The sequence below is a fragment of the Panthera tigris genome, chromosome B1 (genome assembly GCF_018350195.1).
Source record: "Panthera tigris isolate Pti1 chromosome B1, P.tigris_Pti1_mat1.1, whole genome shotgun sequence".
Taxonomy (NCBI): Eukaryota; Metazoa; Chordata; class Mammalia; order Carnivora; family Felidae; genus Panthera; species Panthera tigris.
This window is the reverse complement of record NC_056663.1, coordinates 4,479,275-4,551,363: the sequence shown is the minus strand read 5'-3', so window position 1 is coordinate 4,551,363 and position 72,089 is coordinate 4,479,275.

Genomic DNA, 72,089 nt, shown 5'->3' with positions numbered 1-72,089 from the left:
TGCTCATGCACACACACACACACTCTCTCTCTCTCTCTCTCTCTCTCTCTCTCTCAAAGTAAATAAATTTTAAAAAATTTTAAGAAATAAAAGTCTAAATGCAATTTTATCCCACTTTCCTAGAGATTTAATTCCAATCTATGTATACACAAGATTTAGTTCTTTCTAGTTCATTAGTTGCTGAAAGAAGTCTGAAAATGGCCCAAGAAAAGCAAAACACTGACTTTTTCGTTCTATCCTTACTTACTTAGGCCTTAGTTTCAGTTAATTTTCTGAAAACCACATGGCGAGGAAAAAAAAAGGTCTATAGTAAAAAATAATACTTAGAGCTCAACCCAGTGGAGTTGATTGTGTGTGTCATCTGTGAAATACACAGCCTCCTAAACTAGAAAAAGCACAAGAGACAACCTTATTTATCAAACTGTCTACATTATAGCGATTAAGAACAGAAATACATCTACGTAAAGCTTTTAGCTATATTGCAATACTTTTATTTGATTCAGTAGGGCAGCAACCCCTAGTGGTAATCGGCATTTCACTGAATATGGCTACACTGCATCGTGCGTGAAATATCTGGAGATTTTTTTTTTCTCAAAACCACAGAATTAAATCATGGTGAGTAAGGCTGTAATTTGCAAACTGATTTGGAACTTTAAGCAAATACTTTCTTCAAATTCTGAATAGACCGTAGATTCAGGAGACCTCTACTACACATTCGCTACGAGAATATAGTAAATTGACTTAATGCCTGTGATTGAAATGTATTAGTCAAATGAAAATGAGTAAATGTAGGTAATGGATGTTGAAGTATTGTGAAAATCTAAAAACCTTGTAGTAATAACAGCAAAATTGCTTTCAAGGTTGTAAGTTTTATTTTCCAAGTATAAATTTAAGAAAAAGTACCAGGGATGACTGAGTGGCTCAGTCGGTTAAGCGTCTGACTTTTGATTTCAGCTCAGGTCATAATCTTAAGCTTGTGGGATTGAGCCCCACGTTGGGCTCCACACTGGGTGGGGACCCTGCTTAAGATTTTTTCTCTCTCTCTCTCTCTGTCTCTCTCCACTTCTCTCCTCTGCTGTCTCTCTCTCTCTCTCTCTCTCTCTCTCTCTCTCTCTCTCTCTCTAAGAAATTAAAAATGAGAGAAAAGAAAAAGTCCCACTCAATATATTGGTTCCCCCACATTTTAAAATATTGTATATTTTATTGTATAAGTGTCAAAGTTTTATTTCTGTAATTGGCACAGATAAAACACATGTGTCAAACAGACAGGAAAAGTATCCCATATTTATGATAAACTATTTGAAAGTTGGGGTAAGGGGCGCCTGGGGGGCTCAGTCGGTTAAGCGTCCGACTTCAGGTCGGGTCACGATCTTGCGGTCTGTGAGTTGGAGCCCCACGTCGGGCTCTGGGCTGATGGCTCAGAGCCTGGAGCCTGCTTCCGGTTCTGTGTCTCCCCCTCCCTCTGCCCCTCCCCCCTTCATGCTCTGTCTCTCTCTGTCTCAAAAATAAAAATAAATAAACGTTAAAAAAAAAAAGAATGCTAAAGAGATAAAGCAACAAAACAAAACAAAAAAAAAAAAAAAGAAAAGAAAGAAAGTTGGGGTAAGTGGGAAGAAGGGGCATCACCAGACCTTGAAAGGGAAGCTCTTTCGTGACTTTTCTATCCCATTTTATGATTATTCCACATAGTTCCTTCCACAGGCTCTCTTCCAATTCAACATAAATGAATCTATTTTGTCAATGGCTGAGGTATTTGACAATCCAAAATTGTCTTAAAGAAAGGAGAAAATACATTTGGAAAGACATGTGGAAATGGGGCCATTGTATGGGGGTAGGTGACAGCAGCCATGCTAATAGTAGAGTTAATATTATTGATTATTATGTGCCGAGGACTTTATATTCATGGTTCCTTCAAGGACTTGCTGAAGTTGATTTTGAAGAAATTCAGGAAATAATTAGGTTGGGGAGAAGAACCCCCAAATAGATAGATGAGTAAGTGAAATAAATCTGTACGTGCGTGTCAGAACTCATGTTCTTTCATTATATTTCTCATTTTACATTCAAAGAAAACTTAATCAAGTGAAAAGTTATTTACTATAGAGATTTATAACTGGAAATATAATCATTTAAATGATCATTTAATATGTCTTTGTTTATACGGGGTAATTTTTCTCTCAAATACTTCTAATTTTAAATATTCTTCTTTAATTTCCTAGACTTTGCCAACCCGACCAAAGCCATCACAATTTTTTAACATAATAATGAGCATAAAATAAAAAATCATATATATTCATATAAAACACACATATATGTCACATGTATCATACCATACCGTATATACGTTTCAAATATACATTTTCTAAACTTTTGCTTTTAATATTCAACTGGCATTTATTTTAATGCCATTTTTTACATCACACTTATTCTTGACATCATTGAATCATAAAGACAAAATAAAAAAGTAACTCATTAATCAACGAGACATTATGTCAGGTATTTAATGATGTTTCACCTTTTAACACAAATAAGCGTGAAAAAAATAATGTGTTTATTCTTTTATATAGCTTATATTGTTTTCCTCCTAAATATATAACCTCTTACCCAAGAGTTAATGGTAAAAATAAGAATGATAAGTAATAGAAATATATTTAAAATGTCAAACATAGTTGAAATATGATTTATTCCAGATTAGTCACTTGAGATATGCTTATCTTCTCTTAAAAAAAAGAAAATCAATGCTCATCAGTCAGAAGATCTTCCCTCCTAGTGCCTCTCTGGGTACACAGGCAGGTGGATGGCTGACATGGTCTTATGGTAAAAGGGAGGGAGAAGGGTGAATCTCCTTAGCTGCTGGCAAACACTCAGCCAACATGAGACCTGAGTGTGACCTGTCAGGTAGCTCTCTGTTGAGGCACATTCAGCCGACTCCCATGCCCAGAATAGGCCCATTTCTTTGCTACTTGTTGGCTTTTAATCGACCCCAGTCTCTTCTCAGGACCACTCATGAGTTTAAGCAGAAGTGCCACATGATCTGATTTACATTCTGCAAGAATGATTTACAACATGGTTTTAGCTGTTGCGTCAAGAATGGACTCTACAGGAACCAAGGCAGAAACAAGGATGCCCCTTAAGAAGCTCCCACCATAATCTAAGGAATATTTCTGATGACTTGGCTGGAGCAGGTTAGATGCGTTCCTTTGGAGGGTAGTTCTTGACAATTTGGATTTGTGTGAGAGAAAGAGAGGGGCTAAGGAAGGTCCCAGGGTGGATGAATTAGGCACCCAGAAGGATAAAATTGCCCTAATTAAGAATGATTTTGAAAAAGAAAAAAATCAAGAGCTCCTTTTGCTACATGTTAAGCTTTAGAGGCCTGTGACACATCCTCATGAACCTGTAAGGGAGATGCTTGGATGTGGAAGGGGAACTCTGGGTTGGAGATGTGAATTTGGGGATCGTCAGTTGATACATGGTATGTAAAGCTGTGAAGCAGCTGAGATGGTTAGGCGAATGGGAGTGAATAGAAAAGAGAGGAGAACAAAGGTATTTGTTTTAAGTTTTTTCTATATTCGGTGTTCAACGTCGCTTTCCAATTTCCTTTGTGAATTTGTCATGTTCTTTGTAAACACCATCCAGGAGTGATACCAAGTTGGCTCTGATGAACTCTTAGCCTTTTTCACGACTAACCCGGTTTAGCTTATGAACTCAAATCCACGAAAACACTTAGACGTATATCACATTTCCTCTTTTTTTTCCCTGTAAAAGAGCAAAATCACTAAGGCGCAGTTAGCGTTATATTCATTGTATTAGCTTTTGGAACTGAGCTATAAGTGGTGTGAAGATTGGATCATTTTGCTGGACTTTTTCAAATAAAAGTTCCCGGGATGACATAAGAATTACACTGGAAATATTTAAATTATATGAAAGCAAACTACAAGAAGATGTATATAAAAGCACCCACCCTAGTACTTTGACTTAGAATTGCTATTTCTTTCTTTCTGTTCTTTTTTTTATTCCTTTTCTTGTCTTTCACTCTATACATATTTCTTAACGTGCACATGTTATGTATGTTTGTATGATATGCACTAATTTGCCTAATCCTTCACCACCAGACTTTGGTGGCAATGCACGAATGATCTAGATTTCCTTCCTGAGGATACTTTGAATTCAGAAATTGATCAAGTACTGGCCGGCTACCTAGTTTATGGTAGGATCATTCTGCTTGATTCTGAAGATCACAGCCTCCACTGTCCAAGGATCTGCATTTCTTATGAGTTCACGGAGGAGTGTGGACTTTAGCAAGATGCCAAGGTAGGTCAAGGGTGGCCTGATCCAGTAGCCACGGGGGTTCCTTTCCATCTGTTCTTTCTTCTTGAAACTGTTTCTCAGCTATTCTGGGGACAAAGATGCTCCTACGGAGATTTGAAGCTTTTTTTTGAAGCAACACCTTCACCATTTGGTTAGGCTTGAAATGAACATCAAGGATGGCCTTGAAGAGAAAACAGGGTATAGATACTCATTTAGGTTGTGTCTATATGTTTTCCTGACTGGCGGGGATGTAGCAGAGTGATAGGAGAGCCAGTCGTTGTACGGGACTTGTGGAGCTGGGTGTTTGCCACCCAGAGGAGCTGGTTTTCCAAGTGCCTCCCTCCAGCTCCACCTCTGGTTTCCACTGTACTTCTGTATAGGGAAAAGAGGGCAGAAGAAAGCATGGACGCTAGAATACATGTCCTGATTTAAAGGTTTCCAAAATCTGGGTCTCAGAAACGCAGGATTTTGGAGCTGCGTCGGGAACCGCACTGGAGGTACAGTATGGCGGGAGTGTGGAGGACAAGGCCACTTACTACTCTGGGTCCTGAAACTATGTTCTCTTGGGAGCAGTTCTACTTTTTGATATTTTTAAAAAAGATTTTATTTTTAAGTAATCTCTACACCCAATGTGGGGCTCAAACCCACCATCCCGAGGTCAAGAGTCGCAGCTCTACCGGCTGAGCCAGCCAGCTGCCCCTCTACTTTTTGATATTTTGATGTGAGAATGTTACATATCATTTCATTTTTTCAAAGACTACTGAATAATGAAAAGACTGAAATCCCTTGCAAGACCTCGCTGGATGGTTCTTCTCCCAGTTCTCTCCAAACCAACTTAAACTAACCTCTCCTGCATGGTGTTCCCCCTGTACTTTGAGTAATTGGCTAATAAATCTGAAACTAATTTGGTCTAAAGTGTTAATGGCTGATAATGATTTAATGTGTTTCCCCACCCAGGGAACACATTTGCATTTTAATAGAGGTCTTACTGGCAATTTTCTTAACTCAAATGAATGACTTTAATGGTGGGCATTTGAGGTGCAGGAGGGACCAATTTTGGCGGAAGAACTTTCTCAGTATCCCTAAAATCACACCATGTAGTCAAGGCAGCCTGATATGACTGCCGCTAATGCCTGCAGAATCATCCTTGCAGGAAATTTTACTCTGTTTCTGCGAGCCTCGCATGTAGATCAAGCACAGTTTGGGGGAATTGTGTTCTCTCATACACCCATACTGGTATCTGTTAATATCTATCCAGATTAGGGTCTCTGAAATAAAAACTTCAGCTGTATGGTCATGTACCCAGCTTAGCCCTGGAACAAAGCTTAACAGTCCCGAAAGAAAGGGAGAAATAAAGCACATTTCACATTACAAGTTAAAATAGAGAAAAAAAGTAGACGGTCATTATTATCCAACTGTGAAATTTTTACTAACTGCCTAGTTAAAGAAAATCTGCATATCTTCTCATAAAAAATAGATAATGACCAGTTCCAAATATCTTAGTGTCTCAAAGCCTTTCTTCCTGTTCACTTCTGCCTCACTCTTTTTCACTCTGTTCGGGCAGATGGCAAATCTCTCTGCACTGACATGGAAGAAAAGAAATTGTCAGTCCGCAGTGAGAGATGCCAATCTTGTAATCCTCCCTTTGTGTTTCTAACTTAGAGATTTTTAGGCCATTTCTCTTGTGCCGTATACTCGCCAAAGGCTTTTAAATATCAGAAAAGAGTGGTTGGGATGGACCAACATAAAATGATGTTCCGACACTCAAGAGCACTTCCGCTTAGTGGCGTCCTCAGCCGATTTTGAATAATAATGTTGTACTGCAAATCGTGAGTGGAGGTCAAGGACTAATGCATTCATAGACAGTGGAGCCCAAGGAAATGAAACAGAAGAGACTCAGTGGTCTGTGACACCAACTTCCATAATGGCCAGTCCCATTCCATGACCTCCAAGGGGGTTAGTAATTTCTTCTTCATGGCTCTTAACGTGTCTTTTATAGAATTTCTCATGACAAAATGCCCTTTGTAGCATTTTTAGTAAATCACATATTTTAAATCACTGACTTGAGCTGCCAGTTTTATCTCCAGTGAGATGAATATGTAAAACACCAAGCCTGGTGCCTTTTCCCACATTAGGCACCTAACAAACCAGCTATCGGTCCTTGTAGAAGCACCATCTTGTTGACATAATAATTACCAATACGGAACAAAACTCCTCCAGTCAAGGTGCTTCCTTCGATGTTTGAATACTGTCCTCTGAGAGGGTGTTGAAAACACAATTTAATCAAGTAAATTTGAAGGTCTAATTGACTTTATTAAGCTCTGCATAAATTGGGCAAGCATCACATCTGGCCAGTGGAGAGATGCTCTGAGCAGTCTACAAAGTGAATGTGTTTTCAAAGAAAGAGGGTGAGATAAGAATTTATTAGCAAAAGAAAAGGAAGGATTACTTCAGGAAAGGTCACCTTCCCTTAGGAGGGAGGGCAGGGGGTCTTATCCTGCCCAAGACCTCATCTTCTTTCTTCTCGTGGATGGAGAGAGCCCATGTGATAGCTTACCCCACTGATGCTGACAGTCCCATTAATACTACATTCCTGGGGAAAGTCGAAACTGCAGTTAGGTTCAGGATTAGCCTGTGTTTGGTGACTTGGGCTAAGTGACGCCATTTTGGACCTGTGATTTTCTTTTAATGGAGTGAGGATCTTTTGAAGAAAATTCCAGGAGAATTCTTTTGAAATTGTTCCTAGGCTCAGAGTCTACTGGAATTAAAAGAGAGAAAAAAAAAATAAAACACTCTACCTACAGCAGTCATAGATGTATTAATGGCCCTTCCTATTGTGAAAATATTTTCTAAAGGGGTGTTTCAAATTTAGTACCAACATTTTTTTTTCGCTCTTTTCTGTCCTTTGTTGAAAAACTATCAAATTTTTCTATTATACCTTTTTCAGGATGGTTGTCCCAAAAATAGTTTCTCTGGAAGGCAATTTTGCTTTACAGAAATAAAAAGTACTATTCATACCTTTTTTTGAAAAAATGCAGCTAATACTGAGCATCTTTTTTATCTAAGAATAAGTGATACTAGAACAAAGCCACTTACCTTTAATCTCCTGAAAATTTGTGCTACAAGTTCTCAGTAATAGTCAAAACAAAAGTTTTCTTTGGCCTTCCACTTGTAGGATTAACAGAAAATGTGTTCAGCTAGCATTGTTTGATAAATACAATTATTTTGGCCATCTCATTTGGTAGCAGGAAGTGCATCTTTTACTTCGTTTGACTTTTGAACCATAATTAATAACAGGGCCATTTTTATAAAGATTGTTCAGAATTTCATCCATTTCCCAAAGATTTATCTTACAATACCATGTTATTTAAATGAGCTTGTTTTCTGAAATGGAATTCCATCCTTTTCCTCAGTTTTCTTTCCTTGTGGTCCACTGGCCCATACACCTAAGTCACATTTGCCCATCACCCTACATGCTATTCATGTTTCCATCCAAAGGCATGGCCAATGGCACCAGGACCTGAGCGAGTCCTCCAATATAAGAGCAGGGGCCACTTTCTAGTTACGCACATTCTTTTTTAGCCATTTTGTCTTTAAAGATTTCCTCCCCTCAATTTTCCCCTGCCCTTTTATTACATATAATTTGAAATTCCTCATTTTAGTCTCCATGACTCCTAACATATTTAACATATATACATATTTTCATTCTCAGGGTCTTCCCGTGCTGTATTTTTGTGGGCTTTCCTCAAATTTTCCAGATCACAATTTTTCAAGTTGGCTTAGATGCCTATTCAAGCTATCCAATGATATTTTTTTTGTAATGAACCATGTTTTTATTACTAGAATCTCTAAACCAATCTGTTGTTTTCTTAGAAGACTCTATCTATCCTTGGGATTTCTAGTTTTTCAAGGCTTTGGCAATTTCAAGTATATATGTTTTAAACTTTTACTTAGAGCTTTCTGTTATTTTTATTTTTATTTATTTATTTTTAAATGTTCATTTATTTTTGAGAGAGAGAACGTGAGCAGGGAAGGGGCAGAGAGAGAGAGAGAAAGGGAGGGAGGGAGAGAGAGAAAATCCCAAGCAGGCTCTGCACTGTCAGCACAAGGACTGATGTGGGGCTTGAACCCACAAACCATGAGATCATGACCTGAGCCGAGACCAAGAGTTGGACGCTCAACTGACTGAGCTACCCAGACACCCCGCACTTTCTATTACTTTTAATTTGTGTTTTTGTTTGTGACCTGAGTGGACATTATCTTTATGTCCCCATCTCCTGTCTCGCCGCCTGGCCATTTCTTTTCTCCCGTGGTCAGATAGTGACTGGGGGTTCACCTGCAGCAGGGTATTTGCTGTACTTTCCACCTGTAACTTAAACAGTGGGATATCTCTTGCCTGGCTAAAATATTTCTCTTTGCTGGGTATTCACATATCCATGGGTTCCTGGCAAGTTTCCTCATTTACTTCTCGCTTTTGGGTCTCTGCTTCAAGAAACACCTTTGAATCTGGACGTCACAGTCCTAACCAGCACGGGCATAGGCCTCTCTGTGAGGAGTGTTTGTTTTCTACCTGCAGCCAAGGAACTACCTTGCTGCCACTTCCCACATCTATGGAAAGAGTTCTTCTAGGTCCTGTCTAGAGACCAGGGCCGCTTTAAGTGACTTGAGACCATCTCTCCACATTATGGCATGCCTTGGCACCTACAGCCTCAGCTCCCTTCCGCAGCCCCCAACTCTGCCATTCTGAGTTGCCTCTCCATTTTTCCAGCTAAGACTTCCTCTGTCTTGATTGTGAACTCGGCTGGTAACAAATACGATATTATTTTATTTTATCCAGAATGTCCAAGTGATGAGAGTGAGAAGAAATTCCGTGTGGTCAATTCATCTCCCGCGGTGGGCGTATTAGTTTGCGTAGGCGGCCAGCACAAGGCACCACAGCCCAGAGGGTTGACACAACAGACATTTATTTTCTCAAAGTGCTGAAGACAAGAAGTCCCAAGGGAAGGTGTTGACAGGGTTGATGTCTTTGAGGCCTCTCTTCTTGGCTTGTAGGTGGCCATCTTCCCTCTGTCCATGTCTATATTCCTTCTCCTCTTTTTAAAAGGACACCAGTTACATTGGGTTAGGTCCCATCCTAATGATCTAATTTTAACTTAATTACATCTTTAAAGGCCCTAGCTCCAAATACAGTCACTATCTGATGTACTGGGGTTTAGGACATCAACATAAGAGTATTAGAGGAGCACCATTCATCCCATGAAAGTGGAGAAGTCCTTTTTTTATACTTAACAAAAATCTGTCTGGGATGATATCTATAATAACAATAAATTTAAACACTAGGAATTGAATAATTCAATGAACTCTTTCTGATGGCCTACCTCAAAGATAAATTATCATGTGGTAATCAGTGTTATTTAATTTAACTTTGTTTTAAAGAAGACTGATAAAGATATATGATACATTGTGACTTACCAAGATGGCAGCTATAACTTCCTCCTTGCTCCCATAGTTGGTCCTTTACATAAGTCAATGTCTGCTATGTGCCAGATGCTGTCCAAGTACCGAATAATGTGATGAACCAGATACAATCAGGTTTCACTGTTTGTGAAGATTGTTGTCCACTGGGAGAGAGAAAGTGCCTACCTATTTAAATGGCACTAATTTATACTCTGAAAGGAATGGAGAATCGCATCGAAATTCCTCCTTTTCCATCTTGCTACTCATTTCCCCAGTGGAAACTTGGGGATTGGGTTAGAATCTGCCTTATAGGCTAACCTCCATATAACCGCTAAGTCCTGTATTGATCTGTTTTCCTAAATTCTAGACAATCTATGCTCTTCTGTTAATCCCCACTTCTGATGTCATCATTACTGCACTATATGATTGATCCTTTTCTTCTGTTTCTTAACATGAAGAAACATGTTTGTGTTTTTGGAAGCCAGATATTTTTTGAATCATGCCTTTGTTCTGGTTTCTAGTCTTGGATAAATTGATTTTTAACCTCTCGGAGTCTCACTTTCTTTATATTTAAAATAAGGACCTAAGTTCCTTGCCTCCATGGATTGTTGTAAGAATTAAGACAATGTATGTAAAACTTGAACAATGATGTCTTGTGCACAACACATATTAGATAAGTAGGAGTTATTTTTTATTGATATTTTCCACAGGGTTGCTAGTATGATCTTTCTAAATCTCCAGTCTGATCATATTAAGTCCCTAAATAAGATCTGTTGATGACGTTCCTCCAACATCAAAATAAAGGTCCTTTGTAATGTGGTCTCTATTACTCTAACCCCAAACTTTGCCAAGCTTCAGTTGAATGAATTACTCATCGCTTTATGAAATTAGAAGCTTTTACTACTTTTCTTTCCTGTTATAATTCCACTGGGCTGCCCTTTCTAAGACTTTCCTCCCTTTGCTTAATCTGGTTAACCGTGTCTGTCTTCGAAGTCCAAACTCAAGCATTATCTTTCCCGAATACTTTCCGTGATGCCTCTGAAGAAAGTCCTCTGTGTCTCTGTTTCCCTCTGCACATCTCTGTTCTATACTTTTTGAAATCTCTCATCCCTGTTTGCTTCCATCAATGCAGTGATTAGGAGTTGTTCGTCTTCATTTCTTCCCTCCTCACATACTGTTTTGTACTGGTTAGGCACTTACTAAAATTCTGGAATCATGTAAATGTGGCATAAGGTGACTTAAATGTATTTGCTTGCGGTTCAGACCAGTTCAGTATGGGATACAGTTACTTGAAAGGTTCTCAGATGGAGAAAGGATAAATTTCTTATTTTTCCATAGGTAGATATAAAGTAAATGGATAGCCAGTAACAAAAGAGAAGATTTAGCGTGCTCTGGGAACTTCAAATAATGACTACTATCCAGATATTCAGAAACATATTGGACCCCTCTCTGAAGAAATTAGATTTCATTGAGATCGCACCACATAATCCCTTATTCAGAGGTTTATTATAGAGGTTTTTATAGCACCACCCCTAGGCTGGATCACCAATTTTCTAATGAAGCTGATTTTGCAATAGTGGAACCCAGGAATCTGTATGTCTTAAGTGCATCCAGGAGATTCTGATATAGATGGTTCACCAAACAAAGTTTCTCAGAAGACTAGGAACCCTGGAAGAGAGGGTATTATCAATACTTATTTTCAATCATATTCTGAAATAATAGTTTTAACAGGTTTATTTATAAATTGTGTAGTTTTCAAAACAAAACACGAATTTGCCGGAAAAGTCGAGCAGAAACATTTTTATGTAACAATTCTAAAGGCAGGTGATTGATACTTAGCATGACATTACATTGATTGATAGCTGGCAGATTTTCCACCTCTCTTAGGGAGATATATTTTCTTTTCTTTTCTTTTCTTTTCTTTTCTTTTCTTTTCTTTTCTTTTCTTTTCTTTTCTTTTTTAATTTTTATCTATTTTTGAGAGACAGAGAGAGACACGGAATCGGAAGCAGGCTCCAGGCTCCGAGGTGTCAGCACAGACATGGAGCTTGAACCCAAGAAATGTGAGATTGTGACCAGAGCTGAAGTCGGACGCTTAATCGACTGAGCCACCTAGGCGCCCCAAGGAGATGTTTTCTAAGCAGCTAATGAAAAGGTAGATAAAGTTGCCCGTTGGTTTTTGGTTTTGTTTTTTTTAAACCAAAGCCTGCTGAAAATCTGTCAGTCTTCCCTGCTGCTATGTCGTTCTAGAATCTAGCCTGGTCTGTCGTTAGAATGTGGTACCTGGGTGGCTCAGTTGGTTAAGCGTCCGACTCTTGGTTTTGGCTCAGGTCATGATCTCATAGCTTCATGGTTTCCGGCCCCATGTCGGGTTCTGCCCTGGCAGTGCGGAGCCTGCTTGGGATTCTCTCTCTCCCTCTCTCTCTGCCCCTGTCTTACTCATGCTGTCTCTGTCTCTCAAAATAAAGTCATACATGGTGCCCTCCACTTTGTTGTTCATTTTTACGGCTGGGGAAATGAGATATGTATGGATGTATCTGTTCAAGACACCATCAAAGATACTAGGAGTCGAAAGAACAGTTACGGTGTGCATAGGTCTTCTGTTGATTTTTAAAGTTGGTATCATATCTAGGGGAGTATCTATATTGTATTCATGGTGTCAGAATGGTTCCAGTAACAAACTAGATTAATGTGGAACGTGTTGGAAGGATATTTGGAAAGAATGTGAGATGTATTTGACAAGAGACACAGGGACCAGAGTGTAGAGTCTCCTCTATGCCAGAGTATTAGGAATAAAGAAAAAGTCAAAAAAAAAAAAAAATCTACCCTATAGGTACGCTTGCCGGTCAAAAAAGAAGTAGTGAGATAGTGTACTTCAGGGTCATCAGAGAAGAAGGATGTGTTTGTCCTCTGGTCTCAGAGAAGATGATTGGGTTTGTGACTTTGTGACAGAATAGCTGGATGTAAGTGTGTGTCTGTCTATAGGAGACCCGGGGATGTAAGGCCCTGGCGTATATGGTATATCTTCGGATGACATCCCCGCCCCGTCTGGGAGATGCTGCGTTGTCTTACGCCGCCGTCTTCAGAAGTATCTTTCTCAGAATGGAATCTGTAGAACACAGGACTATTTATTATTTTTAAGAGACTCGATGCCAGCTAAGTTTATTAAACCCTCATTAAAAAAAAGTAAACAGCTTGTTTACTACAGGACTGCTCAGAGCCTTTTCCGTGCTACAGGATGGCAAGGCTCTTCAACACGGAGATTCATCATGAGCATCTTCCAAACCTAGCCAGCCCCGTGACCTCTCCTTCCACCCCCTCCTTCTCCTCCGGGCACACACTTGTCCAGAGCATTCAAAGCACAAACAGAAAACATTGGGGGGAAAATGTGTTTTCTTTAAATGACCAGTAGGATATAAAGATGGTTACAGAAGAAGTGTATGGAAACAGAAAACGGAGGGTTGATCAGTGTGCTGTTGTCAAGGAGAAAAGTGTCCTATAATCAACACTGGTCTGAGGCTGTATAGAATGACACCAACATCAGCCTAGAAAGAAAAACAAAAGAATAAAACACTATACAAGTGCAACTTTCTGAAGATGAATCTTATCTGAGCAAATGTTTCCTGAAATCCGAGTCTGCACCGGATACCGCTGCAAAAATAAGTAAATAAATAAACGTGATTCTTACCGTTTGTAGGAAGTGCTGTAGTGAAGTCCTAGTAAACTGATTTGTGTTAGCTGTGACTAGGTGTGGAACTTTTAGGGTATGTTCAGAAATGTGTTCATTCATTCATTCATTGATAACTGGTCACCTACTGAATACAGTGAGACACTACATGCTGAATGGACTATATAAGTAAAAATCTCTTTTTTCCAGGTATGCTTTGGAAAAGTACAGGGATTCCAGATGGAAGGTATTTAAATGACAGCTTAAGGCATTGCCAACCCATGAAATGAGATAAGTGGATAGATTACAAATGCTTTCTGGCTTCTGGAAGAGGGTGATGCTGGAGACTAGGGCTTGAATATCTAGGCAAATTGTCCCGTCTCTTCTTACCCCGCTACCTTCTCAAATTGGTATTCATTAAATTTGAGGAAAGCCACATTTAGATTTTTTTTAAGTTTATTTATTTATTTGGGGGGGGGGGAGGAGAGACAGAGAGAGAGAGCAGAGAAGGGGCAAATAGAGAGGCAGAGAGAGAATCCCAAGCAGACTCTGCACTGTCAGCCCAGAGCCTGATGTGGGGCACCATCTCACAAACCGTGAGATCGTGACCTGAGCCGATATCAAGAATCAGATGCTCTATTCACTGAGCCCTCCTTGTGCCTCCACATTGAGAGTTTTTAAAAGAGAATATTGTAAATGAAGGCCATAGGAAATCTAAATCTACTGTTACTTGATCTTAAGACTTACTTTTCTGGAAATATGTAGAAATTCTTAGCCTGAAATTGCTACTTCTATCAATGGACACATATAGATCCTTCTGGAAAGGGATATGGAGCAAGGTGTATTTGGAAACATGTTTTAGGTGATTCTGATGTACACACTGTTCACTATCTTTTGCACACCCTTTGTGCACCAACACCCAGTGTGCACTGGCTTACACTACATAAGCAAGAGCCTCAAAGGCTAGCTTTTGCAAGGGAGATTTGAGTCTCTTTAAATAGATGTATACCAGGTTTTTTTTTTCTGCCAGATTTTGTGTCTAATTGATATATAATAAGCCACATCACTGCAATGCAAATTGTAAATACAATACAAGAGTCAGAGAACCAATAGTCAGATATACAATAAGTCAGAGAATCATAAAATGTGACCAGCAGGAATAAAAACATCACCCTGTTTGTTTGTTTTTTCCAGAATATCAGATAATCATTCTGAGAGCATGTATTTAAAAATTGTATTTTGAGATCACATGGTAAATTTCTCATTTTAAAATATTTTTAAAACGGCAATCTGTGATCAAAATGCATAATTAACTCCCCAGATATTTTCAAGTGACAATAATAACCTTGTTTTAATACCACTACCAGTTACTAATGGGAAAGAAGATATGATGAGTCTCTGAATTGTTATTCAGTTTGCTTTTCAGCATTTTTGTGGAGAGGATGTTCTTTCTTTCATTCCTCAGAATAGATAAGAAACTCTACATGAAAGACCTTTCTAGTTACTGGTATAAGAAATATACCAGTGTTAGTTGGTTAGTGTTTACTAAAAAGGTTTCTTGTGACCCTTATTTTTTATTCTAAATTTGTTGTTGACTAGTAATAAGGTTCCTATCGTAACAGGCAGTATATATATCCTCATTCTAAATCTATCATATGGCTCAGAATTCCTAAGTATCTTCTCAGTTTTTTAACCTGGTAAGTATTTTTTATTTTTCATGTTATTAAAAAAAAGTTTTAAGTGAATGAGGCTCTTTGGATTTCTGTAGTTTGATCTGCACAACATCATCTTCCTCAAGGTTGTTTTGGCAAGTTTGTTCATTCAAACTTTTGTTCACAAGTGGTTCTTGGAATGGTTACTTCAAATGGGAGGTCAACTGACACAGATTTATAATCCAATCAGACAGGCCCACGGCCATCCGGGGCTGAGAGATTCTGCAACACGCTGACTCTTGATGGAGTTTTATGGGGTTCTTCATCCAGAGGAGATTCTGAGATTATATGTTTTCAGTAAATCTTAACCCAAGGTTTTCTAAATCTTGTTTCAAGAAACTAACGTTAAAAAGTGGTTAGAAAAAAAGGGAATCTTCTGAATCGTCCGCATGGTGCACTTTTCTTCTCCCTCTTCCCCTCCCCCTCTTCTGTCTCCCCTTCTCCTTCTCCTTCACCTTCTTCTTCTCCCTCCTCTTTCTCTTCCTCTTCCTCCTCCTCCTCTTCCTCCTCTCCCTTCTTCTTCTTAAGGGAAAAGGGGGATTTGGAAGGAAAGATTTTTACTCCTGGCTCACCTCATGTTCATGTCTGTCCTCCTTGGTTCCTAGCACAGAACCTGCCAGTGTTGAGATCAATACCTATTTTTTGAGTGAGGAATCAGTCCTGTGTTGGTTCTTCAAATGTTCACCATCAGTGCACCAGTGCCTTCTGTGGGGCAGCTTGATGCTGTGTGCTGGGCACATGGAGACGGGGTGCTGTGGATGTACCTCCCCGCTGGACCCTGAAGGACTGCCCAGGCATATGATCCCGTGTCCCAGGGTCACATGGCCAGGTATCTTGGGGCATGGGCAAAAGAGTAGTCAGTTCTTAAGCACAGTTTAAGTAAAAGCACCCAAGAAAAGATCACATTGCATGGGTGTTCACGAGCAGACTGGAAGAGGACCTGAGGAGTAGGGGGAACCAACCTCCCCGGCCCCTCAGCCCCGATCCTGGGGAAGGAACCCCCTGAGCTCTTGGGCTCTCTGAGATTTTCAGCCACAGTTCTAATTGCACACTTCCTTGCACCCTTGAGCTCACCCAGCGTGTGTTTATGTTTTGACACGCGGTTCATACTTACCCTGGCTCCAGCTAAGTCCTGCTTTTACACGTGCTGGCATCTGACCAGGGATAATTTCATATCCAAAATAATGTTCTGCAACAGTGTTTATCAACCCGCCGAATACTTTCATTCTGTTCTCTGTGTACCTGCAACATGATTACTCTATTCTTCCTGAACCCTTTCTCTCTTTTTTGTTATTACCCGTTTACCACTTTTTCTAATCACTTTTATAGAGCTGTCCTTGCCCTTTATTCATTAACTGGTTTTTACTGAGGTATAATTTATATAACGTGAAATGTGCCCATCTCAAGGGTATAGTTTGATGAGGTTTTAAACCATGTATATATACATATAGTTGTATTTCCTTTATATTTTCACTATTTTCCTTTTTTTGGAATAGATCTATTACTTCTGTCAATGTCACTCAATTACCATATTAATTAAAACCTTTGGCAAACCATACTTGGGTTTTTCCTCATTGGAAACATCTTGGCTCTCCTTTAGACATGTTTTTAATTTAGCATGCATATTTTACTTCTTATAAATTTAATTAATATGCAGGTGGTTATCGGGCAATGAGCTGTCATAAAGCAAACCTAACACATTTGTGGATTAAAACCTTATAACAGCAAACTAAACCAAGTGCGCAGGTGAATAAATAATATTTAAATTCTCAAATAAGATTTTTTTCTGTGTGTTAATAGCATACCAATAAACCTTTCGTGCACTTAACCTCAATTTGTAATAACCCACCAAATTTGTGGGATTTCTAAAAATGTTTTGATTCCAGTACAGGTAACGTACCGTGTAATATTAGTTTCAGGCATAGAGTGTAGAGTTTCAGCACTTCCATACGTCATCTGGAGCTCGTCACAATAAGTGCACTCCTTAATCTTCATGACCTGTTTCTACCCGCACCCCCCCCCCCGCCCCCCTCTCCTCTGGTCACGTGGTGCTGGCTTCAGCAGCACATAGACTAAAATATTCCCCAAATTTGAATCTCACCTTTTTGGCTAGAAAACCAGAGATCCTCTCTCTAATTCCTCTGTTTGGTTTTATCGCTTTGTCTTCAAGATGTCCTGGTGTTGTGTCATAGCTGCGAGGCTTACTGATCTTAAAAGCTTAGTAGCAATCTCCTCTACTTATCAGGAAGATAACTCCACGGTTAACACGGTATTTCCTTTGGGGCTCTCTGTATTCTAACATAAGCAGGACGGATAGACTGAAGCCATGTATTCTAGTGAGAGAGTTATAGAATCGAAGCTTATCATGTTCTAATCCTACCCTGTGTACCCAAATGTGAATAGCAATCCTCTACAACATCCTGTTATATGTTAAAAATGTCTTTTCTTGTTCTTGCTCAGAACACTCTTGTTCTTGCTTTTCCCTCTCTGCATGGCTGAGACTATTTGACTGCCTTTCCCTCTCTTCATGGCTCATCCTCCAAAGCTAGAGCGAACACCATATGCTTCCCTGACCAACCCATCCTGAAGTACTCTTTTCGTTTCAGTGAATATAGAAATCGACATAATTAGTTCTCTGGGGGTGAAAAATAACATCCAGGGATAATGACATGGGTCTGAAATGTTCTCTATTTTTATCTGGCATGTTTTCATATTTCAACAAATACATTTTAAGATCTTAAAGGCATTTTTTTTCTTTTTTCCTTTTTTTTTTGTATTTGCTCGCCAGATCTTTGATGTGCTTCACAATTTTACCCTTTATGAAAATAATAAAGTAGAACATAAGAAAAGCCAAGCTGAAGCATAGAGATGTTCAAATACATCATTTGGTATCTGGCAATTCTGGAATTTCATTCAGCATGTACTGAGCACCTCGTACATGAGGCCAAGAGTGGGCAGAAATAGAAAAGAATTAGAAGGCATGAGTTTATTTCCTTCAGGCACTCATTTTCCTCTAGCAGGTAATGCAAAATGAAAGTAGTGAAACAAGAAGTGTGTGGTGACGTGCCGAAATGATGTTTTCAGCCGTCTGAAGAAATCCAACAGAAAGTTATTATAGAAAATATTCCTGATCTAGACCTTCGAGGTCTATTCACTTATTTTTTTCCAGTCTAAACGTAAAGTAGGAGAATTACAATAGAAGTGGAAAGAACACTACTTGTAGAAGTACATTGGTTTCATTTCTAAGTAATCTGTCATTCCTATGAGCATTCATATCCTAATTTTTAATATCATTGTGGCAAGGGTTAAACATGCCAGATCACAGATTGACTTAAATTGATCACCTCTTTCAAGAATGGTATTTCGTAAGATTATTGTACTGTGTATTTATTTCTATAACTGCAAATTTAGTACTATTAGATATTCGTGCGATTTTCTTTACCTTTCTTCAGAAATATGTTCAAGTCCATCATTGAGTAAAACGGTTATATGAAGAGAATCATATGAATTTGATCCTACCTGCTAAAAGAGAGGAAATCAATATGATTTTTGATTGAGATTCTCACAGGATGTGTACTGTGTAAGATTTTAGAAAGTCAGCCAAGAGAGAAATTAAGTATGAATAAAATATGGAGACATCATGTCTCATTTTTAATAAAGGGATTATTAGAATGTCACAGCACTCATAAACAGCTATGATGAATGGATAAATATTTCTTTATTCTTATTTTTAGTAGAGAAAATTATTATCCATATTTCTATTGAAAAACGATTGGAAAACTTAATTTCCTGATTACTTTTTCTCCTTTTCCGGGCTATTGTTTTTCTCATTATGTGTATACGCACCTCACTGATGTGCACACTTTTGAGGAGACATTCTTTAAGATAGCAAAACGTGTTAGCTAGAAATACATGTTTGTAGCATATATTTATGAGTGGTTTAGGTGTTGTGATTCCCTAAAGAATCTGAGGATGTTTACAAAATAGAGGTAACTGGATCTCTTATGTTTATATTCTTCCCAGTTAAATTAGAAAGAACGTGTATACACACAAGGATAATCAAGCAGAGAATATGTGTTGGATGGACAGCCCTGACCATGGCAAGGACAAGTGGATTTAGGTAAAACTCTACAGAAGGTGGTATTTAATCTGAGTTGTGACAGGGCTCCAGGGCCACTAAAGGACAGAGTGATCGGTGAGAGGTACGAGCTGTGGCTATTCTCAGATATTAGGGTTTTGCGGCAATTTGATATGAAGTGTGAGGGCCAGAGTAAAACCTTCTGCTTACAACAGAGATCATACTGGTATAGAAGCAAAAGAGAATGGATGAAATCCAAGATAGACCATTGTGAAGTTACCCTTTAAGAAAAGGGAAGTATTTGAATGCCATAAGCACTGAGCGGGCTTTGGGGGGCAGAGTAAATAACAGAATTAGTCTATCCAAATATGGCGTCCTACAAATCCCCGACTGAGTGATGGAAAACCAAAATCGTAGAAATCTAGTAGGATGTCCTCACTAAAGGAACATTTTCCCAGGGTCATGGACAATATTTAGTGGATCAACGACACAATTGATGACAACCAAAGCACTTCCGTGGGGAGGAAAGGAGTGTGATACCAACTAGTGTTGGTTGGCTGGTAAAATCGGAGTCTGGGGTGTGTATGCACCTGTTTAACGTCAGGATGGCAGAGTCGAGGTAAGCCAGTTGGTTAGGATGTTGCAGGTTCAAAGGACAAGTCACACTATTTCCGGTTACAAGGAGCTTATAACTGCTTTTACGTGATGAACTTTTTTTAAGGTTTCAGAGCAGAAGTGAGTGGCCCTAACTCCCACGTAGACACATTTTAGAGCAATCGGCACCTGGGCCGGCGTTCAGAATATACCAGAGCAATAATGATTCAATAGCAGCACTGGCAGTTAGGTAAAAAGACACACTCATCTCAGCCCCTCACCAGAAGGCGTCTGACGCTCCTGAATCAGGACTTGACCCTTAGGGCAGCACGGACTGTATTTTGTTTGACTTCCCCTGCGTCTCCAGCCAAGTCCCATTAGCTGCTCTCTGCTTCCCTCAGAGACGCATGTACGGTGCCTCCTCTGGACACATGCGGAATAGCAACTAGATGTTCGGTCCCCTCTCAGCTGGCCAGCTCCGAATTTCAGAGCAAGGATGCATCCTTCGCTCGGGAAATGGGAAGAGTGATGTATCAAGGTCTTGCACAAGGAGCGTCTCTCCAAGAAATGCAGTCAGGCGGCTCAAATGAGCGTCAGAAAACCGGAGAATCCATGCAGTACCTCCCACTAAGTCCCAGCCCGCTGCGAGTTACAGGCATGCCTCTGTCCGGTGCCTCGGTTTGCGAACGGCCCCCTCCCACCCTCCCACACACACCCACACACACACACACACCATACATACAACCACCATAATGCAGCGCGCACACACACATCACAATACCACAAACACCACATACACCACAAACACCTCATGCTACACACACACACACACACACCCCATACATGCAACCACCACAATGCAGCGCGCACACACACATCACAATACCACAAACACCACATACACCGCAAACACCTCGCGCTGCACACACCACACACACACAACCTCCACATACACGACAAACCCCTCGCACCACACCTGTTATAGACACCTACAATACTCCACGAAAGCAAATTCCTCAAGTCACCACCTGCAACTGTTATATACGCGCAAATTCTGTATTTGAAAGAAGGTATAAGAAATGCACAATACGTCCCTGTCTCAAAATCAAAACTTATTAAGAACTTTGGGACAAGCAGAACCTAGGAAAACTATGCCATTTCACGTTTTACAAACGCTCTTATATATGACCTTATGATTCCATCACAGACACCCTTGAAAGAGCATTTATACAAGGCTCAGCACATCTCCTCAAGCTGACATTGAATTTTTAATACCAATGAAGAATCAGATGTTGTATTAACTTAAGAAGCATTCAAACTGAGACTGTCCAGAGATTTGGAAAATAGTTTGTATGTATCTCACTTCTGAAACTTTTCTTAATATTTTGACCAAACCATTCCATAATCTTGTTCCTTCTACATGCGTATTAAATGTTCGGCAACAATTATAGATGGGATTAAATACTTGGACTTCAGCATCACCCTCTGCTGTGACAGGACCGAGATTTTCCATGTGATTGGCTGTTTAAATTGTTCTCAAATGCGGGGTGTTCTTTGACATCTCACATAAGAAGTTGCAAATATTATGCAATTTACTAATTATGGAATTAAGCCTGAGTGTGTTTGCTGCTTGGAGAATGTGTTTGTGTCTCATCACAGTTTATTATGCCAAAATGACTAAGGCTTCCGTGCTGTACTGTGAGCTATTAAGTCATTCACATATTTCAGGACTCTTATGTCTGGTCATTAAAACTGCCCAAGGAAATAATGTCACCAGCCACGACTACCTGTCCCTATTAAATCACCTTTGGCCTCATAATTTGAGCTCAATGGCTGATCCCTAGTCAATGGTCACCCGGATACCTTAATTTTTGTGGGAACCATCCCCCCCGTGAGTAAACGGTACAGGACATAGAACTGCACCTGTAGCCAAAGGAATACATCATATGTAACAACTGCCAAATTTTTCACATCACTGGACCTGCCTGTGTTCACAAACAAGAGCTGCTAAAACAAACTAATCTGGCATTTCAGCGAGCTGGCCAGCGGGGTTGGAGCAAGGACGGCATCATAAGTACCTGTCAGGGTAGAACCCCACACGCACCCCTACTCTCACCCAATGCCTGTGTAAGGGCCTTCTCGAAAGTTTCTTTCCTCCATTTGAAGGATAAGGAGGACTCTCTTTCTGAGTCTGTAATTCACACTTTCCAGAACCGAGTTTATAGCTCTGTTGACGCCCATGTTTTGTGATTCTTATGGGATGACATTTGATAATTCTGGATGGCCGTAGATTCCCTTGCCCACCACTTAGTCATTCAGCAATGAGGTGAGACTCCAGACATTGTTCTCAGCACTGGTGATAGAACACATGTGGAGTCCTGGTCCGGGTGGGAAGAGACAGCAGTAACAGGGAAACTGAACGAAGGGGGGAGATTGTGCAAAGTGCTACATAATAGATCAGAGTAGTAAAGAGGAATTCGCTTCCATCCATGTGTGATTCTCAATAGCTTCTACAAATATCCAGGACTTCCAGGGATCAATCATTCATTGAGTGGTTATCATGTACTAAGAACTATATGTGCATTATCTTTCATTAAGCCTACGACTGATCATGAGTTAGATAATATGAAAATCCCCGTTTTTAAGATGGAGATTTATTAACAAGTCAAGATGAAATGTACGTGTGCTTCCTCTAGAACCCCAGTCCCTAACCACTGATTAATGGTTTCTATATAGATCCTGTTATAACTTAAAATATAATTCACTATGACGCATACAAAGGAGTTCTTATACTCAACAAAGTGGGGGCCACCAATCTGGATGATGACTTCCTGGTCATTTTAAAATTAAAATATCCGGGCAAAAATACTGGAGGGGAACCAAGTAAGTAATAAGGATAATAATCAAGTCAGTATAGGATCTGAATAGCTATCACCTGTCATTGATGAGTAGTTGAATTTTCAAGTCAAATAATATGTTTGTGAATACTGTATGTGAATGGAAAATACACATGAGTGAGACACTCGTCAGTCTTAAGCAATCCAACACAGCAAACATACACTGAAGAAATAGGGCAGAATGAGATGGTCCCAATGAGGGTTATGTAGCCCATCAGTGCATAAGGAGTCACCACGGACTTCTGTGGTTGGAGAAACCTCCACACAAAAGGCAAGCTGCATACGGGAAAGGAAAAGGCTATGGTAATTCAGAGGAAGAAAGGGAACATGCCTTTGATGTAAAAAGCTCAGCCCTGGACAAGTCATGGTGGTCACAGTGAAAACCCCATATTTGAGCATGATGAGCATGGTGAGACAGGAAAGTTCCATAGAGAGAATGAGTAGGGAAAGGCAAAGTTGGGGAAGTCAGCGAGGCTTGCTCACAGGATATGTTAAAGTGATGGCATGAAGGTTGTGGAGAATTATGAGCACAGAAACGAGGCGAGTGTGGGGCTTTAGGTACGCTTTCTTGACTACAATCTGGAGGACACGCCTCAGTGCAAAAACCATGGAAGTTGAAAATTTGACCAAGATGCCACTCATACGCTAGACTTATGAAATGACATGGGCACTTTAGAAATCGTTGGGAATCTTTGAAGATAACCATAATCCCATTTATTAGTGCAGAAAGAAATGTCAGAAGTTAGAGGGTTTGAAGAGAATAAGCGCTATTATGTAAGCGCTATAAACTCGGACCTTCTCGAGTGCTACAGGGTATTTACCCAAACAATGCAAAGACACTAATCCACAGGGATACGTGCACCCCTATGTTTATTGGACCGGTACTTAAAATAGCCAAGATATGGGAACAACCCAGTGTCCATCGATAGATGAATGGATAAAGAGGTGGTTTCTATGTACAATGGAATGTTACTCAGTCATAAGGAAGAATGGAATCTTGCCATTTGCAACGACATGGATGAATCCAGAGGGTATAATGCTGAGCGAATAAATCACTTAGGAAAAGACAAAGACCATATAATCTCGCTCATATGTGGAACTTAAGAAACAAACAAACAAAACGAGTCAAGGAAAAAGAGAGAGACAAATCAAGAAACAGACTCTTAACTCTAGAGAACACACTGATGGTCACCAGAGGGGAAGTGGGTGGTGGTGGGGGGAAATAGTGGGTGGTGGTGGGGGGGAAATAGTGGGTGGGGGAAATTACACTGTATACTAGCTCTATTGGAATTTAAAACATGAAAAATAGGTTAAAAATGAGAATAAATGCTGATAAAGTGGATACCAATGTGAAGGATCACACATTTGAGAAGATTCAACAGAAAGAAAAATCCAGCTTCTTGGCTTCAATCCTACCCGGGATATATTTAAAAATGTTTAAAATACATGTACAAATTCAATAAGATGGAAGGGATGACCAAAAATATTTAAGAAAGGAAAGGAACAGCAGAGATTGATGTTCCTACAGAGTTAGCGGAGAATGGGATCAAAGGGCTGAAAAAGGAGGAGACTTGTGGCCAAGCCCCTGGAATCCCCTTACCTCAAATGTTTCTCTCCAATGGGCTCACAGAAGTATCTCACATCACCATATGGCACTGTACCAAAGTTCTGCAATGCCTCGGATGGGCCTCTTTTCTCTTCTCTTCCCAGCCACGGCTGGCTGAATATGCTCTCGTGAGCCAAAGCCTATCTTGCCCATCAGTATGCCCCCAGGACGGAGCAGAGGGCCTCGCATTCTGGAATACTCAAATACTAGCTGAGAAAATGAATGAGAGGGATTTGAGGGCAGCGCAGCACCCCGAGACCCAAAGTTTCCAGTGGGGATCAGGAACTTGTGAGAGGCAGGGTGAGGAAACCCTCGCAGTCATATCGCAACATGTAGCATGAGTTTGTGGCTGGACAGAAGTCTCTACCTCGAGGTGGTCTCTACCACCTGTGGTAGGACAGAAGTCTCTACCTCGAGTGCACCTAGGTGGCTCAGTCAGTTGAGTGTCCGACTCTTAGTTTTGGCTCAGGTCATGATCCCAGGGTGGTGGAATCCAGTCCTGCCTGGGACTCCATACTAAGCATGGAGCCTGCTTGGGATTCTCTCTCTCCCTCTCTCTCTGCCCCTCCCCACCCCTCTCTATCTCTCAATAAATACACTTAAAAAAAAACAGTCTCTACATCACTTTGCAGGGATGCTCTCTGTTCCAGGATCACAGGGGACAGAAGACAGATGACCCAGCCTGGATTGGTCCAATGTCAGTGGTACAAAGCTGTGTAATTTGGCTAGCATTTAAGCAATTAACTAAAAAGATTATGGTGGAGTCTTTTCCAGCATAGGTCATTTCGAAGAGGAAGGATTCATGTCTTCTCTGGTAGAAACTTAGAGACTTACGATTTCTAAGAGGGCCAATTTAAAGATCCATAGGGAATAATATCATGTTTGATAGGAGGTCATTCTGATTTGCTTGGTACTGAGGGCTTTCAGTTTTAAAAGTGGGACAGTCTCTGGCAAACCAGGACAGTTGGCGACATCCTCTGCGGCGGCTTTATTGACCCCATGTGGTTCTTCAGTGTTTCTTGTTCTGCCTTAGGAACTGTGGACATGCTCTTCCCATGGTGGACACACTCTTTCTGGCCTTCCTTCTCCCTGATCTGTTTCCTCTGGCTGATGCCTTTTCTTCAACTCATCATCACTTCTCTTCCTCCTCCCCCTCCTCCTTCTCCTCCTCCCCTCCTCCTCCCCCTTCTCCACCTCCTCCCCCTTCCCCTCTGCTCCCCTTCCCCCTCTTCCTCTTTCTTCTTCTTCTTCTTCTTCTTCTTCTTCTTCTTCTTCTTCTTCTTCTTCTTCTTCTTCTTCTTCTTCATGAGCTTTCTGTACAGAAATATGTTATATATTTAAACCTTCTTTTATATATATATCCCTTATTTATTTTAGAGAGAGAGAGAGCCAGGGAAGGACCGAGAGATAGGAGGAAAGAGAGTCTCAAACAGTCTCCACACTGTCAGCTCAGAGCCCGATGCAGGGTTCCATCTCACACCCTGTGAGATCATGACCTGAGCCAAAATCAGGAGTCAGAGACTTAACTGACCGAGCCACGTAGGCACCACAGTTCACCATTTCTTCTTGCGTTTTTTCACTCTTTACTCCCTCAGCCCCAAGGTCCCCAACACAACTGTGAGCCCCGTGGGATAGCTCCACTATTTTGAAATGTAGTGGGAGAAAGCAAGCAGGACTTGTGTTTGGGAAGTAGACCTGAGATTTTGTTTTTTAATACTTGCTTCTTTTATGTGTTCTTTAAATTTCCTTTAATGAGTTTCTAAAGATGATAGTCTGTCTTTTCATTCCTCAAAATATATTAGAAATTCTGCCTTAAAGAATTGTTAGTGATTAGCATTTGGAATATGGTTGTATTAGTGCTTATTAAGAATGTTGCTCAAAACTGTGTATTTGTGAAGCTAAAACTCTTGTTGACTAGCCACGAGATTCATCCTGTAATGGGCAGAAGGTCCTCATGCTAAATGTATCAAATGATAGGAAAGACAGCACATAGCACTTCAGGAATTCATCACATCCTGTCTTCACTGTAGTGTTTTATTTACTTATTTTTTTAAGTTTATTTATTTTTGAGAGAGAGAGTGGGGAGGGGCAGAGAGAGGGACAGAGGATATGAAGCTGGCTCTGAGTTGACAGCAGACAGCCCCACACGGGGCTCGAACCCACAAACCGCGAGATCATGACCTGAGCCAAAGTCAGAAACTTAACCAACTGAGCCACCCAGGTGCCCCTTCACTGTAGTATTTTAATGGGTGGCAGTATTAAAACAAGTTTATTGATGAATTTATGCCTCATTAACACGTGTTAAAGCTTGACTTGTGCAGGCTGCCTTCAAGGGGACTTGGTTGAGGTCAGGCACCGTGATTCCCTCTTGGGGTCCAGGGCAGAGGCTGCTCTTTTCCCGGGAGAGAAAGAGGGAAGTGATGGATGGACAGGTGGAGGCTGTTGAGCTGGACGGCAGGCCAGGTGAGCAGGACCGGTTGGTACCCCGGCTTGCCATGGCCAAGGTCAGTTGGAATGGCTGACCCCTGGTGGACTAGCGGCCCCTGTGGGTGGATTTAGGGAGAGGGCACGAAGGACAGCTGCACTTCATTTTTGTGAACTGATTATAGGGAGTGAGGACCAGAGGTCCGCAAAGTTCATCTTCTCTGCCAAATTGTAGGAACATGTTTGAGCAATGTGAAAACACTCACTAATTTAAAGCCTTTTCAACTTCTGTTGTGGTTGGATTTGAACAATGACTTAAAGGGCAAACACTTAAAATTCTCATCCTGGGCTTGATGGCCATAGGATCCCCACAGAGTGTGCCTGGACCCTACTGCAATCGGGTTGAAAATAAGCAACGTTGAAAGAGGCAAGGGACCTTCCTTCCACTCCATTAATGCAGACTTGACAGGCAGAGATGGACTGCAAGAAAGAAAGAATTTTCGCTGCAGTTCCTGGGAAGAAGTGCCGTGGTTTCCCGAGATAACATAACAAATGGTATTTGCTCTACAGAATGCTCGTCACAGAACATAAGGTCAGAAAGGGGGAAAATCCAAATCACCTTCACAGGCTGAGAGTTCCATCAATGATAAAATTGTCAAGAAGGATGTTATCAAGATGAATATAATTACTAAATATGTTGCAAGAAGGTGGTTCCTTTGGAAATAGGTGTCTATCTAGGTGAGTCGGCCGAGTGACTTTGAAATAACAGCCTGTGCTAGAGGTTATCAGGGAAGAAAATTAAAGTAAGGCTTACCGCTGAAATTCAGACTATCCCCCTATTCATTCTGCTGACAAGTTGGCTTTCCAGTTTAATTTCTGCTTAGCAGTACATCACTATGAGTTTGCTGCTGATTGCAGTTTCTTTTGGTAACATTCCTTGATTCCTTAGCTCTCCTTCACTCCCAGTTGAAATGCTGGGTGCAGTTTTATTCTGTCTTAAAGATGGGAGAAAAAGGTATTTAGAAATAAAAAAGAACTGTATTTAAAGAAGTGTATTTAAAGGTGCACATTTCATAGAATAATATAATGATAATTTCGAGATTGCAGATTCCTGTAAAAGACTACAATATAATTATTCAAGTTGTAAAGTCACGTTACAAATCTGGGACGAATTCGAGTGTTAACTCTCTTTATGTGATTTAAGGACAAGCACACATTTGCTAATAGGTCTTCTCTCAATTTAGAATTTACCATTTTGGCAATTTACTATCATGCCGGAGGTGAAATTTTCTGAGGGTGCCTGGGTGGCTCAGTCAGTTAAGCGTCCGACTTCGGCTCAGATCATGATGTCACAGTTCATGAGTTCGAGCCCCACGTCGGGCTCTTGCTAACAGCTCAGAGCCTCAAGCCTGCTTTGGATTCTGTTGTCTTCCTCTCTCCCTGCCCTTCCTCTACTTGTGTGTGCTTGCTTTCTCTCTCTCTAAAATAAACAAACAAACAAACAAACAAACTTAAAAAAAATAAGGAATGTCACACAAAACTTCTATTATCCAAGACCAATTTTAAAAATAAAGATTCTGGTATTTCCTCAAATTCTGCAAAGTTTTGTCACTTTGATCACTTGAAACTCCGCAAATGCATGCAACACCTTTCAGTCTAATTTGTGAAGAAATAGAGAAGGTGAGAAGTAGCTGTTTGAATGTTTACAGAGCTTTTAACTTAAAGTAGGTCACTACATCACTACACTGCTTCATACCTTTCTTCAGGATTTTGAGGCAAGGGGGAATCCCAGAATTGGGATATTCTTGTCCAACTAGAGGTTTTGATAGCCCTAAAATGTTACAAAGTTAAAGAAACCAGGTACTATGTTGAGGAATACATACACTGTAATGGGAATCTTAAATTATGAGCTTTGTAATGAATGTTTCAATGTATAAGGAAATTGTACGTTGTGAAACAGATCCAGAGAGGAGACACAGTGCTTTTCAGCCCTCGCCTTGGCACTTTAGTCGTGCTTCTAATGTGTTCTCTTCTCTAAACCCAGTGCCTTTTCAAATATATTTTTAATTTTTCTGCACTGTGTTTAATATGGCAATAAAGACCAACTCCTGAAAGGGGGGGTGATAACAGGTGTAGCTAGTCCTTGAATGGAGGTTTTCCTTTGTATGTACATCATGGTTTTAATCCTTCATACAAACATCTGATGGCCTTAGTAATTAAGATACCATCATAGGGACTATTGGGACTCCATAGAAGAATTCCATACGGAGTCAGGGTGAACCACTAACAGGTTAATAGGAGAAAAACACGAGGTAATGCAGGTAATGGTAGCCAAAGATTCACTGTGCACAGTGACCAGGAAGCAAAACAAAGGCTTGCCTTGGACACGTTATTTCTCTTACACATTTTCTATTTTCTGAACTACAGAGGACTTTTCTGAATGTGTTCTTCAGCTTTTGGAAACATATATGGACCATAAATATTCATAATAGTGCATATGGAACTTTAAAATTTCTCCAAGAGTATGTCCAAGAATATCTCAGGCCCTTTTTACCAGACCTTTTCTATTATAACTTTATACCTAGAAATCATGTTTTCTCATTTCTTATGAAATATATGATCAAGTCAAGATAAGTGAGATGGCTCTTTAAAGGCAAAAAAAAAAAAAAAGAAAAATCATCCAGGAAAGTGAGTATTATTGGTATCAAAACTGAAACAAGAAATGCCCAAATTTACCTTTGTTATGTATCCAAAATTGAGAAAAGAGTAAATACTATTTTTATTGATACTGTTATCAGTATAATATGTGCAAATCACCCAACAAGGAGGCATAAGAACAAAAGCATATACATACTGAAATTTCTAGATTTAGAATCTGCTATGTTTGCGGAATTGTGGAATCACAAGATTAATAAACTACCTATTGGGTTTGAGCAAATTTATCAGTACCAACTCAATGAAATTATTTGCTAGCTACTTGAAAAGGTACTATGAGGTAGCCAGCATATGGTATTTATGTGACCAGATAATTGAAACCTATAGGGTACCGTTGGTCGTTGATATCAGAATAAGAATATGGGTCTTTTTTGAAAGTTGGAAATGATGGGTTGAATGGGCGTCTACTTCTTTTGTGCTGGTGAGGCACTAACTTCTCAAAGGGTTTACATCAAACTTTATTTTCCCCATCTAACACACCTGTAACAGTAGAGCAGTCTGGATGCTTAAATAGAACTAGTCTCACGAATGACAGGGAGTTTTAAGTGTTGTGTCCTATCCTCAGCTCCATAATTGACTCACTGTAGGAGGTAGTAAGATGATATTTGCAAAGCAAGGCAGGGATCTCATAAGAAAACAACTATGTAAATAGGAAGCATTGTTATTAGTTAAAGCCTCCCCCCCACCATAGGCTTTGAAGTCAGTATGACATCGAGTTGAGTAGAAAGGAGGGGAAATTCACATTCTGACTGCCGCTTAGCTGGAGACCATTTAATTAAGAAACATTTTGGAGGATTTTCCTTGCTATTTTAATGAAATTCAATCCATCATGCTTATTATCACAGTACTCATGCTTATCCTTGTTGGCAATGGGGGGTGCAGGTGACTGCCCTCCTCGGAAAGGCATTTAGGGGGCACGTCATTGGGCTAGGGTCAACGTCACATCCGATCGTTGTGGGCGTGTATAGCTTTTCAGTTTTAGTGGTTTGATCTTCAGGTCAAGCCCATGCTTATTCATTCTCATTGAGATAGGTGTCCTCTGTTAGATCAGCATGCATCTGGAATTTGTATCTGAGGTGGAGAACTAAGGTATAAGAACTGATGTTCAACATCTATAGAAACTAGAATCTCCTAGTACACTCAGAGCAAACTTCGACTAGAGTCCCGTGTCTTGGAATGAATAGGACAGTCCTCCAGTTTCTATGTGAACTTTACCAGGCCACAGAGCCGGGGAAAAGAATGAACCAAACTGGAGGACAGTCAATGAAGTATCTCGTAATAATGGGACAGTCTTTTGAAATGCTTACCACGTAAAAACCAAGCGGAAGCGAGGAAAGCTTTGGGTGAACAGCATTTAACGTATCAGGATGTGAAACATCAGTCATCCCATTTCAAGTGAGACTTACACTTATCCAGGCTGACCCCGGCCACCAGGCCTCCGGAGAGATGTGTGTGTGTGTGTGTGTGTGTGTGTGTGTGTGTGTGTGTGTGCGCGCACACACTGAAGGCATTTGTGGAAAGGGGAGGTGACTCCCTGGCTGTCTTGAAAGATCAGAAATGTTGGGGGCCTATCTTAAGTCTACACTGATTTAGCTTTGAATAACTTCTTTATAATTCTCTGAGAAAGGTAGTTATAGATTAAGTACCTCTCTTGTTCAGTTTTTGTGCGGCTTACATAAAATTTCTGCCGATTTTATTCCAAATATCACTGAAACAGTGCCAGAAGTCGTGTCCTCTAGAACGTCCTCCACAGTAAATTGACTGGTGAGAGTTAATATGGATATAAACCATCAACTTTGTATTAAGATTCTTTATCTCCTTTCACTTTGGATAGGTGTTTTTTCTATGACATCTGCAGGATACATCCTATCACGTAATTTACTTGAGTCCAGTGAATTCTGGCCTGTCCATCACCCCCACCACCCACTTGTCTAACGATATTTGAGCAGAGTCATTAGTAAGACCCCTTTCCTTCATTTGATGGTGCAAGAGTCCTGTGGACTGGACCCCAGAACCAGGGTCTGCAGAATGCCCTGTCCTTGGTTCTTGGTGCTCCCACTCATGACTTCTGCCTCTTTGGCTGACGGTGCCACCCTTTTCTGCTGGTTCTCCATGGTTTGTTGTTACAGCGACTCTTGCCGAGCACAGAGTTGGCTTTCACAGTTAGCTAGATCACCTGAAGCTTAGCTCCAGGAGACATTTTTCCTAAGTGCAGACAATTCACTAGTGGTCAGCCATGTGCCAGACTCCTGAGTGGTCCTGCTACCATCAATGCCATCTGGGACTGGATATGTCCCCTCCACTATTCTCCCCCTGTTGGGAGATACACCTCTGTCCTCTGGTCTTGGACCAGGCTTGGGTCTCCTTCAAGTGTGTGCCTCCTACCTTCCCTCCCTCACATTCAGTTCACATTTAGGCTTCCGTGGTTCTAACCTTCCAAACAGCATCCTACCAAGAAGGAGGTGATTGTATGTATGTCTGTTTCAACTAGTCCCTGAAAAGAAAGTGTTCCATCCACCACTCTCTGCACCTGCCGAAAGGAACAGCCATGACAGTTCAGTCAGAAAGGCTTTCCTAATTCTGTGGATGTGGAATGAGAAAATGTGGTCATGGATGTTTCTCTTCAGGAACCTAGAGAAGCCAGAACTTGGAGACTCAATTGCTTATTCTGGTATAAGGTAAATAATAAAGAGGTAAATGAGACTACTGCAGTATTCCATATGAGATAAAATTGCTGATTAACTCCCTTTGGAAGGCAATATGGTGGAATTAGAGTAAAACAGGAAGGTTTTAAAATGAATAGCCTTTGCAGTCTTGGTTCTTATTCTTAAGTTCGGCACTTTCAGAGGTAACAATGTTGAATCCCTTCACACAGTTCTCCATTCTGAAAATCTGTTCCCGCTGCCCAAAAAGACAAAACCAGCCTCTTTTGCCAAACCTATAAATAAGTATTATATTCTCACTGACAGATTTAAAACATAGTGTTACAGACATGTATTTAGAGTTTGTATCAGAATTTCACTTCCCTTTCCTAAATTTTCAAATGTACTTGTTTCATCATCTTCTCTCAATTAAAAGATTATTGATCAGGTTGTGCTCTGATATATATGTGTGTGTGTAATATATATGTGTATACATATACATAAGCAAACACACACACACACACATATATGTGACGTTCATATTGCTAAGGTGTTTTTATGGAATGTGTATGTGTATTTGTCTTTGTTTTATACTATCAATCACTTTCTTAATTGTCTTTATTCTTATTTGATGTTATTTGAGACTCCCTATACCTTTTCTCACCCACCAAGTTTGTTTACCGTCTATTTTGTGAATATCCGTCACTCCCCTTAGTAGAGTTAGTTTTTAGTACATGTAGTAGTAGAGTCCTGACTAACGCCACACGGGGAGGACTCGCAAATGAAAATGCTGTGTAACCTGATTTCTGAGTCGAGTTACCTTATTTCTTCTGTGTTCATGTCACATTTCCCCAGGACGGGGAAAAGATTCTTCAGTTTCACCGATTGGAAACAGCTAGGAAACTGCAAAAGGCATTCTTACTCTGCAGTTTTACCATTTTGTTAAGTGATGGATTAGGGAAACAGGAAAAGGTAATGCACCTTTATGTGTGTTATATTCTTTTACACGGATGAGCCACGCATCTTCCTTTGCCACTTGCTGTTTTCAAGGATGGAAGATGCAAAATCAACTTCACTGACAATTTATGACAAACGATTTAAAATTAAAGATATTTTCATGTTTGTTACTTTTTCTCCTTCAGGTGACAGGGAGCTAATGCTGACAGTATTTTACACACATTTTTACACTTAAGTATCTTAATGATCCTTAGATTGTGATCATATTAACCTTAATGTACACAAAAAAGGTTCAAAGTAGGTTAACGTAGACAAAGTACCAAGTGTGTTCGTAGTAGAATCACAGATTTGACAATGGTTCCCTCTGTAAAGAGAGTTCTTTTTTAGAAAAATTTTCATGTTCATTTATTTTGAAAGAAAGAGCGAGAGTAGGGGAGGGGCAGAGAGTGAGAGAGAGAGGGGGAAGGAAAATCTCAGGCTGGCTCCTGGCTGTCAATACACAGCTGGATGTGGGGGTCAATCTCACGAACTGCAAAATCATGATGGGAGCCCAAATCGGGAGTCAGACACTTTAACCAACGGAGCCACCCAGATGCCCCTCTGTAAAGATATTTGTACCGTTATATTATCATTGCAAAGTGATGTAACCCTTAGGAAACATAATTAACAACTGACTAGTTATGGTGAAAAAAATACATGTTATTATTATGTTATATGTTATATATAATATTCTTGTATTTTATATAAAATACAAATACATGTAGTAAAATATATATAAATTAAAATAATTATAAAATATAAAATTTTATACACACACACATAATCCTAAGGAAAAGATGCTAGCTTTAAAGTTTGGAAACTCTTAGAATTTGGAGAATATAAACCATTTGGGGAAAGAAGGTAGGTTTTATGTTGTGAAATAAAGAGAAAGCCTATTTGTGCCAGATCATCAATCCTAATTTTATAATTAAAAACCAATGGACACTTTTTGTAGAAAGATTTCCAAATATAAAGAAAACAAACTGTACCTGTAATTCCCTTTCTCAGAAATAGCTTGCTGGTATTTCAATTTATCATATTCTTTTATCTTCCTATGCCAGTACACACATAGAAAAAGCTATCGTTTGATATTCTACTTTTTCACTTGTACAAAATTCCCCAGATTTGTGCTGTCTTTGAGAGAGAGAGAGAGAGAGCGAGCAGGGGGGAGGGGGAGAGAGAAGGAGAGAGAGAGAATAAGAACCAGAGGAGTGTGACACGGGACTCAAACTCACAAAGTGTGAGATCATGACCTGAGCCGAAGTCAAGAATCGGATGCTTAACTAACTGAGCCACCCAGGTGCCCCTAAATCCCCCAGATTTTTAAATATTTCTGAAAACAAATATTTAAAAAGCTGTAAAATGCCATCATGTTCATGTACAATGATCTAGTGAGGCAATATCCAATAAGTAACAGGGACCATTTCCTCAAATTTCACTACAATAAATAATCCTTTGGCTTAAAAAAATCCACTTGTACAGAACTGTTGAAGAAAGTCGATGATCCAAAATGCACAGATTCATGGTCCAGGAAGTAAATCTCTACTCATTCTTTGCTGTCACTTTGTAAATGTTTCCGTAGCTTAGTGTCGAGAGAGATGTGAAGGACAGAAAGGCTGTAGAAAGGCTCTGCCCTATTGCACAGAACACAGGGCATCGCAGTCTCAGGGCGTCAGGACACCCAGTGGACACTGAGGAGACAGTGTAGCTGCCCTGACCGGTAGGTCCCACACTGCAGGAAGCTACATACATGTCTGTGAGATTCATGGTCGACTCTCTGCAGAAAGGCTTTCTCAGCTTCTCTGTGAGTGGTTTGAAAAACAGGATATCTGTAGTTGCCAAGGTTGCTTTCCTAGGTCGGCCTCTAGTACAAGTGCACTAGCCTCGCCCAATCTGGAATCCACATCTCCAGGAGTGGATTCTGACAAGACCAGGCTGGGCTGAGTCAGGTGCGTTCGTCACATGCATGTGAAGTGTGTCAACAGGGGCTGGGCTCTGAGCAGAAAGGGACAAGGTATCGGCTTGGAAAGCCCCTCCAGGTGCGACTGTGCATTAGGTAGGACATTAATAAGCCACTACATGTGCTTTGGGTTTTGCTTTTTTGAATAATGCAAGAATGTCATGTTTACTTTCATGACTCCTTTAATGCGTCTGTTGCTCTTTGGATGAATTTCCTGAAAAGGAAATCGAGGTAATTCAAGTCATTGTAGTAATACTGAATTGTTTTGCGGACATAGTACCCTTAGGATAAACAGAATTTGCAGAAACATTAGCAGATGGGAAATGAGAATGCTAAATCATTGCTTTTTTTAGTTACATGCCAGTGATAATGACATAGATTGAATTGAAACATGTCTTTATTTCTAACTTCTGCTCCTGTGGACAAATTGGACTGCATTGATTTTTTCATATCTGATGACAGGTAAGAGAGCTTGGGTGTGTGTATAATCTGTGCGAATATCTGTGTGCATAAAACAATACTTGTTTTTTTAGGAGAAAAGGGTCTGACTTTCTCTGGGAATTTCCCAAAGTTATTAAAAGTCTTAATGAAATGTCCATTCACTATTTAGTTGACTTTTAAATAGAATATTTGAATACATTTAACATAGTGAGAAATCATATTATCATACCTATTATTTACTTGAGTGCCTTTATTGAAGTATTTACATCATATTTTTCTTCAAGAAGAAGATAGCCTGAACTTGACCAATATTACCACATTCTGGTGTTCTTTGGCTGGAAGAAAAAGCTGCACACTATTATGACCTATAGTATCCCGAAGTCCAAAATTAAAAGTAAACACTATTTAAAAGCCTTTGCATCTGTATGGGACTTTTCAGACAGCATGGTATGTTCATGCATTATCGTATTGCTTTTAAAACAACCATAGCGGGTCGCCTGGGTGGTTCAGTTGGTTAAGTGTCTGACTCTTGATTTTGGCTCAAGTCGTCATCTCAAGGTCATGAGATCAAGCCCCACATCAGGCTCCATGCTGTTCGTGGAACCTGTTTAAGATTCTCTTTCTCCCTGTCCCTCTGCCCCTCCCCGCTCACGTGTACACATGGGATCATGTGCGCGCACGCACTCTTTCTCTCTCTCTGCTGGCCACCTGTGTGTCAGAGCTGCAGGGTTTATTATGTCCGACTCACAGAGAGGGAAGTTGGAGCTTCCAAGTTTCTATGACCTGCTGGGTGTCATGTACAAAATACGTGGTAAATACCACCCCATCTTGCCCAAGGAGATTGAATTTTCCGCTCTGGTGTCCAGCTTGTCTTTGTCGTTTCTCATTCTCCTTTCAGGTTTGGTTATTTAGTTTGAAGGGTGAAGGAGGAAAGTATTTGAACAAAATTGATCTGCCAGCAAGCGATGGCATAGGGAGGTCACGTGGCAATCCTAGTGAGGCTGCATCACTTGTGGCTTATGATGTTTTCCTTAGCCAGTGTCAGACAGCACAGCATCCATGGGCTCACACGGCAAAGGGACGCTGTGGGCTTACATAACGATGGGGATTCTGACCTGACTTGAGAGCACGATTCAGGATTTCTTCAGAGCTGTGCTCATGTGCTGTGGGATTCGTTGAGTTCTGCTTATCTGTCGGTTAACGGTTTCTCATGAGACGTTGCCCGTGTTAGAACCATGGCCGCTGGGGCCCGGGAATCACGTGGTCCTACACTCATAGCCAAAGGGACGGAAGGACTTCTCTTTCCAGCTGTTGGACATTGGCTGTGAACTTCCTATGGTAGGACCAGCTAAGGCCACCCGCCCAAACACGTGGACACCCAAGGACCACAGTCGGGACAGCGTGGCAACTTGATTTGAGGAGACCACATCAGTGCCCTTGAGAGGCATATCCACCGCTCGCTGGCGTGGGCTGACTGAGGTCTATCCTCCCACAAGCGTGAGTTCACTTCCCTGAAATACGGAGACTAGAGGAGCTGGCGTTTTAAGAAGGAGAAATGGGGAATCAGATGCAGGAGACACAGCAGTAATGCCCACTGAAATTAGCAAATCATTCTGCGGCTTCAACCCTTTTCTTAGGTCAGATATGGCAGTACCTCTTACCAAATTTAAGAATATGAAGTAGGAGTAGAGACGCCTGGGTGGCTTAGTGGGTTAAGCGTCCAACTTCAGCTCGGGTCATGATCTCGCAGTTTGCGAGTTTGAGCCCCAAGTCGGGCTCTGTGCTGACTGCTCGGAGCCTGGAGCTTGCATCCTGCTTCAGATTCTGTCTCTCTCTCTCTCTCTCTCTCTCTCTCTCTCTCTGCATCTCCCTCCCCCCTCAAAAATAAATAAACATTAAAAAAAAGAACATGAAGTAGGAGTTAAAAGTAGACCTATCCATCTCGATATTTGGGGTCTCAGTACTGAATTATCTCTCTCATTGACCAAAGACAATCCAATTGTCAAGGATGGAGTACCTTTTGAAGAAGCCTTACTGGCAGTTCATGCTGACCATAAAAACTTTTGTGTTTTCATCCTCATTGTTCAGAAGAGACATTCAATAGTTTTTATCACACGTGTGTGTGTGTTGTGTTCTTGCATTCACATTAAGAACTATCTAAAAATGGGTTAGCTCGGCATCAGCTCAGCTCACTATCACCAATTCTGCTGTGGTTTCCCCTTTCCACCCACTCCATAATGTAATGCAGTTGCCCAGAGCCGTCAAGTGTGAAAGCCCGGTGATGAGAACATGATTTCTCACTGCATGTAGTTTCAGAGGGTGAAGGAATTCACAGGAAAGTACATTCATATTGCAGAGTAACATTAGTAGGGAAAGGTTTGAGGTTGAATTAAGTGACCCAACACTTTCAGATTCATAATACTTTCTAGACTCATTTTTCTAGGTAGAATTCTCCTTGTAAAATCTTAGTGGCAAAATAACGCATATTTTTCAGATTCAGCTGAGTAACCAGGATGGCAGTGTGCATTTTTGTAGTGTGCAAATTGATCTGAAATGATTCTAAGCACAGTGCTGATTCAAAATACACCATTTAAATTTACGGTTGCCCTTTTACCTAATACGATGCAACTTTTACGTGATTTTAAAAATATAGTTAAGTCTTTCATGGCATAATGTTTTATTCACATCATTGGCATGTATTGATATTTTAAGAATGCTTGAGGGATCTTCAAACAAATTACAAGCTGTTATATCTAATAGTCTATAAATGTTTTCAACCTGCATTTTTGTAGATAAAACAACTCATAATTAATTTGGGAAATGGCCATCCACTTTTAAAATCAATCAATGAGCATTTCAACTGCATATGCATTTTATATAATTTATGCACTTATGCATAAAGCTTCACTTAAAGAAAGTCAGTAGTTACAGAAAGCAATGAATTTCAGATGCAGTAAACATTTTCTGAGCATCTGGGCTCTTTTAGATAGTTATGTCGTTCAGTCCTCCTAACCCTTTAGCAAGAGATTATCTCTTTGTGGGAAAATGATCACTAAAGAAGAAAGAAGATTAAGAGGACTTACTGGAGTTTTTGTGGTGCAAAAAACATTTTCCTTGGACCCAAAATTGGAACTTTGGGCCCGATGTCAGAAGTAAAGGCTAGACTCATCAAATTCTAGAATAGAAATGGGTGTGTATGGGAGTATGGTTGGTCTAAAAATACACAGAGCTGAAGTACTTTGATTTTTTATTAAGCACAGCATCTTTTAAATTTTGGGTTTTTTCTTCCCAATTTTTATTTAAATTCTATCTAGTTAGTTAACATATAGTGTAATATTCATTTCAGAAATAGAACTCAGTGATTCATCACTTACGTCTAACACCCAGTGCCCGTCCCAACAAATACTTTCCTTAATGCCCATCGCCCATCTCGCCCATCCCCCACCCACCTCCCTCCACCAACCTCCCTCCACCAACCCTCAGTATGTTCTCTATATATAGTTAAGAGCCTCTTAGGGTTCGCCTCCTGCCGTCTCTTTTTTTCCCCTTCCCATATGTTGGTCTGTTTGAATTTCAACAACACTAAAGAGAAGCTCAATATTTTAATGTTTCTCAAAAGTGGGCATGAGCCAAAAGTCTTTTTAAAACATCAGTCAATTACAAGGATCCTTCTGAAGTGGATAACATTCACCACACCCCCCCCCAAGTGTGCACATTGCAAGGGAGGTGACCATGCCAGGGCGGGGCCCTGTAACTTACCCACGCGCGCATCTTCTGCAGAGTGAGGAAACCTCTTGTCCTGGGTGTGCAGTTAAGCAGCCACAGGCAAGCAGCAGTGAGAGGTGTCCCAAGAGACCCCTGTGAAAGGGCTGGGGAGGGGAGGTCTTCTGGGCAGAGCTGAGGGCCGCAGAATTTACCGTACGTGGGGCAATGCGGAGCAGACAGTTGTCACAGTTCCGCTGGCTCGGTGGGCGCCGTCTGGGGACATGCTGTCACTCATTTGCTAAGCATCACTGGTTACTAAGTGTTCACAATGACAGGATTTGGGGCTGCGACTGGGGATATACCTGCTAGCAAAACCAGATCCTTATCACCATGCATTAAAAGTAACGTGGGCAAAATCTGATAAGAAGAGAGAGACAAAGTGGCTATTGATAGTATTTTGAATTAATACTATCGTTGAATTAATACGTATTTGAATTAATATGTCGTTGTTAACGACGGGCCTCCTCAAAAATATCTCTATCCCCTTCAAGTGTCTTCCGTTGAAACATCCCATTATCCATGGATAATGTGTGTAGGTGTATTGTTATCAAAATAGTTATCCTGTAGCCTTATGGTTATTTATCATTGCCTCTGATTGCCAATAAAATGCAGGGCGAGGGTTCGGTCCCTTTTATTTTATAGCCGCTGGTGTTTTAAACCTAAAGAGGTAATATATAGTTTTATTTGCCCCATAGTTACTGCGCAGCATTAAAATGCTATATGTTATATATCATCTCCCAGCCTTTATTCAGTTTCCTCCCTCCCTCCCCCACTTCCCTTCCTTCCCTCCTTCTCTCCTTCTTTTCTCCACAAGTATTGAATGGGTATCTATCATGTGCCAAGAACTCCATTGGGTTTGGGGGACAAGATAGTAAGGACAGACCTTTCATTAGAGAGATTAATTAATGGTCACATGGGGGAATGTAAAATTTCAACAGTGATAAATACTCTAAAGACAACTGAAATCAGGAGCACCTGGGTGGCTCAGTCAGTCAAACATCCAACTTCAGCTCAGGTCATGATCCCACAGTTCATTAGTTCGAGCCCCACATTGGGCTCCCTGCTGTCAGGGCACAGTCCACTTCCAATCCTCTGTCTCCCTCTCTCTCTGCTCGCTCCTCACACACGTTCTCTCTCCCTCTCTCTCAAAATAAATAAATAAACAAACTTCAGAAAAGACAACTTACTCAGGCACTATGAAAGCATAAAGTGAGTGTATCAGCTTTGGTCTAAACTATAAGGAGAACTTTCAGAAGGAAAATTATTCTGGCTTGGAAAGATAAAACATGATTAGAGAAAACCTAGATAAAGTGTAGTGTATTGGAATGGGGGAAGGGGAAGGGAGAGAGAGAGAGAGAGAGAGAGAGATGGGGCGAGGGACAGAGTATTGCAGGAAGGAAGGGCATCGGCATGCTCAAAGTCGTTTTATAAAGCGAGCAAGGTGCTTAAAAGCACAAAGGAAGGTCTTAGTGTTTGCCGAGCAACAGACTAAGAGCAAAAAGGTGGGACACCGATGTGGACATGGAGACAACCAAATGGCATCCACCGGCTGTATGAACTATAATTGGAAGTGTTTTTATCGTTCAGCGGTGGCTTGGAGAGTACCTGGTTGCGGATGTGGTGCCCTCGCGAAGACAGGAAGCCGGCCGAGATGGTGTGTGGGGTAGCCCACCGTGTGCCTACGAGGTGCCAGGGATGAGGTGGGTGGACTGGGAATTTGCAAGACACATTTGGACAGCAAAATTAGCAGGACGCGGTGACGAGCTGAATCGGGGGGGGGGGTGTCGAATGTAGAGACGGTGACACATGGCAGCAGCTGCGGAAGCTTCCAGAAGCATTTGAGGAGTGGACAGGGTGCCACCAGCAGGGACCTAGACCACACTCAGGGGGCTTAAACCAACTTCAACCAGGGGTGCCTGAGGTTCGGGTGAGGTCGAGGGCAGATGGATATGGGAGCTTGTACTTCAGGGTCTCCAAGGGGGACAAACCTGATAAATTTAGTGTTAACAAGTGCAGAGAGCATGTTGTAGACCAAAGGAGTAGAGGGAGCTGTTGAAAGCATCTTTGATCCAAGATACCGCAGAGACTAATAGACGTCTAGGTCAGCGTCTATAATCCCAAAGAGACGAACGTGTCTACTGATGTGACACAACACTTTATGCCAAGCCGACTTGTGTAATTATCCCGCAGCCAAATTGTTCAGTTCTGCCTCGACGTTTCTCTACTGGCTTTTCCTACTCCTCTGATAAAGTAGGACCTTGGTGTTTCGGGACCAGGTGCCTTCCTCTACTGCACAAATGTAATGATTAGAGTACCTGTGACTTGAATTTAAAGAACGTAAAATCCCTGAAAGTGGATACAGGCTTCTGGTCGAAATGCAGGTGGCATGCTAAGGCGCCACAGAGGACGACGGAAGGATACGTGAACAAACGTACAAACGCTGCTCTCAAAGTTTGACTTTGTTCGCTTGTAATGTCGCTGCAAAGGGTTTCTCTGTAAAATTTCCTGTGACAGTCTTTCCCAAGCCTGACCACCATGGCCCCATCACCACCAGATCAGGGCACAATGAGGGGTTCTATGTCAAACCATTCCCGGGTGTCTTCCGACTCCGATTCTGTCCCAGTCATGGTCTTCGCTGTCCTTGGACCATTCTTATTTCATTTTCCTATAGTCCTAAGACTCACTGAAGTTAAATAAGTCAGTAATGATTGGTCACCTAATACATGGTAAAATCAAAATTTGGCCCCGCATCTCTCAAATGCCAAAGCATTTGTTCTCTAGTTATTTATGTTACTCATAAGCTCTATGGTTGGTAACTCTTTCTAGGCTCCAGAAATCCTCCTTCTCCCTTCCTTCTTCCTTCCTTCCTCCCTCTCTCCCTCTCTCCCTCTCTCCCTTTCTTCCTTCCTTCCTCCCTTCCTTCCTTCTTCCTCCCTCCTTCCGTCTTTCCTCCTTCTCTCTTCCTTCCTCCCTTCCTCCCTTCCTCCCTCTCTCCCTCTCTCCCTTTCTTCCTTCCTCCCTCCTTTCCTTCCTTCCTTCCTTCTTCCTCCCTCCTTCCATCTTTCCTCCTTCTCTCTTTCTTCCTCCCTTCCTCCCTCTTTCCTTCCCTCCCTCCTTTCCTTCCTCCTTCCCTCTCTTCCTTCCTTCCTTCCTCCCTTCTTCCCTTCTTTCCTCCCTTCCTTCCTTCCTCCCTTATTTCTTCCCTTTCTTCCTTCCTTCCTCCCTTCCTTCCTTCTTCCTCCCTCCTTCCTTCTTTCCTCCTTCTCTCTTCCTTCCTCCCTTCCTCCCTCTCTCCTTCCCTCCCTTCCTTCCTTTTTCCCTCCCTCCCTTCCTCCTTCCCTCTGTCCTTCTTTCCTCCTTCCCTCTCTTCCTTCCTTCCTTCCTCCCTTCTTCCCTTCTTTCCTCCCTTCCTTCCCCCCTTCCTTCCTTCCTCCCTTCTTTCCTCCCTTCCTTCCTTCCTCCCTTATTTCCTCCCTCCCTTCCTTCCTTCCTTCCTTCCTTCCTTCCTTCCTTCCTTCCTTCCTCCTTCCCTTTCTTCCTCCCTCCCTTCCTCCTTCTCTCCCTTCCTTCTTTCCTCCATTCCTCCCCTTCTTCTTTCCTTCCTTCCTTCACACCTCCCTCAGTTTCTTTATTTCTTTTGGGTACAATTCTCTTTTCCCCTTGACACCCTTTCAGAATTTGTTTCCTGTTTTCAACAGAAGTGTACGTGTGCATGTCACTGTGCATGCGAATGAGTGTATCTGTGAGTGTGTATGTGTGTGCACACACAGTCAGGTTTGCTCTCTCCTCCCTGACCCTAAACTTTGTTTTTTCTTTTTGTCAAGCACTCAGGCTTTCTATGGGTCTGTTCTTAATTTTAATTTTTTGGCAGATTTTGTGCACATGATATACCCGAGGTTTCAGGGATATTCTTAAACATTTTCTCTCATCTTTCTCTTATTCCAGTACTTATGCATTTCCTTAGATTCACAACCCTTTTTAGAAAAAAATTTAGTCCGTAATGCAGAATTTATTTTTCTTCCTCTTCTTTACATGTGGGAGGGGAAGGTTGTGTATTCACTACAGATATCTTCTGCTCATGCTTCCAAGTCTACTTGGCTGTGAGAATGTTGACAGGCTCTGTCCTCCCTTACACTCGCCTCAAGTCAATGCCTACCCCCCACGTGGCTTCAATTGGAGAGACAAGGTCCTAGGGAAGTTTTCATCTGAGAGAGCTCAAGAGATCAAAGGGTCCTGGAAATGTATTTTGTTAAATGGGGTTCAGACACCTGTACAAATAATCCTCTTTGAGTAAGCCTGCCCGTCTCACCTTTCTGGACTTCCAGGAGACTTGGCCAACGGAAGCCTGGCAGGTGTCTCATAGAGACGCTGCTGTCTGGGACCCCCATGCAAAGGGGAGATCAGTCCCCTGGCTCTTTCACTGCAGAACACCTGATTCTTCCAGGAACACTTGATCTCCTGCACAAAGAGGAGAGGGCTGCCCTTGATGTTAGCGCTGCCATGCTCTGGGTAAGCCACCTGAACCATGTCAGATGTTCCAAGAGAGAAAAACGATGCCTGCCTGGGCGGGGTGCTGCTCTACACTCTGGAAAGCTGACCCACTCAAAAGCCAATCTAGGCAACTAGCGGGGTGTTTCTATCCTCTCGCTTTTAATGTAACTTGAAAAGATGAGGCATGGATGAAAGTCTTTAAATGAAATTTTTCCCTCTGGCTCCTTCAGGCTGATAACCTCCCGGAGAAGAAAAAATATACATGTAACCAGCAATCCTTTCTGAGCAATGTGTCTTACAAGGTGCGATAAAATGGATCTGTTAATTAAATCTAACCATGAAAACTGTTTCATTTTCAAACTTTTCCATTTAATCTCTGCTGAGAAAGGCACTGTTGAGGATCATATGATTTGAGTCTATTGAAAGTGTCTGGTGAATTCAGGTAGAGAGGAGAGAGTGACCCCTATTTGGAAGCTGGCCAGATCCCTTTAGCCAACATTGAGGCTATTGTTCCAGAGCAATAGCTTTTCTGTTGTGCTTCCAGAATTATTCTGACAAACCTCTTTGACAAATGTTAATATTTCTCCCCAAAGTTTCTACTTGATTGGACAAATAGACCCAAGACTGTAAGGTCTGTGTGTGTGTGTGTGTGTCTGTGTGTGTGTGTGTGTGTGTGTGTGTGTGTGTGTGTGTGGTGTGTTTAAGTAGACAAACAAACAGCATCAATGGGGGTTAAAAACAGGATTTAGAAACGTGCTATCCTTGTGTTTCCCTAGACCCATTCAGTAACCTGCACTGAAGTTCACAGAGAAATTATTTAATGTCTGTAATGGGAAATGGATTGAATATTTCACCCAGAAGGTAGAGAAAATACTAAGAGGAATCGAAAAGGAAGCTTCATAGATATATAAATCATGCCACAAAATGTTCAGAGAAAACAAACTTACAAACATAGCTATTTTTTTTCAATTTTTTTTAATGTTTATTTATTTTTGAGACAGAGACAGAGCATGAACGGGGGAGGGTCAGAGAGAGAGGGAGACACAGAATCGGAAGCAGGCTCCAGGCTCTGAGCCATCAGCCCAGAGCCTGACGCGGGGCTTGAACTCACGGACCATGAGATCGTGACCTGAGCTGAAGTCGGATGCTTAACCGACTGAGCCATCCAGGCGCCCCTAAACATAGCTAATTTTTAAGCCATGGTCAGCATTTTATGCTATGCAATTTTACTGTGCGATTTTTGCCGAAATGGTGTTCAGAATTATTGGTAGTGAAAAGCGTCCAACGTGTAAAGCACAATGGAGCTTCTTGATAAAGCCGTAGTCAGGAGCAAGCACTGGTGTGTTTGTTCTGTGAGTCCATTCAATGAATCAAGCTATCATGTCATTAAAACCCACCCTCACACCCCACCACAATCATACAAAGGCATTCTTAACGCGCATCCGAAAATGTACTGTTAACTGAGCACGTGAGACAAAATACCTTCTTCTTTGTATTTTAAGTTTTTGTGTCTCTGTATTTCTCAGCCAGTTGACTCCATTGGTTTGTGGGTCGTCTGGAGTGTCCTGAGTCCTCTGCACACGTGTCACAGTGCTGTGTGTGCATACATTCATAGGAATGGCTGAAATACACTAGCCTATTACCAACGATGACATTGGCATATTGATACGTCAAATCTCATGTCATAGAAACTGCCAAAACAGAGATATGCTACTTTCCCATCTTAAGGGTAAAGATCAAAATACGAAGTATAGTACTCCTGAAGTCAGCACTTTTAATTATAGGAACATATTTATGCAGAGACGGTCAAAATGTCATAAAGTAGCTAAGTCAGAAGACATGTACGATGGACTGATTTGTTCCCTGTGCACTAAATTCATATACTGAAGCCCTGACCCATAACGTAATGGAGGTGGGGACTTTGAGAGGTAATTAGGTTTAGATGAGGTTGTCAGGTGAGGCCTTATGATGACATAAGTGCCCTTATCAGAATAGACACTAGACCTCCTCCTCATGCCCCACCCTCTGACATGTGAGGACACACTAAGAAGGTGTGACCAGCAATCCAGGAAGCGGAACCTCACCAGGGAACCTTGAACCTTGCTCTTGGATTTCCCAACCTCCACAACTTTGAGAAGTATCTATTGTTTAAGCCACTTAATCTATGGTATTTTGCTATGGCAGCCCAAACTAAGACAGCATACTTGCTTCTTTTATTTAAACAAAAGTTTTTTTTTTTTTTTAAATAATAATCTCTATGCCCAACCATGGGGCTTGAACTCATGACCCTGAGATCAAGAGTCACATGCTCTACCAACTGAGCCTGCCAGGCACCCCCATATTCGCTTCTTAACTATCCCAAACACACAATTTCCTTGCCTACTACTTGATTTATTAGAGAAGGAGTGTTTCATTGTGAGCCACAGTCTTGACCCGGTCATGAACAGGAGAAAGACTGCCAGTCAACACAAACAGCATCAAAGAAGGCAAACGGGTGGTCAGGGTCGAAGTCCATTACTGTTTTAAATGAGCTGACACAGGTAGCATGCAGAGCGACCCAGCAGGAAGATAGGGATAGGGCTTTAGTTTAGTGAGTGCAGCAGTAAAAAGTAAATCTTTAAACGTACACTCAGAAAGATCCCTAGGTCCTTTTGGTGGTGTGGATGCCCCAAGCCCATTTCTGTGGTGACAGAGCGCTTCCTTTAGGAAAGATCCAAAGGGTGAGTTTCTCTACGCTCTCAGCCCTTCGAAATTTTAATGAATTTTCTGCTAAGCAGCTGCAACATTTATAAAGTCTTTAATGCATGACTTTCAAGGAAGAACAAGCATGGGACACCAGGCGTCTGTCTTTCCTGCCATGTCTGGAAGCCATGGATGACAAGTGAGGTTTTGTGATTTGCTTCTAGCACACCATTCTTCTCGGATGGCCTTCTCAATATTCCTATGTGACTCATTCTCCTTCTGGATAAATACTCCACCTCCAACCCCAAGAAGATGAATTAAAACTATGTAAAGATAGTTTAAGAAAAATAAACAGAAGTGTTCAACTTAAAAAGAAAAAGCTGATGACTGCATACCCTAAAATTTTAAGAGCTTAAATCGAAGCTAGAGCATTTCTATAAGGAAATCCACAGTAGACCCTAATGCTTTCTGAGTATGGAATGAACTGCTCTCAGGAAAGGGATGAAAAGGAAGACGTGTGGTCTTAGAAAGACATTAGAAATGAAGAAAACACAGCTTTAGAAATAATGAAAAAACAGCTTTAAAATAAGCTCGGCCTGGATGTGGTGGACCAGACAGAAGAACGAGGAGAGGGAGGTATAGATAATAGATGTGGAAGGGGACCGCAGTCATGGAGGGCACTGAGGAGGAGAACACTGGAGAAATGTTTTAATACTTCTTAAGTGTCCTGAAGATAAAGCAAAGATAAAAAAAAAAAAAAAAAGCAAGGAGCATGAGCACCTCTCTTCCTGAGTAGGTCGTGTATATGAGGAGGTATGAGGCGTCTTCACAGAATCCGGTGAAATCCTTCCCGGTCGGAGTTCAGTAGCTCAGTTAGCAGCATGGTTTGCTAGAACCATCAACGGGAGTCAATTCACCAGTCTCTGGTCTTTGCTGGATCAGCTTATCCAGGCTTACACCGTGGGGCTATTGCAGGTTGATCATGGATCTCAGGCAGAGTCCCAGAATGTTTTTCTTGATCCAGGTGAGGTATGTGTGATTCTGAGTCTCAGGGTCAGGATCCTGGGAGTCAACCTGCCTGGAGCCTTCAGCTCAATGCTACAATGCTTAGCAGTCTCCAAAGATGCCCGCAGAGAAAGGAAATGGACCCGTAGATTCTAGATATTTGTGCTCTGCTCCTTCAACTTTGAGAAAAAGGGCTTTCCTCAACATTACCATAAATCCAGTTAGAATATGGGTAAACCACGTGAAAAGATGTTTCACTGGAAAGAGTATACAGATGAAGAACACGCATGAGAGAAGATGCTTGGCATTAGTAGCCATTAGAGAAGTCCACATTAAACCCACAAGATGATACCATTGCCCATTTAAAATACAAAATAGTGATAGCCACCCCCAAAGAAAATAATAAATAAAGGGCTTCGTCCAGGGGATTGGAAGTTTCTCCCGGCTCTAACTTGCTATTATCTTGCATATATAGATCATGAAAAATAAGAAACAAAAATAAGGCTGGGATCATGTAGTGAAGGCTTGCATCACCAAAAAGACTAGAGTCCCTGTGGTTGATTCAGAGTGTCTATAGTTGGAGAAAACCCGGTGCCTCTCTCCATATATTCTCCAGCTCACCTCATCGGGCCAGTAGAGCATGGCTGTGTGGTTGAGTCCCTTCTCTGTACGAAGCCATTTCAGTCAATTCTGTGCTGAAGCAGAGAGAAGTCTTAAGGAAAAAAAAAAGCCTTCTCAACATGGAACAGGAAAAAGTATTGAGTAAAATTCCTTAAGAGTGGCTTCATTTTTATTTCCCTTTTGTGTCTCTTTTTGGCCAACCGATTTGGAATACACACCGTCACCCATGTTTCAAGGCCGTAACAAGTGTCCTACCCCCGTGTTTGCCACTGCGGGGGCTTGTTTGTTTCCTGAGCTTGAGTCCCCAGTGGAAAAAGGCTGTGACCACGCTCCCTGGGAATCATGAAGCATAAGGTGTAGTGAGGAGTAATTGCACAACGTTTCACACGGTGTTGAAACGTTCCTGAAAACAGAACACAAAAAGAAGTGACTGCTGAAACGGATTTTATGTTTCTGAAGAACATGATGTGAGAAATAGTAACCCTTCGGACTGACATTGTTGGGCACATGAATAACATCTTTACATTAGTATTCACCAGGGGGACCAGCGAAAGTGCGTGGAAAACCCAGATGCGCTTTTCACCATGGGAAGGCACCAGACTACAGAAACCAAGTGCCTCGCTGGAGAAAATAAAAAGAAATTAGGGTGATGAAGACAAAAGTGTGTCAGTGTGGTCTTTTTGTAAAGCCTAATCCTTTTCCTCAGCCATTTTAAGAACAATGCATGCTCCTAAATATTGTCCCCTGTGCCTTGTCTCATTTCCTCTGTGTAATTCAGTGCTCTGCTATTTTTAGAAACGCCTTATTTGTCTGCAGAGGAGGAATGTGTATTACATTTGCTATTAATTATCGAAAAAAATCATTCCAGTGTAACTTTGAAAGCGTGCCAAGTTACTAGAAACTGTTTGTGGATTTATTTGAGGGATTTCATTTCCTTTGCAGTTTACATATTTCATCATAATATGTTTGAAGTCAGGAAGTGCAATCTGTGTGTAGAGTTTCTCCAGCCCCAATTTTTTTTCTTTTACTATAAAGTGTAAATACATGTATTTATTTGACCCACATATGCGGATGATGTATCTGTTCACCAAATGTGAGCTTTCCTAACAGAGCAAATTAATGTCGATTGTATCCTAATAATACTGTAGATTGGTGTAGCTGCGTAGAAATTGTTGGTTAACGCCACCATGTTAGAAGACAGCAACTGTGGTCGTATACATGCATTCTTATCTCCCTGCCGACAGGGAAGTTTAGACAACTTATATTACCCACCACTCACAGCAACAATTCCTAATACTTCTTTTGGATTTCGGGTTGCCAAGATTTCACGTTCTTCTAAGAAAGCAATTTATCTTCATCTGTATTCTCCGTTCTATTTAAAGTTTTTATTTTCAGGTAATTTTAGATTCACATGCGATCGTAGAAAGTAAGAAAGATGTCCTGTATCTTCACTCACTTTCCCCAGTGCCAACGTCTTAGAAAAGCGCAGTGTGATATCACAACCAGGGTGCTGACGTTAATACGGTCAAGATAGAGAATATTCCCGTCACCGCAAAGACCGTGTTCCAGCCACACTCATGTTCTTCCTGAGACCACCGCCACTTAACCCTGGGCAAATATTAAGCTACACTCCGTTTCTATCATCCTCTTATCTCAAGACTGTTGTGTACATTGAATCACAGGGTCTGTAACCTTCGGGACTGTGTCTTTCCACTCTGCATGGCTCTGGGAGACTCACCCACGTCGTTACATGTAGGAGCCAGTGGTCTGTTCCTTTCTCTTGCTGAGTGGGGCTCCGTGTGATGGATGTACCACAATTACCCATTCTCTCATCCAGGAGCATCTGGGTTATTTCCACTTTTGTCTCTTCCAAACAATGCTGCTGTACACATTCGTGTGCAGCTTTTTGCATGAACATGCTTGCATTTATTTATTTTTCATTAAATAAATGTTTATAGTATCACGGGCTCTATCCCCTAGGCTGCACCTTTTGTTTCTGTGGCTCATTCATTCCGTAACTGGAGGCCTGTATCTCCTCTCCCCTTCACCCATTTGGCCCATCCCTTCGCCCCCGTCTTCCCTGTGACAACCATCAGTGTGTTCTCTGTATTTATAGGTCCGATTCTGCTTTTTGCTTCTTGGTTTATTTCTTCATTTTTAGGTTGCACATACAAGTGAAATCATAGGGCATGTGTCTTTGTCTGTACATGTATACACATCCACATATACATGCACACCCCCACATCTTTATCCGTTCATCTGTCCACGGACGCTTGGGTTGCTATGTGTATTCCTCTGTTTACTGCCACATTATTTACCCTGAACTGTCTGTATTTCTAGGACGAATGCCCAGTAGGACAAGCAGTAGGTTGCCTGGGACTTGCAGGTTCAGTGTCTTACACAAACCGTGAGCTGTGTTCCAGAGTGTCTGTACCATTTTATGTCCCACCGGCAATATTTGAGTGATCCATTTTTCCCGCATCCTAAGCAGCATTGAATATTATCACCAGTGTGTTTGTTTGTTTCACGTAGCCATTCTGATGAGGGCGTAGTGGATTTGCATTTCTCTGGAGGCCAATGATGTTGAATATCACACCCTGTGCTTCTTGGCCACCTGTACGTCTTCATCAGTGACATTTCTCTTCTTTTGCCTTTTTCCAATCGGGTTGTTTTTGACAGATGAGCTTTAAGAGTTCTTTATACATTCTAAATACTAGTCCTTTGTCAGATGTGTATTTTGGAAACACTTGCTGCCAGTCTGTAGCTTGTCTTTTAGTCCTGTCAACCAGATCACTCACAGAGCAAACATTTTTAATTTTGATGAAGCTTGATGAACTTTTTGTTTCATCAAGTTGATGAACAATTTACGGTTTCTTCCTTTTATGGAATGTGACTTTGGTGCCAAGTCTAAGAATTCTTTGCCTAGCTGTAGATTCTGAAGACTTCTTCCCACTTTTTTTTTTAAAGAAAGTTTTTTTATACTTTTTACATTTTATATTGAAGTTCATGATTCATCTTGAGTTAATTCCTGTATAGGGTATAGGACTTGGGTCCAGGTTCATTTTAAGCCTATGGATGGCTAGTTGCTCCAAGACAATCTGTAGAAAGGCTGTCTATCCTACCTTTATTGAATTGCTTTTCTACCTTTGTGAAAAACCGATGGGGCAGGTCTGTGGGAACCTGTTTCCGGATTCTCCTTCTGTTCTACCGATCTATGTATCTATCATTCTGCCCATACTACACAGCTTTGATTTTAGTAGCTTATGTCGTAAGTCTTGAAGCTGGTTCTTCCATTTCCTTCTTTTTAAAAATCGTTCTAGCTATTCTAGAATGTTTAAATTTTAGAATGTTCTTATCTATAAATATAGAACGTTAAGCTCAGACTTTTAAAGGGATTTCATTAAACCTGAATATCAGGGGCACCTCGATGGCTCAGCTGGTTAAGTATTCGACATCAGCTCGGGTCATGATCTCACGGCTCATGAGTTCAAGCCCCATGTTGGGCTCTGGGCTGACAGCTCACAGCCCAGAATTCTGTGTCTCCTTCTCTCTCTGCTCCTCCTCCACACATGCTCTGTCTCTCTCGCTCTCAAAAATAAATAAACAAAAAATTAAACCTGGATATCAATTTTGAGAGAATTGATATTTTTATGGTATTGTGTCTTCCAACATGGTACAGGTCTCCATTCATTTAGATTCTATCCCCATATCACCAGTGTTTTGTGCTTTTCAACTTGTAAATCTAGTATGTGTTCCCTGAGATTTGCAGGTAATTATTTTGGAATGCTTTTTTTTTTTAATTTTTGTAACGTTTATTTGTTTTTGAGACAGAGACAGAGCATGAACAGGAGAGGGTCAGAGAGAGAGGGAGACACAGAATCTGAAACAGGCTCCAGGCTCTGAGCTGTCAGCATAGAGCCCAACGCGGGGCTGGAACTCACAGACTGCGAGATCATGACCTGGGCCGAAGTCGGACGCTTAACCGACTGAGCCACCCAGGTGCCCCGGAATGCTTTTGAATGGTACTGTTAGCTCTAGAAGTTTCTTTGTAGAGTCCTTGGGATTTTCTGCATAGACAACCATATCATCTGTGGATGGTTTTACTTCTTCCTTCTGATCTTGTAATTTTATTTCAGTTTCTTGCCCTATTGCATTGGTTGAGAATTTCCAGGGGTATGTTGGATAAGCATAGTGAGACTGGAAAAATTTCTTTTTCGCAATCTCTGGAGGAAGGTCTTTCACCATATAATTATAGCTACACATTTTTTTGTAGATGCTCTTTGTCAGTTTGAAGAAGTTCCCCTTGATTCCTAGTTTTCTGAGTGGTTTACTCTGAGTGTGTGTTGAATTATGTAAAATGCGTTTTTGGTATTGACATGACTTGTGTTATTCTTGTAATTTGTATTTTTTAGCCTAATTAATATGGGGGGTTATATTAAGTGTTTGTAAATTTTCTTATTCACGTGAAACTCACATAATACAAAATGAACTATTTTAGGGCTAATAAACAAGTAGCACTTAGTATATTGCAGTGTTGTGCAACCATCCTTTCTATCTAGGTCTGAAACAATTTTATCACCCAGAAAGGAAACAGTCACTTCCTGTTCCCCTGATCTATTACTCCAACCTTGGCAAATGCCAGTGCACTTTCTCTGTTTATGGTTATACCTATTCTGGATTTTTTCTATACATGAAATCATACATCATGTAACTGTTTGCATCTGGCTTTGTTTATTGAGCATAATGTTTTTGCCATTCATCCGTGTTGTAGTATATGTCACTGTTTCATTCATTTTTATGACTGTAAAGTCTTTAATCAGGTATAAACAAAATCTGATATAAGATTTTATAAGATATAAAGATATAAGATTTTATATCAGATTTTGTTTATCCATTTGTTAATAAAATCGAGGTTTTTTTTCCTACCTTTTGGCTATTGTATTTAAAGCTCCTGTAGACATTTAAATTCAGGTATTTTTTGAGTACCTGTTTTCAATTCTTTTGGGAACGTATCTAATATAGTGGAATTGTTGGGTCACATGGTAATCCTTTGTTTAATTTTTGCATACAGCAAAACATTTGTCCACAGGCACTGAACGATTTTCCATTCCCACCAGCGGTGTTGGGAATGCAGCAAAGCAATGAACGTTACCATTTTTCCATATTCTTGTCAACACTTGTTATTTTCCTTTTTAAAAATTACAGTTAGCCTAGTGGACATGAAGCCGTACCTCCATGACGTTTGGATTTCCATTTCCCTATTGACCAATGAATGGAGCATCTTTTCATTTACTTATTGGATATTTGTGTATCTTAGGAAAAATGTCTGTTCAAGTGCATTGTGAAGTTTTTAATTGTCTCATTCTTGTCAAATTGTAAGAGATATGTAATATATAATATGATATATAATATATATGTTATATATATATATATATATATATATATTCTAGACGGTAGATACTTATCAGATATAATTTTTGTTTTCTCTCATTCTTCAGGTTGTCCATTCACTTTTGATAATGACCTTTGGTACTCAAAAGTGGTTACATTTTTTTAAAAATTTTGATGGTTCAATTTATCCAATTTTTTGGTATTGTTCATGCTTGTGGTGTCATATCTAAGAATCCATTGTCAAGTGCAAGGTCATGCAGATCTGCTGCTTTATTTTCTGCAGAGAGTTTTATGGTTTTAGCTTTTATATTTAGGACATTTATCCACTTAGAGTAACTTTTGTATATAAAGATGAAGGGATTCAAATTATTTCTTTTGCATGTGGATATCCAAGTGTCCAAGTACCATTTGGTAAGGAGACTGTTTCCCTTACTGAGGGCTCCTGCCAGCCTTTCTAAGAATTAATTTCCCGTAAAAGTCTGGGTTTATATCTAGACTCTCCATTTTATTTCATTTGTCTGTATGTCTCTATTCTTACACCAGTACCACACTCTTGATTACCATAGCTTTATAGTAAGTTTTTAAATAAGAAAATGTAAGTACTCCCACTTTGTTCTTTTTTGATATTGCTTTGGCTACTTGGGGCCACTTTGAAGTCCATATGGCTTTTCAGATTGAATTTTCCATTTTTGCAAAAGAGGCAGCTGGAATTTTGTAGGTATTGCTTTGAATTCATTGATCACTTTGGGTAGCATTTCCATCTTAACAATATTAAGTCTTGCAATGCATGAGCGTGGGGTATATTTCCACTAACATAGGTCTTTGATTTATTTCTGCAAATTCTTACAATTTTCAGTGTAAGACTTTCACCTCCTTGGTTAAATTGTAATACTAGGTATTTTATTCTTTTAGAGGCTATTGTCAATAGAAATGTTTCCTCAATTTCTTTTTTTCTTTTTTAGATTGTTAATTGATGGCATATAGAAACACAACTAATTTTTCTGTGTTAATCTTATCCCCTGCAACTTTGATTGATTTGTCTATCAATTCTATTCACTTTCTGTGCAGATTCTTTGGGATTTTCTCTACGTAAGATCATGTCATTTGAGACAGTTTGACTTCTTCCCTTTCCACTGGATGCCTTTTTATTTATTGTCTCTTTTCTCTGGCTAGAGCTTTGAATACAATGTTGAGGAGCAGTGAGGAAGTAGGCATCCTTGTCTTCTTGCTCCTGTTATCAGGGGGAAATCATTCTTCTTCCTCTTTTTTTCTTACCACTGAATATAATGTTACTTTACTTCATATTTTGTATTGAGGAAGTGCCCTTCTAGTCCTAGTTGTTTGAGTGTTTTTACCATGAAAAAAAGTGTTGAATTTTATTAAATGCTTCTTTTTGTTTCTTTGCATTAGAGAGGTGATGGGGTATTATATATTTGTCTTTTTTTTTTTTTTTCTACCAGTGTAGCATATTACGTTGGATAATTATCTTCTGTTGAACCACCTTTGCATCCCTGGGATAGATCCTATTTGGTAACTAAGTATGATTATTTATTTATTTATTTATTATTAATAATTACCGCTAAGTATGATTTTTGTACATTTTCTGTTGGGTTCAGTCTGGTATTGCGTTGAAGAATTTTTTATCTATATTCGCAAGTGATAATGGTCTGTGGGAGTTCTTTTGTGTGTGTTGTCTTTGTCTGTTGTCGGCATTAGGGTAATACCAACCTCATAGAAAGAATTGGAAATATCCTTCCTTGTTCTATTTTTGAAAGAATTTAAAGTTACCTTACAGTCAGCTCTTTAAACATGTGGTAGAATTAACCAGTGAGGGAATCTGGTACTGGAATTTTCTTTTAGGGGAGTTTTTGGATTACTGTTTGAATCTCTTCACTTACTACAGCTCTGCTGAGATTTTCCTGTATCTTCTTTATTCAGTTTTGGTGCATATGTGTTTCTAAGAATTTGTCCATTTCTTCTACGGTATGTAATTTTGTGGGATAAGAGTATTTATAGAATTATCCTTTTTATTTCCCCAGTTTTAGTTATCTGTGATTTTAGTTATTTGTGTTTTGTCTGTTTCTTTTGCTTTAGGCTACCTAAAAATTGTTAATTCTTTTTTATCTTTTTGAGGAAACAGCTGTTGGTTTTATTGATTCTATTATGTTTTCTATTATTTTTTTATTTATCTCATCTGTGTATTATTTCATTTTACCTGCTATGTTTTAGTTGCTTTTCCTTTTCTTTTTATAATCACTTAATGTGTAGTTAGGTTGTTGTTTTGAGACCTTTCTTCTCTTTTTAAGTTACGTGTTTACAGCTATAAATTTCCCAGTGAGCACTCTTTCACTCTCTTATATTTTTGTGTGTTGTGGTCCTCTTTTTACTCAGATGTAGGTATTTTAAAATTTCCCTTGATATTTTACACATTGATTGTACTTAACTTTTTAAATTAGTAATTTTATTTGCACGTATTTGTGAATTGTCCTCCTGTTACTAATTTCTAGCTTTATTTTCATGATGATTGGAGAAGATAAATTAAATTATATATAATATTTAATATATATATACTAATTTTAAAAATTAAGTACAACCAATGTGTCAAATATCAAGGGAATATATTAAATACATTAATTATATATATATTAAATATATATATTTATATATAAATTTATAATATAATATATTAAATATTAGATATTATTTAAATATGTTTCATTCATTTAGACCTGTTTGTGATCCAACATATGGTTCCTTTTGTACTTGAGAAGAATATTTTCTGCTGTTAGTGGGTGGCATGGTCTGTGTATATCAATTCTGTCTTGTTGATTTACAGTTTTGTTCAAGTTGTCAATTTGTTCAGTGATCTTCTGTCTAGATTTCCTATCTGTTATTGAACGGGAGTATTGTAGTCTCCAAATACTATTGTACAACTGGCCTTTTCTCTTCTGCGTCAGTATTTGCTTCACAGATCTTACAGCTCTTTTGTTTGGTGCATAAATACTTATAATTTCTATATCTTCTTGACGAATTAATACTTTATCAGTATCAAGTATCTATCATTTTACCTTTATAATTGTTTTTTGAGTTAAAGTCTCTTACTTTCTGATATTAATATAACCAGCCCAGGTCTCTCTGGTTAGTATTTGCCTGGCATCTTTTTCGAATTTTTTAGTACGAATTTAACTGTGTCTTTGGATATAAAGTGAATCCCTTATATACAGCATATAATTGAATCATGTATTTTGTTTTTGAGAGAGAGAGAGAGAGAGTGCCTGTGTGTGAGCATGCGCACAAGTGGGAGAGAGGAGGAGGGAGAGTGTGAGAGAGAATCTTAAGCAGGATCCAGGTCTGACACAGAGCCCAACTGGGAGTTCAATCTCATGACTGTAAGATCATGACCTGAGCTGAAATCAAGTCTGATGCTTAACTGACTGAGCCACCCAGGCGCCCCAATCATGTATTTTTTAAAAATCTATCTTGTCCATCTCTGCTTTTTGAATGCAAAATGTAATCAATTTACATTTAAATAATCTCAAATAAGAGAGGGCTTACTTTTGACATTTGCTATGTTTTCTAAATGCCTTAAACTTTTTTTTCCTTATTTCCTCCACCTCTGCCCTCTCTTGTGCTTATTTTTTTCTGTAGTGTTCTATTTTGATCTTTTTCCTCACATTTACATCTGTGTATATTTTTCAGTAACTTTTTTTTTGGTAATAACTATAGAGATTACAATTTACATCCTAAAATTATAACTATCCTGTTTAAATTGATACTAACAGAGTATCAAGAGCATAAGAAATTCTGTTCTTCTACAGCTCTGAATTCTCCCTTGGTGTTAATATTGTTACAAATTACATCTTTATACTTTGTGTGCCTGTTAACATAGATTTATAGTTATTGTTTTATACATTTGTCTTTTAAATCATGTAGAAAAAGAAGGAAGTTAGCCAAAAATAGAATAGCGGTGTCTGTAATATTTGCTATTTGCCTTTGCTGGAATTATTTATTACGTTGTACAACTTTGAGTTACTGTCTCCTTTTATTTCCGCCAGAAGACCCCCCATTGGCATTTCTCCTAGGGCAGGTGTGCTCACAACAAACTCTCTCAGCTTTTGTTTATTCATGAATGTCTTCATTTTTACTTCTGTAAAGGGAACTTTTGCTGAAAAGAGAATACTTTATGCCAAGTTTGTTTGTTTTTCCTCAGCTCTTTACAAATAGCACCCGTGCCATTTTACCCTTGGCTTTTGCTTCTTGCTTGCACTGAATCCAGCAATCAAGCAGACGTGAAAGATTAGGGATTCTCTGGTCTTTCCCTAAGCGTGTATATGATTCGCTCATTTCCCACTATGCACAGTGCTTTGGAATGTTCTAATTTCCCAAAGAAATTCTCTCCAGCTCTTTTCTTCCCAGACTTTTGGTGCTCTACTGTTTAATTTTTTTTTAATGTTTCTTTATTTTTGAGAGAGTGAGCCAGAGTGCAAGAGGGGGAGGGGCATAGAGAGAGGGAGACACAGGATCTGAAACAGACTCTAGGCTGTGAGCTGTCAGTACAGAGCCTGATGTGGGGTTCGAACTCACAGACTGCGAGATCATGACCTGAGCCAAAGTTGGACGCTTAGCCAATTGAGCCACCCAGGTGCCCGGTGCTCTACTGTTTAAATTAATCGTACTATTTTGTGCCAGGTGGCTTTGGTTGTTCATTTGCCCAAAAATGCTTTTGAGGAATGTTCACTGTTTTCTGCGTTGAGTTATATGTGAGGCAAAATAAAGACAAGTTATATGTGAGGCAAAATAAAGACAAGTTACCCAAAGTAACACAGACAAACGAAATAAATTCTTCAATGTACTCAGTGATTATAGGCTATCTCCGTGTGCCTTAAAGCTGAAGTTATTAGATAATATTGTTGATTTCTTCTATAATAAACTTTACTAGTTCTCTGTTTACAACAATTTGCAAATTAGGTGTGGCACTGAAAATCAAACAAACTCAGAATATGTGGGAAATGGGTTTTTGATTAGTCAGTAAATGTGTTCATCAGTTAAGGTCAAGTCCTTTAAGCTTTGCATCCATGATATGATAATATATAGCAATAGCTCTTCAAAGTCTGACCGCGTCATTCAAATTAGAATCCAAAATAGTAGTAGCCTTATATAATCATGCCAGACCTGACTTTGCCACACCTAAGGTTACTTCTCAGACTTCATTTCCTCCTATGCTTCCATTCACTCAGCTCACTGACTAGTGCTGGAGAGGAAGAAATTTTCCTCTATTCAAGATTCTTCTAGCTGGACTAATAATTAATATTCCATGAGACAGATTCATAGGAGAAAATCATATCTAGCTTTATATATCTGAGGAATCCATACAGGTGTGAGATTCCAAAGACAGGAAAAATAAAGTATATACATGATCCTAAGTTACAGAGAGGTGTAGGGATCTGGGGATACAAAGGGGAGAAAGGCCATTAGTGGGAAGATGAGAGGACATATTTGGAAAACTAAGGTTGCCCTGTGATACATGTAAGTTTCTTAAGTAAATAGGAATCGCTGTTAATAGCTTTCTTCCTGGTACAGGCCTTCTACCTGATTATTTTCAGGCATGTTGGGGGGCGGGGGTTCAAAGTTTCTCCCTGAGTCTTTGTCTTGATTATTTTTAGCTCAAAAGAATCTGCATGCCATTGTGTCCCATTTTGGTGCAGTCGTCCTTGGCCGCTACACCTTCCATGTTCTGCAGATATCTTCATGAAACGCTCCTTACTTCCTTCTTTTCTCAAGGTCACCTCCCACTGAAACCTAACTTAACTTGCACTCCGGTCGGCAACTCCCTTTCCCCCTTACTCTGTCATACGTTTTCCTCCATAACACCTCTTGTCTCCTAACATAGCACGCAATTAGTGTACTTATTGTGGTCATTGTTTATTGTTTACCTCTGCACTGAAATGCACAGTGCCACAGGGCATGGATCTTTGTCTTCCGCGATAGAACTCAAGGGGCTAGAACATGGAAGCAGCTGATAATCAATATTTGTTTGATGAATGCCAGAAAACACTTTTTCCCCATTCCCAATAAATGAAATAGCTGAACTTGAATCCATATTTTATTGTTGAGGTTCTTTCAGTGATGAATTTTTACGTGTCAGTTTTAATTTTATTATACATATGAGTGGCTGTTGTGCTTTTCTTAGGAAAATGATATTTTCATTTAACGTCTCTTCATGCCTTACTTAGGCTTTATATTCCCTTGACATTTCAACTAAATTGTTAACGTGATTACATATCATGTTTTCTATAACAAATACAACAAATTTATGCACCTAGAAGCTACTTGGCAAACAATTTAATGAATTGAACTGTTTGTTTCCTTTTAAAATATTAGTTGAAGCATACGTTACAATTTGAGTTTCTTTTTCAAATTCTGATCACCAAAGCTTTTACTTCAATTAAAAATAAAAATAAGCTAGGATTCATGTCTGTACCTTCATGCTTCCTTTCTACATAGACAATTAGTTTTGTAGCATTCACTTTCCATCACTTGGCTTTGTCCTGTTTCCCGGAGGCCACTTTTAAAACCTCTGAGGGTGGGTTGGAGACAGGAGGTTGAGTGGGAACTGAAATCAGCCAGAACATTAACATGAAAAGAGCTCCTGTTCCGTTATAATTACAAAGAACAAATTTGCAGGAGAAAGGAACCCAAGTTCATGAAAAAGGTAGCTGTCTACATTTAAGAAGACGTTTTGATAAAGTCAGAAGAAGCAAAACTGAGTCTTAGTGAGATAAGGTCCTTAGAATTATTAATGGAAAAGAATCTATATGTCTCCTTTGATGGACAAACTTCATGAGGATTGAGACAACATTACGAGAGATTGGAGGTATGTCTGTATGCTTGATTAGCCTCATTTATAAGTAATTGTTAGTTATGTGTTGTCTTAGAGAGAGAGTGAGAGAGAGAGAGTGAGTTTGGCTAAAGTCTACCTTCCAAAGTTGTCTGTCTGGATATGCAGAAGGGGCCCAATAAATAACCTTCTTCCCTACCTAAGGTATGAATAGACTGGGAAATAAGTCAAATATATACGGTTGAGGGGAACCAACAAACATCAGCAAACATCAGTTATTACCAATTAAGCTAATGTTAGACAGTTTAGTTGATACTTACAGTACCTAGTTTTCCCAGTATGAAGCTTTTGCATTAAATCATCATCGTTTCTCTCTCTCTCCCATTAAACCCCATTCACTAAAGCCTATCCATACCTTTGCGTGTGCAAACCCTCTCTCTAGAAGGGCACAGAAGACTGTATGCTGCTTAAGAATGGGAGAGAGGAAGGAACCGTGTTCCCAATTTCCATTTCCCCTTCCAAACTCAGAAAGCAAATACTCTACCTCCTGAATTAAGAGGGGAAAGGGGTGGGTGGAGAGAGACCAGAGATATTATCCTAATGAGGTTACATTCACATGGAAGGGATGGATGTTTCAGAACCATTCATATCCTTTCCATATACATCTGTATTTACTTGAGATTTGCTGAGCCACTGCCTGAGCTGAATTCTGGAGAAAGACTTTAGGTACACTGGGAGTGCTCGACCCAGCCCAGCCCAGAATAATGGTTTAAAGATATGACAACAGACAATGCAATAGACAAATAGAAAATGCACCAAACAAATGTAGTGTTAAATTGGTCCCAGAAACCCCATTGGTTTCTGAAGCTTGTTATGAGACTTTTGGAGGTTACTTTCAAACTCAGAGAACTGTATTCAATTAATGTGCAGAACCAACCCTAGTAACTCGGATATCAAAACCCTGATCATGAGAAAATGAACCCAGCTCAATCATAAACTATCCTCAACGACGTACTTTGGAGAAAAGCGGCGACTGAGATATTTTTCACAAATAACAATATGAAAATTGTACGTCTTCCTCAGGATCCTAAAAGCATGACCCTTGATAAAGACTCGTTATTTGCAAACGCCTCAATTCAAATTCAAAAAGTTATTTAGCATGTTCTGTAGTTCCAGAGAAGTATGTTTGAAAATAGATTTTCCTCCGATGTTTCCTTCTTGCCATTTGTGTCATGATTTTGTTTTCAGCCCGGGGCAACTGAGCTGCCCAAGAATCATATTGAGATCAGGAACCCCTGCAGCTGACTGACAACACTGAGCTGTTATCTAGGACTATTTTAATGCGCGTCATAAATCACAAAGCAAAGTTTCTATTTTGAAACAAATAGAAACACTCACCATCAGGGGTTCCTAAAATCTGTTTTAGAACGTCTGTTGCCTATAAGCCTTTCCTTTGTTTAAAACTGAGGTTTCAGAACTTGCCTAGAGAGGGAAATAACATGATATGCATCCACACCAAAACAGACAAGTTACTATGGTGAATTAAATCACAGTAATGGAATTTTCTGTGATAGGAAGAAGATTGTACTTTCCATGTGTTTTTTGCTGCAGCATGAAAAATAACCATCAATCTACTCAATAGTCTACTGAAAGTGAAACTTTTAATTTAGTTGTGTATTAGTGATTGTCACCTTTCATCAGTTACTTGGTGGGCCGTGGATCAAATTATCCTTTACCCTTGTCAGATTTTTGTAGATAAGAAAAGTCATTTACTTGATTTCTAAAACCATCACCTGGTATTATCACCAGATAGTCTGCTTTGGAAAGTTTTACTAAATGGCCTGAACTTGTGGCGAGGAAACAGACAGAGCTCTGTCTCCCTTTAATGAGTCCCTGCGACTGGAGTGGCCCTGCCTGCTGAATCTGGGGAGGGTCTGTTCTTGGCCAGTTGGGCACATTGGTTCTCTCCTGTGGGCTGACATAAGTGGCCCCGCTGGTCCCACTCAAGCACAAGACCCATTTCCCCCCAAAGCAAAACAGAGAAAATATCAGAAAGGAAGTCTCATGTGTTTGTTTCAAAAGAGCTTTACTGATGTTAATAAGCTAGACTTAAAAGAAATGTCCAACTGGGCTGCATAGTTCCTGCTCTCCCAATATCTGAGACTGAGTTCCTTTTCTGAGATCATTTCTCCAGTAGCCCCCTTAGACTTTTATGGTTCTTTTGAAGACTCCTATTAATGTCATCTCTCGATTCTTTACAACTGGGAATAGAATTGATCACTTCTTCCCCTGCCTCTCCTTATCTCCTGTCTTGCTAGTTCGATTGGAAGATGGTGTTGCAGGGTTGACAATTCGGGCTCCTGCTGACCGTGCAGCTACTTTGTATCTCAGAGGAAACTGGAGACTGAGGCATGTTCCAAGTCAGCCTCTCGTCTAGGTCAGTGACTCGACCACAGAATGGACTCAGGGTCTTCCATCATGTCTGAGAGTCCCAGATTTGCGACACAACTTGTGTCCCTGGACTGCAGGCCGTCGTCTTCCTAAACTAGGGTTGTGTTCAGTGAATCAAAATGGCGTCCCATAGTAAACGTGCCCCTTCCCAGAGGGGGAGGAGATGAGTGGGTTTCATCTAACTCTTAAGTGGTTGGGCTAGAGATAATAACGACCGGCTGTCATCATACACCTGGTGGAAACTGAGATGGTGCACATGTCCATGGGAGACGTGTGAGACTCTGCAAGGCTGCTGATCACGTGGACTTCATCTTGCAGCTGGGGACACGGGAGCTGCTAACCAGCAGGGGTTGGGTCTTTGGGGGTGTCAATGTGAAGAATGACGCCGAGTTGAGAAACGACGAAACGTTCTTCTTTCTTCTCTGATCCACCTGTGTTTGTTCCAAGTTTTATTTTCTACAAATGATTATAACCAAGCTACGCGGGGGAAGAGCTGGAATTTGTGATGGCACAGGTTGTGATGGTCCAGCGCGCAGGCCAGGCTTTGAGGCAGGCATTCCTCGTGGACTTACTGATTTTAAAATCCCGGGCACCATGAGAGAATGGTTTTAATAATCTTCTTTCCTGGACATGCCAACGGTTGATTTTGTTTTAATTGAGATATGATGGACCTACGGCATTATACCGGATTCAGGTGTACAACATAATGATTCAGTATTTATATATTGCAGAATTATCACCCCAGAAGTCTAGTTAACATCCGTCACCATACATACTTACCAAATTTTTTTCTTGAGATGAGAACTTTTTCTTCTGCAATGACAACTTTTAAGATCTACTCTCTTAGCAACTTTCAAATATGCAATGCAATATTAATAGCTATATTCACCATGCTGTACCTGACATCCCAAGACTTATCGATCTCATAACTGGAGGTAGCTTTTGACCCCCTTCACCCATTTTGACAACTAACTCTTGGTAATTAAATACTTTTTTTTATCACGTATTAATTTTCCCTTTGCTCTATGCCAGCTATATGACATTCTTTACTTTGTACGCTTTCGAAGGTATGGAAATTTACACATCACTACGATTTTTTCGTGGTTGAAAGCAACGCGTACATTTTAGCCTCAGCCTTTATAGTGCCATCCATTTAGCCTCACATGATAGTTTCCTCAGACATTCCAATAGAGCTAAATGTTTTCATTTACTGTGCCAAGCTCTGATCAGTTAACATTGCAAATGGCCCCTTATCTCCGTGTCCATATTCTTTCTGGTTACAAATATTTAAGTTAGGAGTATAATCTCCTGTTGCATTTAAAAACTTGAAGCAAAGCAAATGAAATTAGTATGTTCTTACAAAACAGATCCACACTTCTGTGAATATTCGTTATCTAGGAAAAAAGCTACTCTCCTCCCTACCCCACCCCTGGTTTTCTGATCTCAAACCTTGGAAGGTAAACTCGGGTAAAACAAAAAGGAATCGAATCTAGATATAACTGAACAAAACCATGTTTAAAGGAGAGGGGGAAACTTCTGCGCCCTCAAAGTTCTAATTAGAAATAAGTAAAATAAAAACACAGGCAAAGCCACCTCTAGACCTTATATTCTTCCAACTCAAGGCCCCAGATTTGAAAGAACATTAGTTCTCTTCAGCCAAAGTAGCTGTTACCGGCAATCCTAATCCTCCATGGAATTTCAATATCATGCATGATTTCTTCAGAAGCATCACCAAACCAAGATAAACTAGGGGACAGAAGCCAGGGCTTTGCTGTCTTGCCTGCAGCGTAGGAACCAGTTAAAAGTTGAAAGGGCATAAAAACAGATGTAGACACATGGTAAAGATCGATTACAACAACAGATCCATAAATGGAGCTTTTCTTTCCGATATTTCCAGAGCTGTTTGTCAGTGTCTCCGTCTTGTTTGTGCCTATTTAGATATAATGTCACTCCATTTAAGATGTGAGAAATTCTGATACCAGTCGAGTTCCCAATAGATTTATCGTTAATCAACTGGGTGATAGCACCCCCTGGAGTTGTGCAATATAGTGCCCCCTGTCCCACGCCTAAAAATATTATTGTAACCCCAAATCCCTTTTTTAAGTACTAACTCATATAATAGCTTTGGGTCCAAAGACTTATTTGAGGAATACAACTGAAACTGGAAATAGTTTTTGGCTTTCTCACATGCCCGCCTATAAATAGAGACACATAAGCAGAATCCGGTCTTCAGCTCAGATATACAAACTCACTTTTTTGTTTCTTTCTCAATTTACATAATTACCTGTCTCCTCACAAAGAGCAGTAGGAGCGTTCTAAGGATTTAGAAACTGTCCTTTGCTTCTGTAATACAGTTTGTAAGAGTTATTCTTTTTAGAAAACGGAAGAAATAGTATAAGGTTTCTACATTGTGGCATAATAGAATGAGCGCCAGTGTTAAAATAAAATACTCTGGTTCACTTTCCCCTTCCCCTGCTTATGGGTATGTGGGTGTGACTTTGGTCAAAGCACCCAACTCTTTAGTTTCCCCATCAGCAAAAAGAGGAATGCCAAGGTCTATCAAGATCCCTGCGAGGATAGAACATTTATGGAAAGTGCTTGCCATATGGTGGGTATTCAGTGCGCATTGTAGCAATATCCTCTATCAGATACAGCCGTCAGCCTGGCTTTTCTGCTCCTGTATACTGAATGTTTAATTTGTGCTAGGCATTGTACTCAGCCCTGGAACTGGAACACCAGTCTAGGAGGAAGACATCTGCCCTCCTGTGGCTTTCAGTCTAGAGCTCTTATCTCTTCATGAAAAGATTCAGAAAATAATGATGGGTTATCAACAATGATGCACTCTTCTCAAATGCGCTGGCTGATAGAGCAGTTGAAGCCCACAAGAGAGATTTGGGCCAAGGCCAAGGTAGTCACAGTGTAGGGAATATGGTAATGGGATTGATACTTCATGGTTCTGATGAACTAAGCATCAGTACCAAGGAGCTCCTGGATTCGCTCCTGACTCAAATCAATCTAAGGTATATATGGAAACAAATTCTTTACACACTGATGCTGTTACCACAGTAAACATGCATCCTTCCCCACCATCCATTAAATGCACTTAACAAGTAGCCAGATCTCAGGTCTCGCCAAACACTGAATCTGGGACAGTGGGTGTCATGATGTCTCTCTACCATCATATCGGGGACTTTATAGTACACCCTCAAATTCCCTACCTAAAATCACAAAGACTCTGGGTAAAAACATGATTGTAAGTGTCAAAATTCTGTTCAAAGATGAAACCTAGTAGAATGTGAAATCAGCCCTGTAAATGATGACATATATCATAGTTTTCTATGTGCAGCCACCGTGCCAAAATTACATTTTTCTTCCAGGTGGACACAAAATCCACATACAAATCTCAACGTCATTCCATTGAGTAGCAGGGGGAGAGGTTAATAGTCTGTGCCTGTATGAGAGAGGAGGGACACAGAGAGAATCTCATTGTTCTTATGCTCCTTGGGTGGACTTTCCATCACAGGACTAATGGCCAAGGCACCATTGAGGGCCAGTGAGTGACCAACACCCTCCGTGAAGCCACTGAGGGTCTGGGTGGCAGAATCATCTCCAGATTTGAGGAAATGGGAACAAGAGAGACCTTAAATTGAGACCTGTAACATGTCAGGAGTCTTACAGGTCTCCATGGTCTATTTGCCCAAAGCACAAATACATACAAACCCTTTAAAAAATAAATTTACATGCAACTTCTTGGAGACCAATTCTTTTATATTAAATCTATAAAATAGCCCTTAAGATTCTAACTTATGTCACCTCAGTCAATTATTCTGCATAGTCTTAAAGAGTGGAAAACTCATGACATGTTTATTTTTCATTTTTTAGCATTTACTTGCTAATTTGGGGAAGGGTACACACCTGGTAATTTGTCATGCCTTCAGACCCTAAATCTGAAAAGCTTCCCTAACTCCAAAGGACCTCATCCATTAATGCTCTCTTTTACCTTCCTTGCAAACAGTTTACCCTGGCTCCGTTCTTCCTGACGCATATTGGAGCATGGGGTTTTAGCATGACTTTTGAACATTTCAGTTTCTCTTTGGAGGTAAACTCTCACTAGATGTTAAGAGAGACCATAATATTAGAATTTTCAAATATCTCTCGATGATCTAGAAATCATTTCCTGCGGTTCAGGAATGAAGGAAATCCGGAATGGAAGTGTAATGATAATCCACCTGCCCAGAAGGGGCTCATGCAGGGGATAGGATAGGGTTGCTGGTAGAAATTCTGAGCACCCAGGGAAAGACTCAGCTGGTAGTTTTATTTTGCCTTTCTTAACAGGGAACACTAACCGGATTATACGGCATCATGATTAAACTATATCAGTTAACATCTTAGATTTTTTAATGCTCTGTTTAAGGGAAACTTAGTTCCCTCCATTGATCCACCACCATTACCTTGAGAGCCTGCTTTAGGCTTCTTTTGACTTCTCATGTGTTAAAGCAGGAGTATGAAATAACATTATTTCAAGTTTGGGGAACAATTCAATCCTACTTGTCCGTAATGATGTGTTTCATTGCTAGGAATTGCATTAAAAGATAAAGAAATATCTGACATCCAATTAAGAATGTTAATTGTACCGTCTATGGAGAGAAAGAATTCTCTGAATTGATGAGTGTGGTTTGTTTCTGTGAGAAAAGTAGAATTGGCTTCAGAATAATTCGCAGTATAGAAATGCAGATTTGAAGGTTCTGAAAGAAAAGACTCCGATTCAGATGGGAACCTGTTTTAGGCAAAAAGTCATCTATTTAAAGAGCATCACTGTGGGATCTGGGAACCACAATAAAGTGGGGCTCTGCTTGTTTGTTCTGTGTTAATTTGATTTGTTTAGTGCTATAATAAACACCGCCATTCAAAATCTATGAAGTCAAATAATTCAACAATTCATTGTTGGTATTTCAAGTACCTTAGTGTGCTTTAAGGGACCATACAGGCTGGGCACCAAGCAGGTGTGGGTGCCCCCCCAAAGGCACCTTCTAGAAATCACCACAACCTTGCAAAATCACCCTCATTTTCCATTTGTGGAAACTGAGGCTACTATTGACCAGGTGACCTATTCAAATCCCTAGCGCCCCATGCTGGAAATTCATCACACTTTGGTTTTGTTTGATTCGGAGACCAATGCTATTTTGCCCCTACACCGTGCACAAAGTTCCTCCAATTTGTCCCTGCGGAGTAGGTAGACATTGAATGAGTTTATTACCATTAATGTAACAATTTCTCAGTTGGTGAAATCATGACAGTATTAGAATGAACTAAAGCTTCCTCCCCTGGGTGCAGTAGCTAAGGAAACAACATTGACATCATATCTGTGCGGTTCCAGGTCTGACTCACTGCAGCTTTCCCTTGCCCTGAATTATGACCCCCTTTTAGAACGAAAAGGCAGAGATGCCAATATACCAGGAAGATTGCAGAGGAAAAACTTAGCTTCAAATAAAGCAGGGACTACTTAAGTTAGTCTCGGGAGCTCTGGCCAATCAGGCTGCTGAACAGCATGGAGATTGCAGGACCCCTCTTCTCGGCATACTAATGACAACACCCCAGTCTGAATGCCCTGGGTAATCAATCGCCTGGCTGGGGTATGACTGAAGTTCCTTCTAGTACCACTCTATATTTTTGACGACTCTGTCCACCTGAGTGTGTGTATCGATTAAATTTATGCCACTATCATCCCTGCCCCGCACGCATATGCCTCAACTTGACCACGTGCTTCAATGATTGAACACTGATCGCCAGACACTGTTCTAGAACGGGGATATAAACAAGGCGGGTGGTGTCCTCACGCTTGAAAGCGTTCCACAGCAGTTACAGAGACAGGTAGTCAACGAGTACACAAGTAAACAGGATATTTTCATGAAATGCCAAATACAACAAGGAAATACAAGAGGGTGCAGGGTAGTGAGGATCGATGCGGGGGGGGGGGATTGTTGATGGAGATGAGAGTCTGCACTGCAACCTGCGTGGAGAGATGTCACATACGGGAAGATCTAGGGGAAGAGCACTCAGGGCAGATGGATAAGCATGTGCGAAGGCCCCGAGGCTGTGGACAAGCGGAGTGTGTTCTAGGAAAGGAAATAAATTAAGCAGATCAAGCCCACGTGTAGTGATGAAAACAGACTTTACTGGAGGGAAGAAAGACCCTATGCTCTATATTTGTAGTCCGGTGAAAACCCCATTTTCTATGATAAGCACTAGAAATCGGGCATCCGTGCTTCATTTGTAATCTAACAGCTACCTGGGTGGCCTCGTTCATGGGCTGTGAAACCATTAGGGATGAACTGATTCCTTGGCATCATCTCAGGCTCGTGAGCCTCTGGCTTTTCTACATTTTGTCTCTGCTCATGTTGTGAGTAATCTCCCATAAGTGTTTGGGATTAACACTAAACCAAGCACCCTAAGGCTCTCAGCTACAGTAGCCAATATTCAGCTGCTCTTGGCACTCTGAGAGCTATAATGCTTCTAAAACTTCCTTCAGGACGTGTCATTCCTAGAAAATGCCCGAAGACCTGAATTTTAAAACACCTTAATCAAAGTCCTACGAAGGGCATTTTTGAGTCAAGATCCTTGTGCAATTAATCATCTTACAAATAATGCAGACCCTGAAATAATCGATGAAACCGTGGAAGATAATGCGGAGTTTAATGCATATTTGATTTGTTTACCGCTTCAAAAAGTACTTATCTGATCAGGGAAACTTCCTCTTCCATTTCTGAAATTTGAGAGCTGCTGATATTTGAAATTCTGGATCCACTTAAGAGTATGCCATATTCCTTAGTCATTAGAGACAATGAAAAATTCAAGCGAAGTTTACAGCTAACTATTTTTTGTTTTTTTAACTTCAGAGTTAGGACATTGTTACATCAAGAGGAGGAGGTGATTTTTAGTCCTGTAGCAAACCCACGGGTGTGTGGTATTGTCTTCCCATAAAAATGTCAAAATAGGAGAAGATTTGGAGATAGAAAATCTGGTCGTGCAGAAGTAAAATTTCCCTTGCATAGAAATGTACATAAGATACGACCAACGTAAATTGTTGTTTTCATGGAAAGGATACAGGGACTGAATGGAGATGGCTGCTGAGTATAATAAATAGTTTTTAAAATTTTTCCTGAATTGCATTGTTTTCAAAATAAATCAGTGTTGCACTTGTCGCAGCAGAATATAAACTTGTTTATATTTTCTGTGTGTCTTGCCTGAGATTCAGCTGTGATGTTCGCATAGCTTCTGCTCATTCTCTGTATTTACACACAAGCCTATTCTTTCCTCTACATGGGCCAGGTAGTTGGAATGTAAATATATATTCCCAAATCTTCGCATCTCTAGGTTATTCCTCTGCAGCCGGGTGATCATTTGTCCTGTGACTGGTTTCAGGGTCAGTAGAATTCAGTATGGAGTATCCTTTCCTGGAATGGCTTCCTTCCCATACTGAACATAATAGACCATATCTCCCTGGAGCCACTGAACAAAATCTCGTGTCAAAATGCCCCAGAGAGGAAAACATTTGCTCTCACAGTGGGATTTACATAGCAAAGGCATTACCTTATCATAAATCTTTGCATAAATCTTGTCACACCTATCAAAACAAAAGCTAGGCTAGCTTCTACCTGAAAGGCTGTGCAAGGATTAAATGAGATAGTATACGCCAAGACCTTGGCACATGAGTTTTGCAAAAATGACATCTACTACTTTCTAAGAATGGGTCATTGGGTCCAGAATTGGGGCAACAACACTGTCAACAACTGTGGCATCCGGGAAGGCATTTGTTGATACACACACTCGTTCATCAGATGCTCCGGCCAACCAGAATGAATCACAGATGAATCATCTCAGCAAATGCTTTCTTTGAGGAAATGAAAGGTGTGTGCTAAGTAGGAGAACAAATTAGACAGTAAGTGTTTAGGAGGGGGTACAGGAACCTTCAGAGCAGAGGTTTTTTTCATCTCAGAAATGCCAAGGACGTACGGCCACGTTCTCAGCTGAGTGTTTTGCGAGAGTGACTTTCAGAGTAGGGAACTGTCACAGGGCACAACACGCCCTGTATCTGTCAGAATGTGTGCTACAGCCTTCATGGGTACACACCCCTGTTTAACCGGCATCGTCTCTACCCTCACGGGGACTCGGTGTTGCCAGTGGGCTCTTTGAGGAAGCAGCGGTGTTCTTATGGACCTTCTGAGAATAAAAATCAAGATCAACAAGCAAACAAAACAAGACACATCCTAGATCCAGTTTTCCTGGCTGTTATTCATTCTGTAGGACCGGACACTATGGCTCTGAAACAAACCGCTCACGTACATTGGGTGACACAGGCTACTTTAAACAGTGTCGGGATTAGTGAAGTGTTCGGGAAAGTGATGGCAGTGATAGATCAGTTTTAAAGAAAAACTGAAGTGAGAGTTTCCCAATATCTGGATTTCACTGTGCGATCTAAGCTATTCACTAAAGTTTGATCGGTACTCAAGCCTAGGACGGATTGCATTTTGCATGGGGCTGGTCTCTAGTGAGGTGTTTTGGGGGGACAAACACCAGTCTCTGGTGTCAGAAATCCCTACTTTGTTTCTGAGAAACTTGGGATGACTTTCCACTTCCACCTGCATTTTCGTATCTATACCCTTCACATCGCAGGACTGCCGTCTGGCCAACTGAGATTCTGCGTGAAAATGTAGTTTGAAAACAGTGCCTCGCTCCCAAAGTCTACGAGAGGATTAAAATGCCTGCTGGTAATCCTCTGTGTGGGAAGCCGTGCTATTGAGGATCTCTAAATTGGGTAGAAATCTACACTAAATTAACTCTGCATGAGTCCCTGACACCTAACATTCTGTTGATTACTTCAGAAGGAACCAAGTATTTCGTAAGGTATAATTTAGCTGCTAGATGATTTAGATACCAACTTCTTTTGTTTTCTGAGCTTCAATGAGATATAACTGATACAGAATGTTGTTAGACGCCCATCTCTTAAAATTGCGGCAGATATGGAACTTTTCTGACTTGGTTCGCTTGAATTGTAGCACTTCACAAACTGTCTGTGGGTACAGTTCTGTGTGTTTCCACGTGACATGCATTTAAGGTATGCGCGTAACGCATATCATTACATACATACATTCTTTTTCTTCCGTTGACATTGGCGTTTGATTTCAAGGTAACTTCCATCATCAGAACTTGAAGAAGGAAGACCAGTAGACATTTTCTTCAGTAACAAGGGAGCTTTCGATCCTGTAAAAAACAACACAATTTTCACTAAAAGATTAAAATTATCCGCAGGTTGCTTCAGTGCCCTTAGGAAATATAACTTAAAAAAGTACT